Source organism: Mesocricetus auratus, unplaced genomic scaffold, assembly GCF_017639785.1.
Source record: "Mesocricetus auratus isolate SY011 unplaced genomic scaffold, BCM_Maur_2.0 Super-Scaffold_15014, whole genome shotgun sequence".
In the NCBI taxonomy this organism is placed as follows: Eukaryota; Metazoa; Chordata; class Mammalia; order Rodentia; family Cricetidae; genus Mesocricetus; species Mesocricetus auratus.
This window is the reverse complement of record NW_024429186.1, coordinates 12,710,339-12,782,427: the sequence shown is the minus strand read 5'-3', so window position 1 is coordinate 12,782,427 and position 72,089 is coordinate 12,710,339. Positions and strand designations below refer to the sequence as shown.

General features: G+C 45.8%; 1 long non-coding RNA gene and 1 pseudogene across 1 annotated transcript; one reads left to right on the top strand and one right to left on the bottom strand.

Annotated features, from left to right (window-relative positions):
• Positions 1 to 40,256: 40,256 nt before the first annotated feature.
• LOC121139249 lies at positions 40,257 to 69,507 on the bottom strand. The gene is made up of 4 exons (XR_005876149.1): positions 69,238 to 69,507; positions 47,822 to 48,073; positions 45,617 to 45,713; positions 40,257 to 44,277 (listed from the first exon to the last, which is right to left on the bottom strand). It is a non-coding gene; the product is annotated as an uncharacterized LOC121139249 (long non-coding RNA).
• Positions 64,770 to 64,883, top strand: LOC121139665 (annotated as a pseudogene).
• Positions 69,508 to 72,089: the final 2,582 nt, after the last annotated feature.

Below are 72,089 nucleotides of genomic sequence, written 5' to 3'. Positions count from 1 at the left end.
GTTATCTGTCTTTCTGTCTGTCTGTATATCTATCTATTTATCTATCTATCTATCTATCTATCTATCTATCTATCTATCTATCATCTACTATCTATCTCTGTCCCCGGGTAATCATTTTTTCTTATAACAAAGTCCTCATTAGTAAGGAAAGAATGTTCCTATAAGACTTTCTTACTCAAACATCTATAAATAAGATTGCATTCTTATAATAAAGTAGGTCCTAATTCTTGAAACTCATATTTAGTTTTCCATTTATTAATCTAGCATATTTTTATGATAAGATGCCCTGTAAAATTTTATAGACACCAGGGATAAATACTACCTGGTGTACAAATAGACTTTGAGTGCCAATGGTACAATATGGGAGGCTCTCTCAGCCGGGACTCTTGGGGGGAGGGCCTAGGCCCTGCCCTGGATGAAATGACAGTTACTGGAGATCCACCATGGAGGGCTTCACCCTCCTTGGGGATTGGAGTGGAGATTGGGTGGGGAACTGGGGGATGTGGTTGGGAGGGCGGGTGAGGAGGGGAGGGAGAGGGAGCTGGGATTGACATGTGAAACAAGATTTTTTCTAACCTAAATAAAAATAATTAAAAATTATTAAATATAATAATAATTAAAAATAATTTAAAGAGTATCTAGAAAAACCCAACTTGTTTCTAAAGAAAAAAACTTATAGACAAAAATATGTGTGAAATAAACCATCACCATTTAAATCACCATCATCACCACCACCACCATCTTCATCACCATCACCATTATCAACACCAGCATCACTGTCATAGCATCACCACCACCACCATCATTACCATCATCACATCACCATCATCATCACCATCATGGCATCACCATTATCAATACCAGCATCACTGTTAACCACACCATCATCACCACCATCATTATCATCACCACCACCATCATTATCACCATACCCATTACCAATACCAACATCACTATGATAGTCACAACCACCACATCATCTCCATGATCACCATAATCAGTACCTGCATTAATACTGTCATGATCACCACCTTCATAATCACTATCATCATCAGCACCACCATTGTCTTCTTTTGTTTTTTAGTTTTATTTATTTATTTAATTTTGGTTTTTTTTTTTTTTTGAGACAGGGCTTCTCTGTATTGCTTTGGAGGTTATCCTGGAACTTGCTCTGTAGACCAGGCTGGCCTCGAACTCACAGAGATCTGCCTGCCTCTGCTTCACGAGTGCTGGGATTAAAGGCGTGAGCCACCAATGCCTGGCCCCCATAGCCTTCTTCATCATCTATTTTTAAACATCATGCTTGGGTTAGGAATTGTGTTGGGCTTTTTTTTTTTGGTGTTTAGGAGACAGGGTTTCTCTGTATTGTTTTCGAGGCTGTCGGTCCAGCCCAGCCTCGAACTCACAGAGATCCGCCTGCCTCTGCCTCCCGAGTGCTGGGATTAAAGGCATGTGCCACCACCACCCGGCTGTGTTGGGCTTTTAAATGCATATTTGGTTCCTGGTATAACTTGGTGGAAGACACTGTTAAATTTCTTCCTATTACCTTGCCACCCTTCTTTTTACCAGCAATAACCATACCCTAAGGTTCATTTCCCCAGGTTCCTTTGCTGTAAGAGGTGCACAGTTGTCACCAATAAGAGACAAGAAGTCCCTGAAACCAAGTAGACACTTGCTTTGTAGGCAGAAGAGGCTCAATCTGGACAGGCAAGTCCCTTCTTTCTGTCTTGAACATGGCTTTGATTCTGCAATTTTCTTGGTTATTTTGCAGTCATTAAATCAAGAGCCAAAATGTCAAAGCTAGCAAAGTGCAAGGATGGAAGGTGCTTAGCTGTGAAAAGAAAATCTGAGCCTAGGTGCTCATAGCAAGGGTTCTGCTTGCTGATTCACTGGTGTTTTTCCAGACTACCCATTAAGCTTTCTAGACTGCTTGTTGCTCACATTGCAAATGCAGATGTAGCTTTGAATATACATGTGCATGCATATGATGTGAACTAAAAGTAGATCCTTGCCCAAAATATGCACCTTTAAACAATTCTTCTAGAGTGTTTCTTGGTCATATTCAACCCTCATCCTCTCTTCTCAACTCCCCCTGGGTCAGGCAACACCCCGCCAACTTTGCGTCTTTTTTTTTAAAGTATAATCCACTGAGTTCAATCAGTGTTGCCCACATGCGCAAGGGTTTCAGGTCACCCACGGGGCATGCAAAGTCACAAGCACGTATGGTGCAGGAGTGAATCACAGTTTTATATGATGCTAATGATATAAATAAAACTTCACATGTGACTTCAGCCACATGCCCTCGAACTTGGCCTGTAGAAGACTCCCATAGATTTAAATCGAAAGCAAAACTATACAAATCTCCTGTAGAAGATAAAAAAAATCAAAATTACACACTGTACAAACAAAGAAGATGCTAGAAGTAGAAGTTAACAGCAAGTTGGAGAACGGGTACAGCAAGCAGTAGAAATAATGGACCATTCTAGATGAAGTGAAAGTAAGAGTGTTGATGTACGTAAAGGCATTTGAGTAGGGGAGTTATGAACAGGACACCGAGGCTTCAAGAACAGAAGCTCAGGATGGCAGGGTGTGTCAGTTGGTAAAGTCTTTGCTCACAAGCAGAAGGACCTGAGCTCCGTTCACAGAACCTGCGTCCAACCTCTGCCCTCAAGTCAGGTGTGGTAGCCTGCGTTCATAATCTCAGCTTTGGGACAGTGGACTCAAGTGGACACAGGTGGCTCCTTGTAGCTCCCTGGTCTGGCAGCCTCACTGAATTCCTGGTGAAAATGAGAGATGTTGTTTCAAAATGGGGAGTGACAGAGGAAGACACCCAAGGTGGTCTTCACATGCTTGTGCACACATGCACCCTGTTGTTGTGAACATGTATGTGCACACACACATACACACACACACCACATGAAACTGTGTGGTAACAGGTCTATGTCTCTATATAAGGATTCACAGAAGCTATTAGTGTTAATGCGCACAGTTATTAAAACCTGACTGCAGTTATTTCAGGATGGGATGTTTAGTCTGTAGGATCATTGGGGAAAATACTGCCTTGTAAGAAGATGGCAACCTCCCAATGACCCTAAACTGAGTGATGGTGTCGTTGAGTTCATGATCTAGGGTGGGCAGAGCGTTGGGGGAGCTATGAGATGGAGACGTGGTGCCGTGAAGTGGCCCTGCCTTTGGGGACATGCATTATCTCCTATGCTGGGCTTTGCTCTTGCCCTATAGGTAGCATGGGGAAGACCAATATGAATCCCAAAACAGGCAGAACCTTCTGAGAGCATCTGGCTTCCATCTCTCCAGCCCAAGCATTGAAGTAACTCAAGCATCAGAAAAGGAACCAAACCAACATCTCCAATCCCAGGTCACAGAGCTGTTTTGTGCTTCTTCCGGTCCTGAGACGGCAACTCACATCAGGCCACTCTTGGCTTCTTCGACGTGGTAGTAGCAAGGTGTTGTAGTCTTGAGGGAAATGTATAGACATCTTGATAATAATAATACTAATAATAATAATAAATAGTAGCAACAGTAGTATAATAAGGGATAATTAAATTAAAAATAATGAAATAGGGGCTGGAGAGATGGTAAGTCGTTAAGAGAGCTGAGTACCCTTGACGAAGACTCAGATTCAGTTCCCAGCACCCACGTGGTGCTTCACAATGTCCTGAAGTCCAATTCCTGGGAATTCGCTGCCTTCACTTCCTTGGACACTATATACCTGAGATGCACAGAGACATGCAGCCAAAACACCCATGCGCACAGACTAATCTTTCTAAAAGTGGAATAGCAACAATAAATAATGAAAATAAATAACAAAAGCAGTCAACGCATCCTCACAGTGGGTCTTCCAGTTGATGTTACAAGCCTAGAAAAGCTGATATATTTTTCATTCACCGAGTGCCCAAACCCGGAGCCAGTGTTCAGATGAAGCAGTGGCCAGGAAAAACCTCTCGAGGGAACGGAGCATGACTCAACCAGAAGCGCTTGCTGTGCAATCATGAGGACCTGAGTTCAGTCCCCAGATAAAAAGCGGGGTGTGGCAGCATGTGCCTGTAATCCCAGCATGAATGGGGCAGGGACAGGAGGCTTTTCTGGGGCTCCATAACTCAACGGTCTGGCCAAACAGCTGCACTCCACACTCAGCGAGAGACACTGTCTCAAGTGATAAGGAAAACGGCACTGGAGTAATGACACTTGAAGTCGACATCGGGCTTCCGTGTGCACACATTTTATATGCACAGCACACACATGAACACACATACACACACACACACACACACACACATGGTCATGCACACACATGAACACATACGAATCCCTCTGCAGAAACAAACAAACAAATATCTAATTTTTAAATATCGGCTGTATAAGTCATTGAGAGCATGATGTTTGGGCCACCCCTCCGGGGATTTCCCTTCCTTGTATCTGGGATGGGCCCAGGGATGAGCCTGTCCACCAGCTCCTGACGGCTCAAGCTCACCATGGCAGCAGCAATCAGTTCCAGATCTATTCTCAGGCTTCCTACTCCCCACCCCACTAGACTCAGGGTTTGTGGTGGTTGTTTTTTTTGTTTTGTTTTTTGGGGTTTTTTTGTGCCTTATCTTTCCCTCTCACACAAAACTGACTCTTGTTTCTTCACTCAATTCTCCGATTGAGAAGTTGGTTCCCTGCATTTAACCAGCCTAACTCACAATATTTTAGGCAAGAAGTAAAGTGTAGACCCTCTTTTTTTTGGTGATGGATTGTGTCTGGGATCTATTTCTAGTTTGGGGTATGGAAGGGGAAAAAAGTCCGAGGCACCATCTTTACCTTAAGAGAAAATTGTGTTTAGTAGAAAAAGAAAATAAGTCAATTTGTATCTTCCTTCTATGTGGAGATCCATTTCCGGAAATAAAAATAAAGTGGCTGAGAGGAAAGTGGGAGGGAGCCAGCAGGAACTGGGGTGGAAACAGGAGAAGGCAACTCTACCTCCTTCTAAGGTAGTGGGAGTTGGGTCCCAGGAGCTTGATCTCTACTCACTAGTGTGGCGACTGTGTGATCTTAGAGAGTCACTGTAACTGATTGTGCCTCAGTTTCCCTCTTTGCCAGGTGTACACACTGAGTCTGACTTTGTCAGTTAGTGGTGCAGTTGGGGAAACAGAAGTTGGTCACAGTCTGTGGTTCGTGGAATCCTCCTGGCTGTGACTAGACGCTGTAGCCATCCCCCAAAATAATGTAGTCTGGGGAACCCCATCTCCCACTTCGCAGAGAAGAACTTATTTGTGTCTTTGTGGCATCTTCCAGTTTTAATATGTGCAAGTGTTTTGTTGTCATTGTTGTTTTGTTTTGTAAGTCTTCAATTTTCAATCTCCACCAGACAGAGCATACCTGCCGGTCAACTTGGGTAGATATTTTCCAGTTCGGCACTTCCATTGTGAACTGGGTCTTAACCAAAACCCCTTTTGCTATTCTGATTATTGAGTTCATTAATACCATCTTTAAACGGTGTCAGTGGGCTGGCTGATTGAACGTTCTGTCAAAGTCTTCCGTGGGACGCTGTCAGAGTGGGGTCCAAAGATGTCTCAGGGTGTTCGCATGGTGATGCACTCACCAAGTGTCGGTGGCATCGTGGGCTCAGCCTTGGCTTCCGCTGCCACTGTTGTATTTTCACCTTTCAGTTGGGATCCTGGGAATGGGATTGCACTCTGTGTAGCATCTGCTCTTGTCAGGCCAGAGTATGTCTGCCCAGACTCGATGGCCTTGTCGTGGGTCATTGGCTTCTGTGATCTAATCCATCCACATCCTAGGTATGGCCTTCATTCTGAGACCTTTCACATTGTGACTGAATCCTCTTAATCTTGTCTTTAGGTTCAATCTCAATTGACTATGACAGGATTTCTAAGTCTATGGTACTCTCCAGTTTCTGTGTGGATAGTATCACCTTTATCTTTGCAGGGAAAGGATTCTTGACCTCTGAGGTTGCGCATCAAAGACTCTGTGCTCATTTCCCCACTCGGTCCCACTGTCCTGAAGGAGTCCCTGAGGCTGACGTGATTGAATGATGTGGAAGCAGCCATGTTAAGGGGAACAGAGTTTGAGACTGAAATCCAGGAGACAGTGTGCACTTTGAGCTAAGGCATCCCAGCTGAAGGATGCAGGGCAGTTATTTGATTTCAAAGCACCGGCTAGAGCTGAAGCATTGTAGTTCTGGCTAGTTGCAATCTGAGGTCAGTGTTAGCATCCCGAGGACATAGCAGGGCAGTTGCACATTTGAATTTGTAACAGCTGCTATAGCATGCTCAAGACCTATGCAAACTCAAGCCAGGAAATTTCCCAGGAGAAAGGATGCGGGTATGAAGTCCCACCACTAGCAGAGAAGCTTTCAGCGAGGGAGAGCCTGTTTTCTTTAAGAGCGTGGACTGTTTGGACTGTTGTCAAGCTCTGGTGGGTGTTCACACAATCAAAGTTATATGGCACACACTACTTGATAGTTTAATAATAATAAAAAAGGACACCAAGTCGCATAGGTGGGGGATGGATCTGGGAAGGGTGGGAGTGGGATCAACCAAAACGTGTCGTGTGAAGGTCTCAAAGAACTAATAAAAAGTGAGAAAAGAATTTAGGATCCCAAGCGGTAAGGTCGGGAGAGTGTCTGCTGGACGCCCCGCCCCCAATATCACCGAACATTTTCCTACAGCCAGGCAGGGTGAGGGAGAACAGCCTGCCGGAGCAAGGCACAGCAGCTGTGTGTCTGACCTGCAGGCACGGATGACAATGGGCCAGAGCACTGAGAGTCTCCACGGTGGAGCCGCACACACTTTCAACTCCGCTCTCCACTCAGAGCAGACAGCTCACCAGAGACGGGGCTGTGCTCAGGCATCAGGAGCTCGGAGGAGAACAGCTGATGTGACAAGTATTTGTACAATTTATATTCAAATGTTCATTAAAAAAAAAAAAGGTCAGGTTCCAAATTCACCGGCAGTAACTGTGCAAATTTCAAAACTTATCTCCTTTTTATGGGCCAGAAAGCAATTGCACCTTACATTTTTCTCAGTTGCAGAATATTAGATTTTGGGGTCTAAATGACTTGTGTTTATGAAAAAAGGTGGATTTTAAGAACGAAATTTTTTAAATCTATGTAAGCACTTTAAGAGGTGTTTTAAGGAGCTGAGAATGACCTTTGCTGCATATTATGATGAAAGAGGAACTTTGTCATCAGGCAAGTTACCTCCAGATCCCTGATCACTGTGTTTACCCTGCTTGGACCACAGGATGGTTGAATGAAGCCCTCTTTTTTCAAAAGTTGTTTGAAGTCCTGTTTTTTTTTTTCACTTGTTTTCTGACCTGCAGTCTGAGATCTGATTGAGTTCTCAATACCCTTGCAATTCACAGATTCTGTCCCCATTTAGGCACCCGTTTGTAGTTGTCACATGGTTTTCAGTGTTCTTAATGAGCTGTTAACAAGCTGTCAATTACCTATGCAAATGAGGAGGCTGCTGTCGAGAGGCGGCTGGAGCTGGAGCTGGAGAGAGCTACCTTGGAGTATTGTGAAATCAATCACGCTTGCTTTTAGAGCTGTCTCTACCCATGTGTCTCTTGTCATGTCTGGGTCCTTTTTCATTACAACACCTAGCATAGAAGAAAAGCCCCCTGGGAATTAAGAAGGAGGCTCCTTAAATCTTTCCCAGTACCCAGCTCAGCTCACAGCCCACCCCTGACTCTCCCACCAGACCCACTGTCTGGAGGGGGAGGACAGACAGCTCATGGGACACCTGGAGAGGCCAAGAGGCAGGACTGTCATCTGAGCAGATGGCCCCGGAGGCCTCACTGAGGAGTTCTGCTTTCAGCAAAGTCTAGGAGGAAGCAAAGATGTGGGTCCAGGGGACCCTGAAGGACAGTGTTCCCTGAGCCCACTGGAAGGACAAGAGCCTAAGTAAGGTGGGAGCAGGTCAGAACAGTATGGGAGCCAGCACCACGGATCCGGGGGCTGTAGGTGAGAGGCTGGGGAGGAAGCCAGGGACAGGTCCCCGGAATCTCCTCCCAAAAGACCCTGGTGTTCTCTGGGCATGAAATGGGGGAGATGCTGCTGTTTTATTGTTCTCAACTTTGAACTTGAAATAATTTTTAGATTTATGAGAAGTTTTAAGGAGAACACAGGATCCCAAATGCCCCCTGACACCCTTCAGGCTTCTCTAGGTTCTGATTAAATCACAGAAATCATTTCCCCCACTTTGGTTTCTGCCTTTTAACCTTTTAAATAGCTCTTTCAAACAATCTTGACTCTTTCTTGGCCAGTACATCAACCCTTGGAAAGTACTAACTTCTTAAAACTTACCTCTAAATTAACCTATGTACCTCTAACACCAAATCAGTCCTCAGTGGACTCCCCTCTTTGCTGTATAAAAGCCTGATCTAACTGGAACTTCAGATAGAACTTAAAATAGCTACTACCCACAAGCATATCACCAAACAGTGCCCAGTAACATCAGGTCTTGGAAGCTAAGCAGGGTCAGGCCTGGAGAAACCTTTGGTGGGAGACTCTACTCTTAGACTTGTGCAATCTTTATAGCATTTTATTTGGGCCTCTTTATGTGGGTTTTCTGAATGACACAAATCTTCCAAATGTTGGTGTCTTTACTTATTAAAGATCTCAAAAAACACATTAGTAGTGTGCCAGCAATATTATCAGAAAATTCCATGATTTGTATCACCAAGTTCATGGTGTTAGACACTTGAGCATTTTAATTTGAAACAAGTTGCTGTAGTTGTTCCCTTTGAAATGACATTTACTTTATTCATTTTTTTTTCAGAAAAATACCTGGTAAGTACTTAAGTCTCATTAAGCATAATTTCTTTGTCCCTTGTTCATTTACATAAACACAGTTTAAAAACAGTGGCTAGTTTAGCTTGCAACTCAAGCAATCAGTGATACCCAAGACGACCTTGCAGCCTAGCACTGTGGTTTTATGTGCTTCTTCATTTTGTCACATGGAGTATCTATCAAACAGAGCTGGTATCCGGGGGGTCAAGGAAGAACAAGGCTGATGATGGCTCCATTTTTGTGAGGCTGGCATTGCTGCTTTGACTTCAGTTGTGTGACTGTGGGAGAGTCAGGGGTGGGTTGTGAGCTGAGCTCATGGGACACCTGGAGAGGCCAAGAGGCAGGACTGCCATCCGAGCAGATAGCCTCTGCTCAGCATCCTTTTGAGATCTGCTTCCTTGAGGTCAGTTTTTGCAATGTCTTCTGATGATCGAGGTCACATAGTGCATGTTTTCCTGCTTCCTGGGTTATTTCATGTTGCACAGAGCCCTGAATGCTTACCCAGTCTGTGCGGGTAGTGGGATCCCATCTCCTTAATACCCAAGTAGTACTCCACTGTGTGTGGGCACTTCATTTTCTCTGCCCTCATCATAGTGTTGGCAAAGGAGTGTAAACTGCTCTCCGGCGAAGAGGGGTAGGTGATATTTTAGCCCAGGTGTAGTTCTGACCTTGGAGACTCTTTGGCCACGTCTGGACTCTAAGCTGTCCCCAGTGAGATGAGTGTGTGGAACACATCCAGACATTGTGATTGTAGGTCTAACTCTGTGTGGATCCCAAACTTAGGGTAACTTCGCTCCTCAAGCCCTGGTCGTCACCCAGGGAAGGAAGGTGAGAACATGGCTGGGAAGCATGCAATCTGTAAGCAGTGTGGGGGCCCAGCAGCCCAGCAGCTTCGGGAGCATTTGGGGGTCATTCACAGAGATCAACCTGGACATCAGCGGCCCCTTCGAGAGGGGAGACAAGGACTTGACAGGGGCCTTGAGCTATCATCAGGTGGAATCTGGAAAAGAGAGCAATGGCAAAAACTTGGGATTCAAGTTTGTGAAATGCCAAGGAGGGACGGAGGGAAAGAAGAAGGGTGGGAAGGAGGGAGGGGGAGAAGCGGAGAGAGATCCAGTAAAGCCCCCTTAAACTCTTCTGTTAATTTGTTTATGTTTCCTAACACAGGAAGGCAGAACATGACAAGGGCTCCAGGGGAAAATGGAAAGCACAGAGGGAATTAAAAACCTGAAGCCTTTAATTATGAGACTGCACTGGACGCTCACCAGCCTTCCTGGAAACCCTTGAAACACAAACTTGACAGCTCTCATATGGTGCAGGAAGCGTGGAGGTCTCAGTTTACTGTCATCCATCTCCAGAGGACATTTTATGTCAAGAGACAGCTATCAGTCACAGCTTCAGTTCCTGGCTATGGGCCACCAGTAGCCCTGGCCACCCTAACACACGTGGAGCTACGGAGTCCTTTTGAACAGCCCCTGTCCCACTCCCCCAGCCTGCTCTTTGCTCCCATGGCATCTCGGCGGTCAGGACACCATTTCTGGCTTGCCCCTCTGTTTTCTCATTTGTACATAAGATCATCTCTTTTTTTTCCATCTGCAAACTCTAGGGGGTCAATTCTGAGCACAAGGCACACAGGCTCAGCCATGGGACTCCCATTACCATTAATGGCAATGACTGTGCTCTGCCTCGGAGCAGGCAAGCATTTACCCCTTGGATGATGGTGCGTTGCCGTTGGCTTTTTAATTGTATTTACAAATAAAACTGACTCAGAAACAGCGGCAGCTCTGGGAGATGGAGTTTCAGAAAATGGGGCTGGGGGTTGGGCTGTGTTGGGAATCCCTGTTGAATGCAGTTGGGAGGTAGAAGGGGCCGTGTGTGATTCTCTGCTGATTTTGTTCGTTTGCTCACTAGACTTGTGATTTGTGTCTGTGTGGAAGTCCACATGTGCATATATGTGTGTGAGTGTATATGTGTGTACATGTTCCTGTGTATGGGATGTGCATGGACACATGTGCACATGCACAGGGAGACTAGGAATACCCTTGGGGCCTATCATCAGGAACGTCTTCCATCTTAGTGGAGAAAGGGTCTCTCATTGGTCTTTGGCTCCCCTATTAGGGTAGGCCGGCCAGAGGGCCCTAGAGAGATCTGACCTTATCCACCTCCCCAGGGATGTTATTGTAGGTCCATGCCGCCACACCCAGCAATTTTATGTGGGTGCTGGGATTGTACTCTGGTCCTTGGCCTTGCAAGACAATCACTCTGCAGGCTGAGCCATGCTCTCAGTCCACTGCATCTTCTATGATGTTATGCTGTGATGAGGAACCCATGGCATAGACCATTACACATAGAGTTCACGGGTGCTAATACATCCACTGAGTGTGGCAATCAGCGTTCTCCATCTCCAACCCTGTGTGTCTCTCTCCACGAAACATTAAGTGGTCCCTGTCCCACCTCATCCCAGTCCCTGGCAGCCACCATGCTTCTTGCCATAATGCTTTGTGACTACTCTTGATGCCTCAGGGGACTGGAGTCGGATGGTGCTAGTCCTTCAGCACAGTGTCAGTCTGGCCCATGTTGGAGACTGACTCTGCCAGCATTTGACATTGCACTCACGTCCTCAGGCTTGCAAGACAAGCATTTTGCAGATGACCCATACCCACTGCATCTTCTATGATGTTATATTGTGACGAGGAACCAATGACACAGAATTCCCAAGTTCAGTGCTGCTCAGACGGTCTTCAACAAGGCTGTTGAAGGTTGAGTCATATATGACTGTATTTGTATAGTCTTACCACCCTTTCACCCACCACAGACATTGGGGTCACCTCCACATGCTATTATTATTATTATTATTAAGAATAATGCTGCAGAGAGCACAGCTATGCAGGTGTCTGTTAGCATCCTGTTTTTAGTTTGTTTTTTTTTCCATCAAGATTCCAAAGGAAACTTGCTCAAGGTGGGTGTGGAGGAAAACTTCAAGTTCAAGGTCAGCCTGGGTTATATAATAGGTTCAAGATCAACCTGGGTTCCATAGGAGGTTTCAGGCTAGCCTGGGTTATATGGTATGTTCTAGGCCAGCCTGGGCTGCAGAGCCAAATTTGGCTCAAGAAAACAAACCAAACCAAGACAACAACAAGAAATGAAAATGAAAATGAAATGACAACAAAATCCAAATGAAAAACAAAAATCCAAAACAGTATGCAGAAGTGGGGTTGCATAATTCCATGTTCAGCTTCCGAGGACCGTCCTGCACATACTGTCTGCCTCCTGTCTGACACTGCTCATGTTCTAGGCCTTTTTATTTTTCCTTCTCTTGTTTTTGTTTGTGTTGTTGTTATTATTTTATCAACAATAGCTTACCTAGTGAGTTTTCACGAAGGTTTTCCAGACAGATCGAGGACCCTTTATTCATTTACTATTTCTTTCTTAACCTTCTTTTTCCTAAAAATTAAAGCTCAGAACACATTCCCCAAACCCCAGACTTGGTCATGTGTCTCCACATGAAGCCCATGCCCCAGTGAGGCAGAGGCATCACTTCTAATGAGTGGGCTGTGGGTCATAAGCTATCCCCCCAATCTTCCTAGCAAGGACCTGGCACTTAGTAGGTCCTTAAGAAACATTAACTGTAAGGGGGAGCACAGGGAAATCTGTTCCATGTGACAGGTGATTCTTTACATATGAAGAACAAAAGAGGCTTATGACCGGGTATCAAAATTCAGACGGCACAAATGCAAAATCACAGGACTGTAAACTTGGAGAGGGGAAAGAGTCAATTGACTAAATTATTAGTGTCATTTTGGTTTCAGAAAGTGAGTGTTCCTTACACATAGCAGCTACAAGTGCAGACTACAGGAGTTAATATTCACGACATGATTATCTTTCAACGAAAGAATTAGGGAGACACAAACTAACGACGATGCACAGGATAGGGCTTCCATGCTAACCTAGGTGCAGCCGTCCAGCATCCGAGACAGGAGCTATGGGCATCCAGAAGGGAAGCAGAGTGACCCTGCATAGGTGCACCAAGATCATGATCTCTTGTCATTTCTTAATTGCTGACCATTAAGATGGCACTTTAGAAACTTCACTCATCTTGCTTGTCCAGGAAAATTATACTCCAAACAGAATAAGCCAGGAGGAGCCATAGCAAACAGGAGGAGCATCTGGTTTTAACATTTCTTTCTTCCGCTTAGTTCCTGATGCTTATCCTTGATCCCTCTTCTCTTCATTCTTAGTTTATTCTCATTTGCAGGTGTATGTGCATGCATGAGTGCATGCATACGTGTGTGTATGTGTGTGTGCGTGGTGTATGTGCATGTGTGTGCAAGCATGTGTGTTGGTGTATGTGCAGTTGTGTGCATGCATGATTACATGTGTGCATGTGTACTCTGTGTACATGTGTGCATGTGTGTGTGTATATGTCTGTGTTCATGGGAAGACTTTGGAAGGACACCAGGCATCTTATTTTAGCATTCTTCACCTTACTAGATAGGGTCTGTCACAGAACCTGAAGCTGGACTGCCAGCCAGCAAGTCTCATGGATGATTCTCCTGTCTCAGTCCCTCTCAGCATTGAGTTACAGTCACACCCAGACACATATGACCTTTTGTCTGGTTTCTAGGGAGCACTTTTATCCACTGAGCATTTTCCTAGATTCTTATCTTCAGCTTTTGGTCACCTCTGACACATACACACACACTCCTCACACAGAGAGAGACACACACAGAGACAGTCAGAGAGGGACAGAGAAAGAGAAGGAGACAGACAGACGGAGACACAGAGAGGGGGACAGACAGAGAGAGAGAGAGAGAGAGAGGAGGGCTGGGGTGGATAAGTGTAGACAGCTCTGAGAGGGAGAGATGGGACGTTAACTGTGTAGTAATCTGTTAACGTTGGCTCAGATGAAACTAGAGATGAGACAGTATTCGGATTCTCTAGTGCCAAGTCGAGAAACATTGGGGAGAACCCTTAGACACACATCATGTAGAAGATCTGCGTGAGGAACGGCTGGGGAGGACTGTCCTAGTCGGGTTTCTGTTGCTGTGAAGATCACCATAACCACTGCAATTCTTACAAAGGAAACATTTGATTGGCATGGCTCATTTACAGTTTCAGAGGTTCAGTCCATTGTCATCACCATGACAGGGAGCATGGTGGCATATGGGCAGTCGTGGTGCTGGCTGCATCTTGGCTTGCAGGCAACAAGAAGTTGACTGAGACATTGGCAGTAACCTGAGAATAGGAAACCTCAAACCCTGCCCCCACAGTGACACACTTCCTCCAACAAGGCCACACCCACTCCAACAAAGCCACACCTCCCAATAGTGTCACTCTCTATGAGTTTAAGGGGGCCAGTTACATTCAAACTACCACAAAGACCAAGGGTCAGATTGCTCAGTAGCATCCCAGATCTTCAGCCGGTCACGGGCACCAACTTGGAATTCCATGGAAGTGTCAACCTGAAGACACTTGGACTGACAGATGACACATGGCTCCACAAGTGTGTTAGGGTAGAAAAGATGAACTTGAGGACAGTGAATGGAAGTGCATATTTGTAATCCCAGTCTGGGGAAATGGAACCAGGTGGATCCATCCATGGGTCTCGCTGGTCAGGAGCCTCGCCTGTGTGGTGAACTTCAGGCCAATAAGAGACCCCATCTAAAAAACAGGGTGGATGGCATTTATAAGGAAGGGTGCTTGAAGTGATGGCCTCCATGTGCTCCTGTACAGACATGAATCCACACACCCACCCTCATCACCCCTACATGCACACGCACAGAGTGGGGAAGGAGGGAGGGAGAGAGAGCAGAGGATAATAAAATATAAGGAAAGGAAACATGTGTGCATGCTACCAAACTGCAAGATCAGGACAAAATAATATTGGCGCTTGCTCTGTCTCCTATCATTTTCTCAAGTAGAGACTGAAACACGTAGAGAAAAGACCCCTGTCCCTAACATAAATGTCAGTAGCTTTCCTTCACGAGACCACAGTTCTGTGTCAGATGCTTCAGGAAACATTTCCACTCTTCCAGGGACTCCAGGACGAGTAACTAACTTTCTTGATGTTAATGAGAAAATTTAAGCTCTGAGAGGAGTGTTTGGCCTCACACGGCCATTCATGGGAGGCAGTGACAGAATTTGTATCCAGGACTGTTCCTAGCATATATCTGCAATTGTTTTTTCCCCCCGCCTTTTGGTGTCTGACCTGCAGTTGGAATTGAAAGTATCAGACCTTAGCTCAGAGCCCAGGGCTTGTTGACAGTTGCAGGATCCCTGCTTGCTCAGTTTCCTCAGACAGTGGGCACCATCACCCTGGACCTCATTCAGGTGGATTTTTTTTAATAATAAGGAAGAAAAAAACTTGTATTGCAGAAAATAAAAGCAAAGTTCAAGACAGTATGTGTGTAGAATGAGAGGGAAGGAATCAGTAAGACCAGATGTCCCACTCAAGAGGAAGGTGTCAGGTATGACCAGCTGGAGAGGAAGGTGCCTTGGAGTTAGAGATCAGTAGTCCTTCCCTGCTGCCTGATGGTTTGACCCAGCTTTCTTATTCATCTTTTATTTGTTTGTTTGGTTTCTTTTGCTTTGTTTTATGAGACAGGGGTTCTCTGATTGTTTTGGAGGCTGTTGGTCCAGCCTGGCCTTGAACTCACAGAGAGCCGCCTGCCTCTGCCTCCCGAGTGCTGGGATTAAAGGCGTGCGCCACCACCACCCGGCCTTATTCATCTTTTAAATGTTCTACGTCTTTTATTTCATGTGAATGGATGCTTTGCCTGCACAAACACATGTGTGACACATGCATGCAGTGCCTGTGAAAGCCAGAAGAGGGTTCCGATCCCCAGAAACCAGAGTTTTAGACAGTTGTGAGCCATCATGTATGTGCTAGGAGCATAGCCCTGGTCCTCCTCAACAGCGGCCAGTGCTACTAACCACTGAGCCAGTTCCATCCTTTTCCACCTCCCCTCCCAATCCCTTCCATTCCTCCCCATTCCCTCTCAAATTATGGTCTCTTTTTCTTCAATTTTTATTGTTACTCTCTCTCTCTCTCTCTCTCTCTCTCTCTCACACACACACACACACACACACACACGCTCGCACGCTTACATATTTAGGAAAAATATATAGATACATACATAGACCTGTTGATTCTAAATGTGTTATTTGTACATTTGTATGAACACGATTTCAAGGCTGACCTCTTGGTGTTTGACAACCAGTCAGGGGTGTCATGCCTGAGGTAGACCGTTACTCTCACATCATTCCTTAATCAACTCTGTTCTTTGTAAGTGGGGCCCTTGAGCTTTTCTCTATCTGCTTTGACATGTCTATTGGTATTGGCCTTGCTGTGGTCTTATTTAGGTACCTGTATTATTGAGGTACCCTGGTACCCCCTTCTGAGGTGCTCCCTGGACCTTTGATGAGGCAGATGTGTTGTAGAGAATCAATACCACACAGTTACTTGTTCTCTGAATTCTGACCAGCGGCAGTTTTCTGTAAAGGTCTCCATTGTCACAAAGAGAAGGTCTGTCATGGGGGGTGAGTGAGGGCTACACTTACCTGTGTCTAGAACTGTTTGAAATACAGATAGGGATTGCGCTGGTTTAGGAAGGTGGTTACTGTAGGTTCTTCTCTAATATCTAGGACCCCAAAGGACGGACATGGTGACCTTGTATCTTACTATTTCTGAGGCTGGAAAAAGCTCCTCTGAAAGTTTGGAATTGGATGCCAAGTGATTAGATGAGACTTTGAAGGAAGAACGTGACTAAGCATTGATTTGTATATGATTGAAAAAGGATACCTACTCATCTCGGGAATCCAATCAGAGGCAAACACCTCCTTCAGTCGATAGGAATTGCCATTACAATCAATGGCATCCACTAAGTCCAAATCCCCTCAGTCAAATCACTAGGAAATAGTCAATGAAGCTGCTGCCTTTGATGTCAGGAGGGAAAATGGTATCTGAGGTAACTCAGTGGGGAGGGTGTCTAACTTTCCAAAGCCAACTTCTAAAACTGGAACAACACTCCCAGACTCTAATGCTAACAGTCTACTCTCCCGAGAGTCTCCCTTTGCTCTCCCACCAATCTGCAGGACTTCGGGCTTTCCACTGACTGCGTCTCAGAGTCTTAGACTTTGAAGGGTCCTGCGGAGGAACATTAGAGTGTACACGCCTTGTAGCTGGCAGTTATCCCATTCACTTGCAATCACTTAAAGACAGAGACCAGAGAAAAAGCGGAAAAGAACACTGCAAACAATCTCCCAGCTCTCATTATTTCATCAGTCGGCATGTTCAATCAACGAGAGTCCAGAGCAGACACTGAGCTGTTGCGGCTTCTTCCAGAACCCACAAGGAGAGCCCAAGCTTTTTGATGAGTTTAATATTCAGCTTGCCCAGATGACTGGCTTTGGGATAATTAGGATGGAAGAAACCTTGGTATGGGTGTGATACAGTACAAACCACACCCCTGAGCTCCCAGGACTGCCAATCTTGATGTGACACCCAAGCAGAGGGTGATGCCAGCAGCCCCTGGAACGTTGACTCGGTTGATTTCATGTGGTCTGGAGGCCACAGGCTGGAGATTTCACTCTGGCCGGAGCTTTCACTGTCATGGGGTCCCTCAGGGTCTATCATGAGACACTTTGGTCAAAGAAACCTCTCTGCTACATACCAGCTGAGTGGCCTCCAGAAGGAATGCTGTTGGTAATAATAACATCAAATATATAAGACGATAAAACCCACAACAATGGCAGCAGCTACAGGAATACCATCTGGCTGTCTAAATGTCTTTCCTGGGCCATCTCAGTGGCTCAGCAGGTGGTGGTGCTTGCTGCTGAGTCTGATGGCCTGAGATATTTGGAACCCACATGATGGAAGGTGAGAAGTAACTCCCGCAGAGGTTGTACTCTGACTTCCGCATTGTCCCCATGGCACATGCCTGACCCTGAATAAAACAAAAGCAATAGAAATACATAGGTATCTTTCATGTGATGACTCACGAGGGCACTGCAATCCTCCTTGTTACTCTTAGAGCTGTCATTTCCCAAAGAGATGAAAGTCAAACAGCCCACTGTCACAGTCAGAAGGGAGTGCGGTCTTGACTCAGTCAAACCTAGGAACTGGTTTTCATCAGTAGGTGGGTTTCTCCCAGGAACCCTCGGTTGCTCCTTTCTTCTGGGCTCAGTAGTGGGCATAAAGAATGGATTCTCTACAAGGCACAAACTGAAATGATGACTATGGTGCCTGCAGCACTCCGGGTGTCAGGCTGTTGGCAAACAATCCTTGTCCAGCTCCTGCTCTAATACCAGGAACACGATTTGAAAGTGCACTTCTCTGATTGGCAGACCCCATGAGTCTTTCAGATGCATTAAGGAGAACATTGTCATCACAGCTTTTGGCGAACTGCCCCTTGGCTGTGATGATTACCTGGTTGCTTTGAGCATTCACATGTGTCAGTGACAGCCAGGCCAGTGTGAACAGACCCAATATTGCAAGGATGTCAATTTTGTCTTAAACCCTGGATGCATTTCCCTCTGTTAACTTCCATGTTCCTGGAGATGATTTTCTCATTCATATGTTTTAAAAATAAGTCGGGCGTTGGTGGTGCATGCCTCTAATCCCAGCACTTGGGAGGCAGAGGCAGGAGGATCTCTGTGAGTTTGAGGCCAGCCTGGTATACAGAGCAAGTTCCAGGACAGCCTCCAAAACAACACAGAGAAACCCTGTCTCGAAAAACCAAAAATACAATAAAATAAATTGGCAGTTTCTTGCTAAAAGTGATGCCTTCTTCATGATGTCCTCCAGGTTTAGAGTGACTGAATGCAGGGACTGGACATCGTGTTTAATGTTGACCCTTTGGAAGTCCATTCCTACCTCTTCCTCTGTCAATGAGGAACCCATGATCACTGATCTTGATAGGCATTTGATGAGATGTGAACTCTGAAAGCATCTGCAAAGGGTTAATTAAAGTTGATAACAGGTTGTGTGTTGAATACTTTTATGACAACTTGACACAAGTTAAAGACATGAGTGGGGAACCTCAATGTAAAAAAAATTGCCTTTATAAGATCAAGCTGTAGGCAAGCCTATAGGGCATTTTATTAATTAGTGATTGATGGATGAGGGCACAGCCCACTATGGGTGGTACCATTCCCAGGCTGGTGGTTCTAGGTTCTATAAGAAAGCAGCCTGAGTGAGGCAGGAGGAGCAAGCCAGTAAGCAGCATCCCTCCATGGGCTCTGCATCAGCTCCCACCTTCAGGATCCTGCCCTGTTTGAGTTCCTGTCCTGACTTCTTTCAATGATGAACAGCGATATGAAAGTGTGAGCAAACCCTTACCTCCCCAGCTTGCTTTTCGGTCACGGTGTTTCATTATAGTAACAGTAACTCTAACTAAGACAGATCCACCCATCCTATTATCTGAGGTCTCACGCTGAGTTAAAAGGAGAAAGTGAGCTGGAAACAGCTTCCTGACTGTGGATGCAATGAGACCAGCCACCTTTCCTACAGTGATAAGCAGTAACACTGGAACTGTGAGCCAGAATAAACCCTCTTTCTGTAAGTTGCCTTTATCGGGTGTTTGTTACAGCAAGGAAACAACAATTAATTCAATATCCTATACCAGGACTTTGAAAGTAGCCCAAGCTAGACCCCATGGCAGGACAGATACATGCTGGTCTGTGTTATTCAGGGTGAGGTAGGTTATGCTCTCAGAACAACCATTCCCTCAGTCTCAGTCACTTATAAAGTCAAGGGTCAACTTATTGCACAGGCTGGTTCCATCCCTGATATCTCCTCACCATGGACTCTGAATTGTAGGAGTAACCATCATTGTCTCAAGTCTAGTTTCTATAGAGATGGAGTTTTAGAGGATTAGGTCCAGCAGTTAAAGGGTACACACATAACTTTCACACATTGAGGGCTAGAATTGGTCACATGAGTAACACTCAAAGCCAAAGAGACTGGGAAGCCCACTTCCAGCTTAGGGGGATACTAGGGAAGTGGAGCGTCTTCTAAGTAGCTCTAATGACTACCAGACAGCCATCAAGAATTCCCCATTTAAACTGCAAGGAAGGAATTCATTAAACTGAAATACAAGAGGCAGTGCAATAAGTGGTTCAGAGGTCAAAAAACGATGCACCGAGAAATGGAAAAAGAATGACTTAACTTCTTTTTCACATGGGTTTTGGTTGACTTCTCCACGGTCCTAGAAGCAACTGGATCAGCTCCCCCTTTTACCTGGCAGGAGTTTCAGGAAGCCAAGCGGTCATGCAGGAGGTGGCATGGTCTCTCTTTCCCCTCTGTCCAGTAAAGCAAAAGGGGGGGGGGGCTGGCAACCTCTCTCAGAAAGCTTAAGTCAGAGGTAGCATAAAACAGGTACAGAGCATGTGATGACTGAAGGAAGAGCATTTGAAGGATTGCTTCCTGACTGGAGAGCCAGGTTGGATCAGCCATATGTGTTTACGTATGGTCACTAAGTGGTAGCAGGCGAACAAGGGCCTCAGGCTGCCAACTCTGACCTGAAGCTTCTAGAATGTTCTTTATCTCTTTTTCTCTCTTCCTTTTCAATAAGTTCCTACACGTGGCTTGGAGAAAGCTATCTGCATTATCCAAGACAGCCCAAAGTGACAAAATCTTTTATTTTAAAGAAACCAGTCTTCCCCTCTCCCCTCCCCATTTTTTTGTTTTACTGGTTTTTAAAGTTTATTTTTGTTGTCTAAGGGTTTGAAGAGTAGAAATGACTTAGTATGTATGTGGCTGTGTATGTGAAAACCAGAAAAGATCTTGGGGAGATGGCAGAGGTGACGATGGTGGTGGTGGTGGTGGCCACGGTGGTGGTGATATGTTCATGGAGTTTTGCCTGCCTCTATGAAAATTCTTGTGAGCATTACCAGGTACATGCGCCATATGGCACTCTGCCATTTGGAATAAACAGAGAAGCAGCTGAGGCAGGGGTGAAGATCACTCATCTTTAGCAGACATCTCCTTTGGGTAGGAGTGATGTGCCAACTTTAGTGTTTGGGTTTTCAAGTAGGCATTCATTTGTATTTTATGGTCATTCTATAGTAAATCTCTTCTTCTTCTTCTTCTTCTTCTTCTTCTTCTTCTTCTTCTTCTTCTTCTTCTTCTTCTCCTCCTCCTCCTCCTCTTCCTCCTCCTCCTCTTCCTCCTCCTCCTCTTCCTCCTCCTTCTTCTTCTTCTTTCTCTTCCTATCCTCTCTGTCTCTCTCTCTCTATCTCTCTGTCCCCCCCTCTCTCTCTAGTACTAGTTTCCAGCTTAGGTCTTAACATCTCCTCACTACTGCTAAGCTCCACTGACTTCAGAGACATTCCTTCCAACATGATATTTTATTAATTCCTTGAGAACTTCATCAAGTATGCTTTGGCCGTATTAATCCCCCAACTTCTCCCACACTCATTTACACCCTCCTGCTCATCCAACTTTGTGGCCCTCCCCTCTTTTTAAACCCATAAAGTACAAAATATGTTGCTCTACTTGAGTGTGTGGTGTGAAACCATCCTCTGGATCCTACAAGAGGTCACACCCTCACAGGAAGCCGACTTCCCCTCTCCCAGCAGCTATCAATTACAAATATCTCCACAGCTAAGGGCGGGACTTCCTGCCCGCCTTTCCTCTCCATGCTGGGATTTTGTCTTCCTTGATCTTGTGTGGGTCTTGCACATGCTGTCACAACAACTGTGAGGTCATATGTGCAACTTCCCTGCTCTGTCAGGAAAATACTGTTTCCGTGTAAGTTCTCCTATTCTTTCTGCCCCCTCTCCTGAGATGATCCCTGTGCCTCTGTGGGGAGGGGTATGTTCCAGACAACCCATTACGGCTGAGCTCTCATCAGCCTCTTCAGAGAAAACTTTCTGAGGACCCAGACATAAACTAGTTTCCTGGTAACACACTCTCTGAGTTGAGGCCTGGTCATCTTCTGAGTAGTTACAAAGCAACCAGGCATACTCTCACTGCATCCTCATCCCAGATATGTCAGTGGGACAGCCAGAGCATCACCAGGAGGTAACTAGACCCTGGAAGGCATGCGCTAAATTTGCATGGTTTTGGCTTTCAAGGTCAGTGCCTGTCAGTGTGGTGTGCCCATACCCAGTCAGGGCCATAAGGCTATGCATTCTTACAGCTGGAAGGGGAGGGGACCACAGACAGACAAGGTCTCTACTGGCATGCAGAGGAGGGATGTTCAGAGAAGACATGGCTCACTGCACTTGTTCTGATACCTGGCGGCAGGGCTGGAACTCAAGTCTGAAGTCCTGTGTGCATTTGTTTATCAACAGGCTCTCCCATAGCTCGGGATGACCTTGACCTCACTAAGAATCTGTGGAGTGGATGGCTTTGAACTCCTGACCCTGCTATCCACATTTTTCGAGTTCGGGGATGAGAGGCATGCCCCACTCTGCTTGGTATCTGTGGTGCTAAGGATTGAGTGCAGTGGGCAGTTCTGTTCTCTGTTATCACTCTGCACAAAGGGAGATTTCTCATCAGCACACAGGCGCTTGGATGGACCACTCTGCCCACTTGACCTGGCCAGATGACAATAGGTTCTTCTGGAGTGCCAGCCATTCAGAGTGGAGGATTGCCCCTTTGCCTGGTCCCCAAGCAGGCTGGCCCCAAGAAAGAACAAGGCCAGAGCAGGCTTGTGGGGAGGGCCTGTGACGCAGCCCTGTCCTGCCAAGGCCCATCCTGGCCTCCGAAACTGGGCTGAAGTACAAGGGCAAGAAGGCTGCATTGCAGGCTATGGGATTTGCTGCAATTTCATTGACTTGATTCCCACGAGGCTGAATTGCTTGCTTGCACAAAAGCTTCTGTAGGTTATGCTGTTGAGGTTGGGGACCTGTCTGGTGGTCAGCATCACATGGAACCGTGTTTTATTTCTATCCACAAATCTGTGTGTTTCTGTCATCTGTCTACCTGGGTGCAAAAGGCAGTATGTGACAGGCTTTAAGAATCTCCATAGCACCCCCCCAAAATTAAAAGAACCTCTGTAGCCACAAGTATTTATTAACTCTGCCATGAGTTAGACACTGATAAGGCCCTTATATATGTCAACTTACTGAATCTGCTTGGTATTCTTAAGATGGTGTTCCTGCCTTCTTTCCCATGTCACAGATGAGGAAACTTAGGCCTAGGGTTAGTTAAGCAGTTTGTTCAAGGTTAGACTGGAATTAGAAGTTGTAGCAAGTGCTCAACCAATGTGGAATGAATGAATGAGTGAGTGAATGAATGAATGAATGCCCTGTTCCTTATCTTCACTACCTTAACCGTGGCTCTCTGAGTGCCCATGTTACTGGTTTTAGGCACTGAACATTTTGGCTGGCTGGGTTGGGTACTGGTGATGGGTAAGGAGGCAGGCATTGCTTCTACAATGTAGGCTTCCTGTCACGAGTGTGCAGCCATAGTGAAAGTGATGGGAGATTAATAGGAAATAATAGGAGAGGGAGCCAAGCCCTTACACAGCTTTCCAAGAGAGAAAGCCTTACATCCAAGGAGGTGCAATTAGCTCCCCAAGCCAAGATGCACAGGCAGTGAAACGGGCTAGCGGTGATTTTATTTTTATACCTGAGTCCGCCCTGGTTCCTCGGCCTAGTTAGTACTTCCAAGCCTCCAGCTGAGTCTGCACTGCCTGCTAGCTTTAATACACTTCTAATCCGGCTTGCTACGCAGCCCTAATGTCGAACACACGAGGCAGACAGCTGCCCGGAGGCATTCTCCATAGAAAGTCTCCTATCACAACAGAGCTGCTCTCTCCACTATCTTTCCATGCCTCTGTCTCCCATCACAGGGTAGGGTGTTGGGGTGCAGACACTGGAAGTATCATGGAATTGTCCCGGAAGACACATCCATGACAGTTTGTGTGTGTGTGGTGGGGGGACCACTCCCTGGCCGCCTTCCGGTCCTGCCCTCTCCTCCACAGTGAGCCGATTAAGCATCATTATTTCTTCCCAGAAGTTCTATTTCCACAGTATTGTGTTCCCAATACCCACCACAGCCAGACATCCTCTGATTTCTCTCCCTTTCTAGATGATGAGCTGCATCGTCCCTCTAAATGCAATAATTATTTTATTGCCCTGGCTTCTCCCTATGAACACACTCCACTTTCAAATGTAAATAATCAACCCCACCTTTAATAAACTAGACGGAACCTGTCTTGCTCAGAGAATGAACATTTCACTATCTTCACACATGCAATGACATCGTATCAATATTTAAAATCATTTTATGCATGTATTCTAAGATGTCCAACCTCATTAAGGCCACTCATCAAGCCCTAGCTAGAGTCTATTCCCACTGGACATGTAAGCCTGGGGGCCTACCAAACAGAAATTTAAACTAACTTGCTTTTTTTAAAATTCACATTATTCTCAAATATTCTCTCTCCTCTCTCTCTTTTGTTTAAAGCCCCCTGCCATGACTAAGGCATTTGGACTGGCCCGTGATTTGGTACATGTCAACATTTAACTGACATGATCCCCATTAGTATGTCAGTGTGTGTGTGCCTTGGTAAAATATAGCATCCATCCCTCCCTCTAACTCAATGCATCACCCTCTTGTTTTTTCTTCACCGGGAAGTGATTTGAGTTTATTGCTGAATGTTTCTGTTAAATATTTACAAACATTTTCAACTGTGGGTCAATGAAATCCTCCATGTTTTTGCAACCTCATCTTTGCCCCACCCCAAATCCAAAATAATAACTCTCTCTGTCTGTTCCTTATATTTTGGAGATGCCCCACACGTGACCACTGGGTGCCTGGAATATGAATGTTCTTGCAAATAGGATCAGCCCTTTTTTCAGTGGTTTGCACAGATCTGGACGGAGCTGTCTCCCCGGATATGCATTACCTAGCTGAAACTTCATACTGCAATGCCAATAAACAATTAAGTCCATGCTGGGAAAATTGCAATAAAACCTTCTCAAACAGGGCACCCGCCCGGAGAAGGATGGAGAGGAGTCTGGCTCTGTGATGCCACCTTGCCAGGCAAAGCAGACAAAATGCAAGTTCATATTTCAGAGGCAACCAGGCGTCCATGAGCAAAGCAGCTCTGTAGGAAAGGGAAGGGGAGGAGGCTTCGCTGCAGTCTCCCACCGCACCACAGTTAAACATGGAGATGTGGTTTTCTCATGCTTCTGGGGGCTAGACATCCATGATGGAAGGTGTTCCCTGTCCATCTTAGCTTACAGACGGCCACCTCACCCATGTCCTTACATGGTGCTTCCTCTGTGAACGATATTTTCTATTTGTCTTTGAGTCATCAAATTTCCTCTTTTTATGAGGACAGCAGTCACATTGGATCAGGGTTCCTCCTGGTGGCCCTGTTTTAACATAATGACCCCTTTAAAGACCTTGTCTCCAGATAGTTCAGCAATTAAGAACACTGGCTGGTTTTGCAGAGGACTCAGCCTTGCTTCCCAGTACCTGGAAGGTGGGTCCTAACCATCCCTGACACCAATTCCAGAGGATCCCACATCTTTTCTGAATTCCACAGGTGCCAAGATACACAAAGATTTGCACATTCATGTATGCAGACAATACACTCATAGATATGAAATAGACCTAAAGACTTTTAAACACAAGGTGTGACTGAGACTCTGAGCCAGAGATGTGGATTTGGAAATGTTTAGCTTCCAGTGTCCAGTTCAAGCCACGAAGTCCCCGGGACCTTCTGGGGGAGAGGTTCTGAGTCGGGGAAGAAGAGGGGAGAACCTTGGTTCAGTTCCAGGATTCAGAGAGGATAGTGAGTGAAGAGACAGCATGGGCGTTTCTGCAGAAGTTCTAGGGCTCCCTTCTCCCTTTTACCCCAAGGGGAGATATTTTAGAGGCCGATGAACCTTACTTAGCATGGGGACTGAGTAGACACCAGCTGGTGTGGATAAACCTGTGCTCACAGCCCTGTGCTGGTTTTGTGGTCACAGCTCCTATGTGTCTAGAGACAGGACACCACGAACCTCCCTCATGTTCAAGGTGCCCTGCTATGCTGGTGACAGACTATCAGAATGCCCATTACCAGGGACAAAGCTGGTTCTGAGACACACCTTAAACACAACAACTTCACTTGCAGAGTGCATGCTAGATCTTCCTAGACCTATGACCCACCTCATCCTTCTAGAACATTGTATACTAATAAATAAAAAAAGACACTACCTCCTGCCATCTATACTCCCCTGCCATTAATCCGCCATCCCCGGGCTCGCCTGTTTCACTCATTCCTGTTGGTGAGAACTCGAGTTTTCTGGATTCAGATGGATGGCAACCACTCTTCTTCATCCAATTTGGTAGTTTCAAAGCCTTCCGTGTCAGGCAAAGTATGTGTCTTTTTACCTCCTAAGCAGCTCGTGTGTTCCCTGTCTTTCTGGAAGGGTCTAAGATCATCTCAGCTACCTCAAGTTCCTGTTTCCTAGAGTGCCAAGTGAGGGCGAACACCGCGCACCACACCGTTGCAAAGCTGTTTTGATGATTCAGTAACTGACAAACTGGGAACCGCCTAGCTGACAGCGACCATTAGGCGCGCACCAGAACATCTGCATGCAGAAGCATCAGAGGGACAGAGGTTAAACTTGGGGCGGAGCATGTACAATGTGTGGAGAGATGAGGGAGCATGTGAAACTATTCCAGGTTTATGAATTAATTGACAATATTGCCTTTTCTCCATGTTTCCCCTAGTTTGGGACCATTGGAGATTTATTATTTTGGCATTAACCAATTGCATTTTGAAGTTACTGGTGTTCAATGTGGTCCCAGAGATTGTTCAAGCCCCTTCCAAAATGGAGTGCTTATGCAAAAAAAAAATTTGAAGAGCCCAATAATGTCAAATTGTTCTGCGCTATGCGTGCCCAGATCCTTCATCATTTCCAAATTCAGTACTTCACATTTTTAAGAGCACTCCACTTTAGGAGTGAATGGGTGTTCTGGGCACACACACAGTGGGCCAATTTAGACTCCCTCGACGGCACTGATGGAGTGAAGAGCACTCCAGCTCCATGGAGCATAGCCCTGGCATGGGCCTGCATGTTCTCCGGGCTCTCAGAGCTGGAGGCCAGCTGGCTTCTGCAATGCTGTCCTGCGCAGGCAGCCACGGGTGTGACTCACTCCACACCTTGGTATTTCCAGGGCATTGTTCTCATTCTGATCCTCAGTCTTGAGAAGAACTGCAGGGCTGAGTGCGGGTCAGCGGAGTGAGCATATTATTTGCTTTTCTTGTGGTTTCTGACAAGAAGCAATTTAAAGAAGGAATGGAGGAAGGAAGGAAGGAAGGAGGATTTATTTCAGCTTATAGTTCAAGTGTGATATAGTCCACCATAGCAGGGAAGGCATGGTGGCGGGAGTGCGAGGCGGTTGTCCACATTGCATCTGTGGGCAGGAAGCACAGTGTATGCCGGTGCCCAGCTTGGTTCTGGATCATTTTTATTTGGTCTGAGATCCCTGTCTATGGAATGGTGCCACCCACAGTTAGGGTGGTCCTTCCCACCTCAGTCAGGAAGAAGAAGCTAGAAACTCTCTCACAGAGTTTGTAAGCTAGAAACTCTCTCACAGACATACCCAGAGGTCACCCGCATGTCTCCCTGGGAATTACAGATCCTGTCAAGTTGATAACTGGTATTAACCACCTCCAGTGTTACCATTGTAGGACCCTCACAGCTGGTGCGTCTGGTATCGGAAGGACAGAGACCAGTGGCCTATAAAGCGCTTCCCTGTGTGAGCTCCAGCTCTGTGGTTTTGTGTACCCTCTTATTAGGTTATGAAGGCATAGGCCTATGAAGTAGAGATTGAAGATCAGAGATGTTCCTACATGTGGAAATACCCAACCCTGGAACTAAGCTGGCTTCTTTTCCCAGCTGTGTGTGACTGGAAAGCAATATGGTATTAACCCAGACTTGGGGAGTAGAAATGCAGTCTGGCCTTGACCTATGACTTCTAACTGCAAGTCCAGAGTTCCTTGTACTCAGGTGAAAGTAGAGTTCTAGACAAACCCAAATCTACCTAACTCCAGTCCATGCTGGTCTCAGCTATTCTGACTCCACTTCTAAACTGGTTTCCTGATGGTATCTCTCAAGATATCCCACTTAATGTTTTCCCTTTCTTTTTTTCCCAAAGCTTATGCTATGTAAACAACATATTCATGTCAGGGAGATTTTACTGTGTCTTCGACTCACACCTTTTTTTTCCCAATAAGATAATGTGCATGGCTTTTTGATTTGAGCATAAATTCAATTTCCAAGCTGGAGCTGGAACATAGCTCATCTCTACAAATGGGACTAGAATAAGTGAGTAGGACTCCACCTCTTTTGTCCCCTTTGCATATGTGGCATCAGAAAAATCCTGTGTTGATTGTTACAATTGTAAGACATGTCTTCCTGTTCTGAATAAACTTTGTCCAGTCTGTTGACATCTTTTCGACAAGACAGTTTCATAGTGATTTGGACACCCACACCTCTTTTCCATGGTGCTGTGAAGGTCAAAGGAGAGACAATCTATGAACTCTCATGCTTGGACTGGGGTCAGAGCTTCTAACTGACTTTGTTCAGTGCTTTCTCTGAAGTATCAAAGTCATTATTGGTGAAACTCTGAGGACCAAAGGCCTTTGTGTAGATGAACAGAGATTGTTTCTCTGGCTTTCCACTTGGAGTTTCCATACCTCAGCTCCTGCCCTTTCCCTGTACTCTGTCAAGAGATTTCACTTCAGGGATTAGCAGTCTATACTCATCAGCTATTTGCTTTTTCTAAATGGAACTAGCAATGAAGCTTTGGCATTGACACAACACAAGGAATATTCTATTACTAGGGAAAGGCTCAGAAAATTTTCTCAGGCAGTGTTTCCTACACATTTGGGAAGACTATCAGTAGGGGCAGAAGAAGCACATCTATAACAGGAAGAAATTACCTTAACACTCTGAGTAACAGTCAGAAAAAAAAAACAGTGACAGAATAAAGCCTTGGGGAATTCTGAATGTAAAGAACACAATGTTGAGTGTTATGATGTGGGCATGAAGTGTCACTCAAAAGATGCACGCATTGGGCAGGGAGTGAACCCAACATTCAGCAGCCATTCAATCATATGGCGGAGCAACCTACACTCTAGAACATATGTTGTGTGGCTGAGCTGGAATCCTTCCTAGCTTAGGTACAGTATATGCATCTTCAACCCACTTTGCATTTATCTTATAAGTAAGTTTATAAGGATACAGCCCATGTGAAACTAAGGAGAATTTGTACTGATATTAAAGAACATGAAAGGGAAGGGGGGAAAATCAACATGTTCCCAGAAAAAGGAGATCTGTTACCCTTGCAGAAATAGTATTTAAATTAAAGTCTGATTTCTCAATAGCCACCCTGAAGCAACAGAAGAATGGATAATTATTTTTTCAAGTATTAAATTAAAACAACCTTTAACCTTCAATTTTATATCCAGCTAAACTATCTCTGAGTATGTCAACAATAGAATGATTTTTGTGTTTTTAAATAAGTGACAACTTAGGACATTTCTTACCCATGTCTAAGGACTATGGTTACTCTATTTGAACCATATTTGGAAGGATGATTACAGCAGGAGGATGATTTTATAATATGTATATTAAGGGTGAGTATGTAAATTAGCATGCTTTATTATGTGTATGTCTATGCATTTACATACTTATCTCTGTGTTTAAAGTAACACCCCATAAATGAAATAAAAAGATAATTTAACATATGACAAAAACTGTTCTATGTAACATAGCATCAAGTCATCAAGTTTACAGGGACAAGAGGCAGAGAAAACACTCAGGTGGCAAGAAAAACCAAACCAAACCAAATCAAAACAGAGAAAACATTCCAGATATTTTTTTATTCAGGGAAAACGAGACTTTTTTCCTCATTATTCTGCCATTGTTACTTTGTGTCAATGGGACTTTCCAGAAAATTTTGTTACTCTCTGGTCCTCTCTCCAAATCCTGAGGGCGAAGTGTGTCCTGGTGGTTTATTTGTGGGGTTCTGACACAAAGTGGGAATTCCCTGGTCCTGTGTGGAGGATGCTGATCTCACGGACAGCAGGTAGGAAATGGCTGTTTTTTCTGTCCTGAAAACATAGCTTTTCTCTTCCTAACTCCTTCACACAAGGTTGGTGATGGTGATAGTGATATTAGTCCTGTGTTTAGGGCCTAAGCTAGCTTATGGGTAGGAAGAGGTAAGTTATGTCTGAAATTCACATCTCCCTCTGTTTAGGTTTTAATGGATCATTTCCAAGCCTTTACAGATTTGTCTTTCTGACCCAATGCATGTACAAGGCCCAAGAGATCAGGACTCCTGCAGGGCCATTAATTGCAAGGTTTGTTTCCTAGAAGCAAAGCTAACACATGTTCATTAGGACACCTTAATTGGAAATAAAAATCACCATGGAGACTGAGAGCATGATTTAAGAAGAGTGAGGCACACTGGTCAGTTTTCATTTGGGTTTTGTTTTATTTCATTCTATTTCAGATACTCCCCAAGTCTGGAAACAGCAGTTTGCGATAAAAAATAATGGCCTGAGAAATGTCCTTCTGTAACATCCTGGCTATGTGAGTTTGCATAACTCAAATGTCCCACCAGGGAGCTATCTTAGTCCATTGCCTTGCTGAGAGGGAGTTGGGGAACCTCCATGTGAATCACGGATCCCTGAAACTGCTATCTTGGGATGCTCCTGAAGGTGGTCATTGGGGACCTGTGTCGTCTTTTTCATTGTCATTCTTTATCATGCTTGTGCAACTGATGACCTCTTCAAATTCCAGTCCCCAAGCCTGGGTGTCCTGCTTGGCAGCTGTGGGCCAGTCTTCATTTTTCCAGACCAGAGCAGCCCTTTCAATTTGCCACACCCTCCTGTGTCCCTGCTGCCACCACAGAGCTGAGTTCTGGATCACGAAGGACTTGGACTGGACGGGATAGGGTATACATATGGCCCCCCTTTCTCTCTATGCTTTCCTTTTTATCCTTCTATTAAAGTCTTTCCCCAACTTCCATCTACCATTAAGATGTCTCGGTGTCATTTAGGGTGTTAATTGAGAGGAGGTTTAAGCTCATCAAAGCGATTATAAGTGATAGTTAAAAATTTCTATATATGGCCTACGCTGGGAGCAGCACAGTGGGGTGCCATTTTTTCTTTTATCCAACTGACATTGGTAATAATACATGAAATTATTACTAAATCGCAGCTGCAGAGATGATATCATGATTTTTTGTATGTGTGTAATCTTTGATGAAAAATTAATTTTTGAGAGGGATAATTTAAAATGATTTAAATAGTATTATACTGGAGTCCTTGCTGGTAATTAACACCAATCTTGTCAGAACTGAAGGCACCTTTCAGCTGCTTCTAAAGTTACCCACAGTATTTGTCACTTTCCTGCGAGTGATTACAGCTCTTGGACTTCATTTTTGCTGCTCTGGGGCCATTGGAGGGAGAAGTGCCTGGCAGGGGCTTTTGTTATGAGCTCTCCCTCACTTATCTCTGGACAGTGGTCCAGGCTAAGGGTTGGCCTCTGTCTTTATTTTTGAAGCCTAACAAAGTACATAGGCTTATCACGCTTTTATCACACTGTATACCTAGCTCTTGTGACACCTGAATATCAGTCTCTTAGGAAGACACGACCTCATGTATATGGGCTCTAACTGACAGGACAGGTGGCTGGCCACAGTCACAGCGCTTGTCCGTTTTCATTAAGAGACTGGACGTTCTCAAGAATTCACTTATTTTCTTTTTTCACCACAATGACAGAAATAATTAAAATAAATTTAAAGAAGTATCCTAACAAGATATAGCTGAAAATAGATTTTTTCCTTTGCTAGTTTCTTCATACTTTAAATGACAGAAGTGTGTGGTGTCCTATATATAAAGACCTGCAGGAGAGGTTAAAAAAAGAAATACAGTGAGATTTAGACAGGGAGAAAAAATTTGAATGGGAATATGGGCGAGCCGTGCACCCTTCTGAGCCCCGAGTTTTGCTTTCTTCTTTTCTAATGTGCTCCTGATTCTTTTGACAAGAGACACTGCGTTGGATATTCACGGCAGTTGCTGAACCTGCCACTTAGTGATTTCTCCCCTCAACTTTTGTGCTGAGAAGGAAGAGAATGCGGGTGTGGGGTGGGGGTGCGTGCGAGGGAGGAGGAAATGAGGGCAGGGAATCAGGGAAGGGAAAGACAGAGCTTTGAGACGGGTTCTGCTGGCTATCTGTTCATCAACATAAGAGTACAGTTCTGGCTTCAGAGTCAGGGGCGATTTTAGTCTACCAGAACACAATTGTCACTCATACATGATCCCACAAGGGGCAAAGGAAGAGAAAAGGGTGAAAGAGAAAGTCCCTTTTGCCAGCAGAGAAGCCAGTCTATTGGTGAAGGTGGAGCACGTGGGGTGCGTGTCTGTAGAACACGCAATGTGGAGATGTCACACAGATAAGATCTCCCACTGTGATACAGGAAGGCTCCCTTCCTGGCTCAGGTAGAGGGCGACTCAGCACCTGGGAAATCTTATCAGCTGTGATGCCTTAGGTGACCATGTTTTTCCTCTCGGGCCAAGAGGAGGAGGCCTTTGGGGACCAACAGGCTTGCCCATGCAGGACTGTAGAATTGGGTTAGGCAATAGGAGCAGGGTTGCCATGTTGCTGCCAGGAATGTGGACTAAGATGCTCACTTTCATGCCAAGTGCACGGCCAACATTTGCACTCTGACTTTCCCTGTAAAGCTCAGCACATGTCAGCCTCCATCACCCTCCCAGTCAGAGCCACACAGAGGTGGGATTAGGCTCCAGTCACAAGGCAACCCCGGAGAGGTGAGCCTGGTTCCCCAGAAGTGGAACCTTAGACTCTCCCTCTCTTCTGCCCCATGGTCCTGGACTTTTGTCATGGCTGAGGATTCAATCTATTCCAAGGCACATGCCTCCTGGTAATGGGGGTAGAGCAAGGGAAGTATCAGCCATCACTCTACTCATCCACTTTCTCAACCCAGGCTTAGGGGCCATCTTCCCAGGAAAGTGTGTTCATGAAAATGGTAAGCCCTTTTCAAACTCCTCTCCCATCTTGGTCTTACCATACCAAGGTCCGCAATGGTAGAGGTTTCCAAATTTACTGTGTTGGTTTTACTCACCCAGCAAACATTTCTTAAGACCTTCTTCTATACGGAGTTTGGCCTTGAAGATCCCAAGACAGGATTGGGTCTGTTTATTATGCGTGGTATATTGGGAAACCATCTAGCCACCCGATTGAGCGAATAGATGAATGAATCAATGAAAAAAGATACCCTGTGATGAGGAAGGATTGGCTGGTCTTCCCTTTAAGGACTCAGATGGTGAATATTTGGGGGTTTCCAAGGTCATACAGGCTGCTGCAACTATTCAATCTGGCCACTGCAGCGGATACACAGCCTTAGACAAAACATCCATGAATGGCAGTGACTGTGTCTCCATAAAACTTTATTTGCAAAACCTGGTAGTAGTCTAGGTTGACAACCACAGACCCAGCACACAGGCTTCACCTATATATTTAGCTGTAATAGTATTTCCAGGTCTGCTCTGTGAGCTGAGTGAAAGATCATCAGGAGCTGAGAAGAAGCAGGCTTTGGTGAAATCGCTCTGCTGAAGTGGCAGGTGGGTACTCCATGCTGAGTATTAGAATGGAGACATTATTGTGAATTGAGGCAGGGGAGTTTTGCCTTTGTAAGCTGTGATTCTTTGCTCTTGCTTGGCCTCAGATAATCCCGAGAAACTCATAGGAGGGTTTGTCCATTTGGCAAGGCAGGAGGATGAGGCAGGCGTGGGCAAGGAATGAGTGCTGAGCCAGGCCAGACAGCAAGCCCAGCTGCTACCTGTCATCCTGTGTCCCCGTGGGAGCACGCCATGGGCTGTGGGGCAAAGCTGGGAACGCTTCATGATTTTTCCTGCTCCTGACACACCCTGCCCTTGGATGGACTCCTTCCAGTGGAGGAGTCAACATCTTGGGAGTCTCCAGGAGCTTGGTCTGTCTTCAGAGAGTGGCCAGGGTTCTTTGTAACAAGGTCTTGCCTAGCTCTCCATTACCTTCACAAATCCACCTAGCAATTGCCTCCATGAAACCTTTGGTGCTTTTATGACACCAGGATAGGTGATGGGGACTTTCTTGTGGCAGGAAAGGGTTCTTATGGTAAAAGCTGACTGACCCTGGTGAACACAGGTGTTTGGGGGACAGGTATCTTGATTTCCCTAAAAGCCATGGCCCTTGTTTCTTGGTCCACAGAATAAGCTATTGAGAGTTTGGGAGGTAGGACACTGCTAAGTGCACTGATACTAAGATCCTCTCAGTACTTGCTGCTACATACCCAGATTTAGGGACCAATCATTAAGCCAGCATTGATGGTACCATGTACCTGAGGACTTAGATGACTTTATCTGCATCTATCCATACAGACATCACCATGGTCTTGTGTCTCAAGTACTTATACAGGAGTCATCTCTCGAAGAGACTGTAGTACTCCAGTGATCCATCCTTCCCTAAGACACCATGTGCCTCAGAAGGGGCGTACACTGCCTGCACATGTAGAAGAGAATGACATAGGAAGGGGTGGAATTAGGGACATCGAGGACCACACAGACAGTGCCCTGCTGGTCCCCAGCTAGCTTCCTCATTGCCACCTCCCAAAAAAACCTGACTCCACCTGGAAGAAGAGCAGAAAAGGGAATAAAATCAGAAAGTAAAGCAGGGCTTGGAGTATGCAACTGCAGGCCTAGATCCAGTTCCCCATTCTTCTGCTGGCCATGGGGCAAGGGTTCTCTCGATCTACCTCAATTCTCTCCTTTTCTTTTTAGTCACACAGGGTAATATTGCTCATTTTGGAAATATGTCATAATGTTTAAATAACGACTGAAAACAAAATAAAACCAAACCCTTCAAGACTGGTAAATAATCAGTAATTTATAGGATTCGTGACTCATGGATCTCAGACTGTGAGTTCCCAACCATAGGAAACACGTCTGTTTCGTTTGCTGTCATATTCTACAAGCCAGTGAAAGTCCTAGAATCAAGGAAAGCTCCATCAAGACTCTCCCCAAGTAAAGGAAGTCAGGCTTTGCTTGCTGGTACTCTGTGAAGCCAGTAGTTGTCAGGACAAGGTCCCAGGTGGATAACTCCTTCCTGCAGCATCCCTGCTGAGCTGTGTGGACCCTCATTGTGACAGGTACACACTTGTGCCACAGAGGGGTCACAGAGGCAGAACGTATGACTGAGCCTGGTAGCTCTCTCCAGACTGTGGGAATGCTTCTGAGGTCCAGTAGGAAGGCAGCCTGGTATGCTCACTGTCTCAGGCAGATGGCCCAAGGGTAAGGACTCTGCCAATTCTCAGGCAGACTTGCCCATGCAGGTTGGCACTGTGAGAACCTCAGCCAAGCTTATCCTTCCCAGGGCACCTTGTCTGTTTCTTGTTTTGTTGGGCTTCGTACCTTTGAGTTGGCCAGACTGTGATCAGACTGTGTCCTGGGCCCATTTCCACCCTCCAAAGGCTCCCTGAGTCCTCTAATAGGACTAGGGTGGGACCCAGATGGGAACAGAGCCTGGAGAGGTCAGGCCCCAACAGGGTGGATTAATCATTCCAGCCATCACCCTGGCAAGGACAATGTGACTCATACTGAGCCAGGACTGCCCATGGCAAATTGGCAGATGTTTGTCACCACAGGACCAAACTTCTGTACTCATACACTCAAGGTATGTTTACTCCTTGGTCATGGAATTTGTTTATAGTCTTCATGGCTGGGCAAGTAGCTCAATCTCATGGAATACCTGCCCAATGATGCTAGGTTTGGTTTTAAGATGGTAAATATCTGTAGGGTTATCTCAAAGAAACTAAGACTTGGCACTAACAAAAAAAGTCTCTCTTTAACTATGTGACATCGCAAAACACCTGTGTGGTAGGCCTGAGGAGAGTGTTGTAACCTTAACCCTACTGACATTTGAGTTTGGTCTCCCTATTTCTGGGCTACTCTAACAAACATACCATAGGGCAAGTGGCTTATACAACACTTAATGAACACAGTTCTGGGGATTGAGAGTCAAGGTGTTGTCTCATATCTGGTGAGAACTGCTTCTTGGTTTGTAGATGGTTGTCATTATACCCTTACATGATGGAGAGCAGAGACAACAGCATCTTGCATTTTTGTTATTTGTTTGCTTGCTTTTTGTTTGAGACAGGCTCTTTCTATGTAGACCAGGCTGGTCTCAAACTCTTGATCTTTTTGGCTCAGAAGCCTGGCTTGTGTGTCTTCTTATATGGTGTTCAAGTTTCATTCTGTCACTGATAAAAAACAGTCTGAGAAAACAACATAGCAGGAGGAGAATGTTTATTTCAGCCTACAAGTCATACATAGTCTGTCATTGAGGGAAGTCAGGGCAGGAACTCAAGGCAGTAACTTGAAATAGAAACCATAGCAGAATGCTTCTTGCTAACTCACTCACTCACTCACTCACTCACTCACTCACTCACTCACAAGTTAGTGCTCAACTAACTCCCCTACATGGCCCAAAGCTACTTTCCTAGGGATAGTGCTGCTCCCTGGGCTAGACCTTCCTATATCAATTAGAAATCATGACAATTTCCCACAGACACACCCATAGGCCAATCTGATCCGGGCAATTGCTCAATTGAAATTCCCTTATCAGATGACTCTAAACTATCAAGTTGACACTTATAACTAAGTAAGATTTCACTCACCAAGATTCCATCTTTAAAACCTGATTACTTAACAAAGGCCTTGCCATTTCTTGAGATCATAACTTTATGGAGAAAGCAACATGTGGGTAAGTAGGGGTTAATCAAATAATTTGGCTGGACCTTTAACACAGAATCTGTTCCTACCCACTGGAAAATGCATCTGTATCTCTGGTTTCTACCATAGGCTTATCAGTGGTGTCTGTATCATAGAGGTATCAACCAAACACATCTCTAGATGTGCTCAAGTAGCGCTGGACAGGTGAGGGGCTGAGAGAATGCCTCAGGAGGAGTCTGTGAACTCTCTGGAACAAGTGTTCATTTCTCATGGCATATGACATGTCCCATTAAGCTCTCCACCTTACTTTTAGGGCTATAAGAGGACACTCAGAGGAATCAGGGAACAGTCTCCTTAAAAAGAGAGAGTGTGTATCTCCTGAGCAGGAAGCCTCCATCCATCGTGTCTGTGTCTGCATGTACTCTGCTTTCTTTCCTCCTCATTTCCACTCTGGAGGTCCTACTGTTAAATGGGGGCAGTCCCACCCCAATCCCTGATATCATATGGCTATCTGTCTTAGTGGGATGCTTTCACTATGACCTGCAGAGTTTGCATCTCCTGACCTTTCCTGTGTTGCAATCTCAAGTCCACATAGCAGCATTAGAAGATGGATCTGTAGGAGGTGGTGAGGTAATGCCAGCAGAGACATTAGGACTGAGATGAGTGTCCTTCCTTACAAGAGACCCTGGAGAACTGCCTGCTCCTTCTACCACAAGAGGGCACAGCTGGAGGCCTTTACTAGATATCCAGCCTGTCTACTTGACCTTGAATCTCCTAGCCTCCAGGACTCTGAGATATGAATCTCTCTGTCTCTGTCTCTGTCTCTGTCTCTCTCTGTCTCTCTCTCTCTCTCTCTCTAAGTGGCCCAGTATATGGCATTCTCTACAATAGTCCAAATGGATAAGACCTTTTTGTGTTCTCTTGGTGTCTTTTAAAAGTCAAGAAGCTTCTTATTGAGAAGCAGGTATTGTATGGATCAATGTTATGATCCATGGAGGTCAAGTGATCAATGTTATGATCCATGGAGGAGGTCAAGTGCTCTCAGTTCAGAAGTTAGGGCACTAGTAACTTTGAGATGACCACCTAAACTTTTCCAAACCCAGTTTACACATGTGTAAATTGAAGGCCGATGGGAATGAACACTTTTCTTCCATAGGTTTTTGTCCAAAAGAGATGATACATGGAGAGGAGTTGAGATTGATGCATTTCATGTAGCTGTCTGTTAAATCCTGGTGGTCAATAGCTTTGTATTGACTCAATATGGTGCATGACACATGAGCAACTGGTGTACAATAGGATGTGCAGAACTGGATGGAGTCTGTTGCTAGATGTTCTTTTCAGCCTGGTCCCACTGCCATTCAGCCCCAAATAAAATTGCTAGCCGATGACTAGGGCTTCTTATTGGCTAGCTTTGTCTTAATTATTAACCCATTTCTATTAATCTATCTATTTCCATGTGGTCTTGGCTTAATGAAGAATGCCCAGACCTGTTACTCCTTTGGCAGCCACATGGTGTCTTCTCATGGTCTCTCTAGTCCTGTCTTTCCAAGTATTCTCCTCATCTCCTACTCCCGCCTATCTTCCCACCTCCATTGACCAAGGAATGTTTTATTCATTAACCAATGAGAGAATGGGCTCCATTAGGAGCCCAAATTTTTCTGAAGTTAAAACTTCTGCTCTGACTCCTTAAAATACCTGTAACTGGAATTAAACATACTCCCTGCCTCATAGAGTTGTTCTGTGACCAAAGGAGTGGGACATATTCACAAGTCAAGGATGGCCCCCATGCCCAGGATCCCTGCCCCTGCTGTTTAATCTCTCTGTAGCACCTCCTGTTCAGGGACAAGACTGCTGGAGGTATGGAATGGCACTTCTTTGATTATGCAGGTATTCAGAATGGAGTCAGGTCCTGGTCAATCCACTGACTTTGGAAAATACTTTAAGTCAAACTGTGTTTACCATACTCACCTTGGAACTCAACTGGGCTCATCTGAAGCTGGCTAGAGACACAACATCATCTTACGGTTGGGTATCATGAGGGAAGATTGCACTATATATGTTTAATCTGAAGAGATCAAATTCAAAATTCAGGTAGACTTGGTCGCCAAAGTGCTTGTGGATCCCCAGCACCCACTCACAATCTGAGCATATGTGGCAGCCCCCCTGAAATCCCAGTGCTCAGGTGGTAGAGACAAATGATCGCCTGTGCAAACTGGCTAGCCAGATCTATCAGTCTGGGAGACCCTGGCTCTGTAAATAAAGTGGAGAGCAACTGAGGCAGACATGAGACATCAGCCCCTGGCATCCACGCATGTGCACACACTCTTACATGCCTGTGATTGTGCAAAACTGGCATAGCCCACACACATACCACACCCAGGGGGATAACACCACCATCTCCTGAGTGAGTGCTGCTTTTGCTCTTCCATAAACTTGAGCTGGCACATCAAGCCATTAGGGCCAGCTCAGGGGCTGTCTGAATTGTGTTCCAGTAAAAAAGATGCTACAGACCCCGCTGGAGTGTCTCACTGATGGTCTCTGAGTCTGAAAGGGGAAAATGTCCTGGCTGTCTTGATGAGACTGGGAAGACCTGACAGTAGCAGACACTGTTGGCCTTGAAGAAAGCAGAGCCACCTTGAGCCTTGGCTGTGAAGGGAACTCATGAACTCACGGCAGAAATCTAAGAGGAGTCTCTCCAACCTTGTTAGTAGCATATGTTGTGTTAATGAAACCCATCTCCTGACCTGCAGTGAGTGGGAAGTGTAACCAGGTTCATGGTCAAGTCTTCTACATCAGCAGGATGAGTGAGCAGAAAACACCAAGCTTACCGCATGAACTCACAGACATGGGTGGCCAAAGCTTCCTTTCATTTCTTCTTTGTCTAGACTGGCCTCAGGAAGCATGGAGTCCAGCTAGCAGCCTTTTCAGGTTTGCCTGTGTTCCAGGAGTCTGGCTTGCCACTCTGATCCTCTCCGTTTTAAGTTTTCTGTCTGAGACCAGGCAGGTGTAGGGAGCCTGAGAGGCTGAGGCTGACCAGGGTCTTCCAGGAAACCACTCCTGGAAGCCAGTTGTTATTCCCTAGTCACAGCTTATTGCTGGGGCTCCGTGTAGGAAATGGCTTGTGCCTACCCCACTCTCAGAGTCAAGAATCCCGGGTGGGGGTGGGCGCCACAGTCCCCTTTGCTCAGATCCACCAATGCCTGTTTTCTTCTCTGCCACATCCCTTCCTTCTTCCTTGGGTTGAGTTTAGGAGGCAAGGAGGGGAAACTTGCAACTTCAATGCTTCATTCTTTATCTCTAGCTCATCGTGTCTCTAGGGATGGGGCTTGTGGAAGAAAGAAGCCAGAATCGTACAAACAGCATAGTTTATTTTTGCCTAGTGTCCTCTGCCTCGGAGGCAACAAATACCAGAAAAGTTGGCTAGGCAAAGGAGATTTGGTGAGAAGTGAAGTGGGAATGATTTCCAGGAGAGAGAGAGAGAGAGATAGAGAGAGAGAGAGAGAGAGAGAGAGAGAGAGAGAGAGAGAGAGAGAGAGAGAGAGAGAGAGAAGCCAAAACCCTAATAACTTTAGTTTACACTGTGGAGATATTATCTCGCCATGCATTGGTTAAAGCCATGGCCAGCATTTCTACCATGGCTGCTGTCTTAATCAGTGTTTTATTGCTATGAAAAGACACCATGGCCAAGGCAATTCTTGTAAAAGAAAGCATTTAATTGGGGCTTGCTTACAGTTTCAGAGGTCTAGTCATTATCATCCTGGTGGGGAGCGGGGTGGGGAGCACGGCAGCATGCAGGCAGACATGGTCCTAGAGAAGTAGCTGAGAATTCTACATCTGGATCCACCGGCAGCAGCAGGATGAGAGAGCCACTGTGTCTGGCTTGAGCATCTGACACGTCAAAGCCTACCCCAGGGATACACTTCCTCTAACAAGGCCACTTCTACTCCATCAAAGCCACAACTCTTAATCCTGCAAGCAGTGCCACTCCTTGACGATAGCCATTCAACTGTATAACCCTATGGGGGCTATTTGTATTCAAACCATCACAGCAGCCATGTCAGACACCTATGTGTCACCCTGGCTCCAGTGTCTGAATTGTTAGGTGTGGATCCAAACTTTCCACGAGAGATGTAAGTTTTCAGAGGAACTGTAAAAGTTAGGATGTATGGAAAAGCAAAGGCTGGACCTGCTGCTCTTGCTGAAGCTAGAGAGTAGTAACTGCTTTAACTTAAAAGTATTAACTCAGAGTTACAAAGGTGTGCCATGGCTGTGTATAAAATGACTCTAAAGCAAGATCCCCGCTTGGGAGATAACTGCATAGAGAGGCCATACTGGACACCATGTAAGTTCTGTTTTTCTCTCGTTTAAGTTTCACAGAAGCGCCCACTTTCTTCCCAGGTCTTGTAACTCCAACCACAGTGGTTGGCTAGCGTGGGCATTGGGCTCAAGTTGGGCCAATCACAGATGCTCATATCTTCACCCACTGGTTGCTTGTGAACATGTGATTCTGAGTGGCCCTGTCTGAGTGAACCCGCTTTTGAGGAGTTCTAAGATGGAGTTGATTAAGGGTATATGTCGGGGGGTCATGCAAATGAGGAGGGAGCTGAAGGCACTGAGCCCAGGGCTGTTGGTGACCTTCTTTCAGTCACATGCAGAAAGGGTAGTATGGCATGGGATTCAGGAGGATCGGGGCATGCTGGTGGAACTCTCATCTTTGATTCCATCTCTACCCCCAAACTGTCTATGGCTGGCGCATGTGACCCATAGGTTACCTTTTCTTGTCAAAGCCAGCCTGGGTTACTCTGTGTGTGTGTGTGTGTGTTTGTGTATGTAATGTGTTCACATTTGCACACATGTGTAGAGGCCAGAGGTCAACACGGACTACTAAGTGCTCTCTTCAGTTGCTCTCTACATTATCATTGAAATGAGGTCTGTCACTGAGCCTGGAGCTCATTGATTGGCTGGTCAGTGAGCTCCAGAGAGCTGCCTGTCTCTGCCTCTCCAGTCCTGAGGTTACAGAAACAAGTCCCTTAGCTTGTCTTCTCATGTGCATTCTGGGGAGGGAACCCATGTCCCCATGCTTGTTCGGGAAGCATTTTCCAACTGAGCCATTTCTCTGGTCCTGCTCTGGGTTGCTTTTCTGCTGACTAAGGACAGAGTCAGCCTTTCTTAAGGACTAATTATGTCTTATCATCTAGGCATAGCACAGGGCAAAGAAAGAAAACTAATTTATAAGGGCCTAAAATCAGGCAGACTTGGGGTGCGCCATTTGTCATGCCTGCAGTCTTGGGCAAGATGCCCAACGTCTCCAAGCTCTAGTTTCTTCATCTATAAAAGGAGGGATGTATGGCAGGAAGTCTCCTTTGAAATCCCAAGAATATGTATGGACTGGTCATTTTTGTTTTCCCAGAGTCACCTTTCAAAACTTCACCTCAAACCCAGTTTATTAAGTTTATATTGGGTACTAACTCTTACTTGGAAATTCCTCATTCTGTAGATACACAGTTCTCCTTCCCTGACTGACGCACAGGTCTGTGAGTGGAGAAGGTATTCATTTCAGAATGTTTTACTATAGAAGAGAAGAAGCCTGGTTTGGGGTGATGGATCAGCCTTTTTCCCTGCAGGGGGATGTCTGCAGCTAACCAGAGAGGAGGGGAACAGAGACACAGGACAGAAGGAATGAGTTTCCTGATGTATAAAACTAGGGTGACTGAACCCCGACCCATCCTGAGTCAAGAGCACATGACATATACTCATTTCCCTCCACTCAAGCTACTTATATTGAGTTTTGTCACTGGCAGCCAATCCTGATTTGTCCTCAGGAGAGTCTTTGGTGATGTTAGTTTCTTTGGAGTGTGGTAACCGAGTCTGTTCCCAGTTAAGATGGCAAATGCCACCGTAGTCAGCCCAACGTCACACCAGAGTTCACACATGTAGGGAAAGTTGCTCACTCTCAGAAAAGTGAAGCTAGAAGACAACTGAAGGACTCACAAGGAATAGGAAGTGTGTTGCTGTCTGCTCAGGGTCTGGGAAGGAGGAAGAATGGGTAAGACAATGGGTGAGGTTGGGGGGAGGGGAGGTGACCTGGACAGGCAAAGAAGTCACAGTAGCACACACTACAGTATCCTCTCTGGATCCCTGATTAGGGGATGTTCTTGAAGGAAGGCCCCTGTTATAACTTCCTGATAATGGCACTATGTCTTTACCCTCTGGAGATCCCATGACCTGGAGAGGTACCCTTCCTCCGTTGTTGCCCCTTGGGAAAAGCCAGACTGTTCATCACCTCTGCTCCTGCCCTTCCATCCGGGAGGCCAAAGTTGTCCAGGAGCACAGCAGGGCATCGCCACACAGCCTCTCCTTCCCAGACACTTCCATCACCTGATTTCCAGGTACAGACACCGGATCTTTACCTCTCCATCTAGGATTCTGTTTCATGCCTTTGGTTTCTTCTGACATTTGTCTGGGCTCGGGGAAACATTTTCCTTCTCATCCTGGTAGAACTACTTCACTGAAGGAGAGGAAATGCCCGAATCAAATCCAAAGTGGAAGGATCCAGGAAAGGTTACCTGCTACTGAGCAGGATAGCACTAGGACAGCGTGAGAAAAGTTCTTTGTAGAGTTCTGGAGGGAGCCTGGCCATCTCTGGGGACATGTGCGGTCTATGTTGCTCTGCGGAGGCTGGAGCCCAAAAGACAGTGCCAATCTAAAGAATTGGAAGAGAGTGCTTCTCAGAAATAGAAACTGTTGTGGCGGTGTGCTATAGCAGTCTCGAATCGTCTCAAATGAACAGGCAGAGCTCAGTTTTGTTCATGTTGCTAAGGAAGGGTCTCTTGTGGAAGGGACTATGCAAGACACTGCATTCTTCATCCAATTTGTCCTTACCACAGCGAGACTATAGAAACCAGGGTGACAGAAACCAAACTTATATTTTTCCCAAGTGTGTATAAGTACTTGCTTTGACAATGAATAAACCAGACAGAGAGGGCTTGGTAAGGTTTCCACCTACCCCTGGTCCATGTTGTGACACTGTAGAGGTTGGAATCTGCTAAAGCTGTTGGGATTGTTGGAAAATCGAGCGAGTGGGAGACAGCATTGAGCATCCCGTCTGTATCGGCTTTTGTTTTCAGGCATAATTGCTTGTCCCTCTGTGACTTTGACTGCATCATGGTCACCCATGATGTCCCACCCTACTTCTCAGACCCTTGCTGAGGCCCACTCCTGCTTTGTTCATAGGATTCCGCAGTGAGGTACCCAGGAAAAGTCCTGGTCCTTCCTCTCTATGGTTTCCATCTCTTGATTGCTAAACCCAAGGATAAAGATGCTGCCATCACACTTGAAGGTCCTTTTGGCATTTGTGACACACTTTCACAGCAAGAACTTCATTCTCTCATTCCATAGATGGATGCTAATTGAAAAGTCCAGTAAGATGGTCAAGGTCACCAGTCTATCTCCTACTCCTAATTTTTATTTTATTTATTGTTAATGTATCTATGTGTGAGTTGGCATGTGTCCACAGTGCATGCGTGGAACTCAGAGGACAGCTGGTAGGAGTTGGTTCCCTTCTTCTGCCGTGGGTTCCAGAGATCACACTCAGGCCTTCAGACTTGTGTAGCAAGTGCCTTGGAGGCATCTCATAGGCCCATCCTACTTTTGATGATGTTATCAAACATCTCACCTCCCTGTTTGAAGTTGCAAGTTCTAGCAGGTAGGAAACTTTGAGTAGATACAGGGATGAAAAAATTAAAAAATCAGTCAGTAAAGTCTTTGTAGCAGGAGAACACACAAAACAAGTCTATAAAACTCTACCTGGCTTTTTATTTAGTATTACGATTTTAGATTTTGGAAACAATTTTACCCTAGTCTTTTAGGCCTTTGTTCCTCTGTTCTTTCAGGGAACAATTTTAGAGGGTAAAGAGCCTGGTTCAGGCTTCCATCTTCCCTCTACTCTCCTCCTCACCTTTACTTCATTATTCAATCAATGTCAGTAACTATTTCTCTGTGACAGAGACAAGGCCAGTGACTGGTAACTCAAAGGTGAATTAAATGCCTCTCCTGGAGGCCTTTGTAGGACCTGTAGACTAGACACAAGAGTTTTAAGCTTGGAGCACCCACCACAAGCCACACAAATGCCAAGGGTAATGAACCCCAATTAAGCAAGCATAGAGGCCTCACTGAATCAACACTTTGAATGTTTTTTTTTGGAAAAGACATCAAATGGGGCACATAGACTAGGTGTACTGACACAACTGGTAATACTGTCTAGGAGACCACTGTTGATGGAGTTTCTTTTCAGCCTGCTCCCACAGCTGCTTTACCCCATACAAGCATACATGAACAGACACTATATTAATCATAAAACTGATGGCTGATGTCTAGGGCTTCTTATTGGCTAGCTCTGTCTTAATTATTAACCCACGTCTATTAATCTAAGTATTTACACATGGTCTTATTTTCCTGGAGAAGGGTCCAGACCTGCTAGTCCTTCCTCTGCTACATGGCTCTCCCCACAGTTTCTCTCTGCTTTCTCTCCTAAGAATTCTCCTGGTCTCCTAGCCCCATCTATCTTCCTGTTTCTATTGGCCAAACAGTGTTTTATTCATCAGTCAATAAGGGAAACATATACACAGAAGGACATCTCCCATCAGACCACCTGAGAGCCATCTGCCACTGGGGGTGGGGAGACAGGTCACTAGTCACTAGCCAGGTGCTGCACGAAGCAAGCCTGTGCAGTTACTCTGGGCAGGCACACTTTGGCTGGCTAATGAGATACACAGAGTGATGGGCTATCCCACCCCAGATGTTTCCGGTGTGTACCATGTCTCCCCCAGTGAGCAGATTGCCTCTGTCTGAGGTCTCCACTGTTGTTTCTTCTGCCCCATATCTGCCCATAAGCCTTTTATTTTTGCCTTAATTCCTTAAGTCGTCCACACCTTTCTGGATTGGGCTCTGACCTCCTTCTTCTATCCCTGTTTTAATTATACCAGGGCTATAATAAGGGCCACAGTGTGAGGATGGGGTTCGATGAGTTTATAGATAGACTCTTGTTACTTACTTGTCTGGAGGTTGGGAAGCCCAAGATCACAGAATCGCAGTGCCTGATGTCTGGTCAGGTCCCATCCTGGCTTGTGGGCTTCTTTTGCTTGCTGTCACTATGGAAAGACAAAGGTTGATCTCTGATATCTGTTAAAAGGACAAAAACATTGATCCTATGGGCTCTGGGAACTACAGTTATAATCTCATTTAATCCGAATTATCTCCTTACTAAGATAAAGTGCATGCAGGGAGCAGTATAAGAATGTGGAGGAGCAGTTCAGTCCTAGCAGCCTTGAACACACACTTTCACACACTCACACATACTCACACTCTCACACACACAAATATTCACAACACTTTCGCATACACTCATTTACACACACACATACTCAAATACTCATACACACATATTCACAGCACTCTCACATATACTTATTTACACATACACACACAAATATTCACAACAGTTTCACATATACTCATTTATACACACACATATTCACAACACTCTCATATACTCACATACTCATTTACACACACACACACACACACACACACACACACACACTCAGCATTGACCGCTTGGTAGATTGATTGACAAAATGTATACCTGCTACAAAATTTATAGTTGACTTTCCCCCTGGGATTTTCTTGCCTTTCTAAAAGTGATCAATCTTTTAAAAATACATTATGTTTATTATAAGACTTAATGGCACATAGTGAGAACTAATGAAAAATGAAAGATACCAAAATAAAAATGAAACTCAATGAAAATCGCTAAATGTATGGAAATAGGAAAAAAGAAAAAAACAAAACAAAACAAACCAGAGAGCCACAACATTTTCAGTACCATCCCAAATCAGCAGAGGAGATATGCCCACAAGCAAGCATAACCAGAAATGTAAGATTCCTCATACATGTTCGGATGCTAATCCAACCAATCGGGACGTTTTAGGTTTTAAATTCTGAGCTGATAACTTTTACAGAGATTTAAATATAGGGTAGCTTTGGCTGGAAGTCATTTCCCCCTCTCACAGGCCCTTTTCTGGTTTCCTGGCATCCAGCTCTCCTCACTCCCACATCAATACGCACATCTAGAAACTGAGACGAGACATGGTGTCGTTCTGAGCTTGGGTTACCTCACTCGACACAGTATTTTGTCTTTTGCCAAGGATCGATCGCTCATGGCTCTCTACAGATGTCCTGTGCCCGCGTGGCCACACACGTGTTTGCTCACTGGTGACAGCAGGAGACGGTGTTCTCCATGTCTTCACCCCCTGATCCTCCACCTCCAAGAACATGCCTCATGCCTGTGTGTGAGGTAGAGCTTCCCTGTCTAGCAGTTACGGTCCTTAAGACTCCCCTGAAGCCCTCTTGACAGGAACCTTCATGATGGGTGTGACATCCCTTACAGTCTCTTCCTGATGGTTAGTGACAGCTGTCCATGTGACACAGTCTATAGTTTCCAGGGATGCATCTCAGTGAGTTGTCTAGACCAGGTTGGCCTATGGGAATTTGTCTTGATTGTGTTCACTGAGATGGGGGAGATGAAGCCTACAAATGGGTGGTCCCACTCCCTGCGTTTGGGTCTTTGAATGTATAAAAAGTATAGAGCCAGATGAGCACAGGCCTGCATGCCTTCACGCTTTCCGCTCTCAGCTCTCGGCTTCCAGTTTCTCCTGCCTCAACTCCTCTTCCATGATGGACTCTAACTTGGAGCTGTAAGCCTAAAGAAAGCATTCCTGCTCTAAGTTGCTCTTTACCACCGCAGCAGAACAGAAAATAAGGACACTAGCAGAGACAGTGATGGCATGCTGTCACACTTATTGTAACCACAGCTGCCAGCCACCTAGACCCAAGAACCCCATCGAAGGCTAGCATCTCCATTTCCCATGCTTGCTTCCTCTAAACTTCCTCTTCTGTTCCTTAGCCCGGGGAACCTGGCCTCAGTGTGGGCGTGGCTCTTCAGGCTTGCTGTAGATTTGGGGTGGTGCTGTCCACTGCTGAGGGCTTGAGAGGAGGTATTGGGCTCCTGCTATCTGTCCTCTTAGGATAGATCCTCCACACAGTAGGATGGGTGCAAGCTACGTGTCCTTATGTTACCACTGCGATGCAGTGCAGTGACTTCTCTCACTCATCACCCCCTGGATCCCTTGCAGCAATTATGTCCCTCTTGGAAAGTGTCAGCCTGTTTGTAGAAATGGGGTATGTGTGGTGAACTGACCTCTCATACCCCCTAATGTGAAAGCCATTTGTGCAGTCATGTTGAGATTTAGAAGACTTCCTGTGTGGACTCCCGGGATGCATGCACATAGTAGGCCAAGTTGCTCTTCAGCTTCTCCCTCCATAGCCAGGTAACAGGAGATGGGCTGGGGTTTCAGAGATGCCAACTGTGTCATTTATGGCCTTCTCAGAGCCACAGACTCCCGAGTTTCTGGGAATGACCCCTTCTTACTGGTATGTGCGTGATGCACACCTGTTAATGAGGAAATAAAATAGTCTCATGTTATAGTAAAAAGAAGGCTTATCGACAGCACATGCCAATGCTTTGGCCAGTCTCAAACTGTAAGGTATAAAAATTAAGCCCAAGTATTCAGATGCAGTTGAAAGACCCATTTGATGTGGTTTTATTTCCCATCAAAGAGCGCTATCTCATAACACAGAGCCAATTCCTGTAGCCAACTTTGCTTTGCTTCAATCAGATAAAGAGGTACCCTGGAGAATGCCATTTATCTAGCCTACTCCCAGCCGTCAATTCTAGGGAGAGGCTTACTACCTACTGGAGAGACCCGGCTGCCAGTCAGTTGCTGGGGCAGGAATGAGACGTCTTCTTGGTGCGTCCACAGTTACCACTCCCTTCCATCAGGATGGAGGCAAGAATCCACTAACCAATGGTCACCCATCACAAGGGAAGTTAGCCTCTGTTGGGTGGTGAGAGACTAAGATGAGAAGACATGAGCTCCTCTCTGGAGCTCACTGAAGTCTGAGGGGATTAGAGTCCAGGGAGCTGTGAGGGTCTTTCTAGTTGTCTGGTGGTGAAACCAATGGACAATCATCTATAGCAACTCCCTTGACACTCAGCAGAAGAGTGTGTTCTAGGGCAGTGGTACTCAACCTTCCTGACGCTGAGACCCTTTAGTACAGTTCCTCGTGTTGTGGTCACCCCAACCATAGAATTACTTTCATTGCTTTTACAGAACTGTAATTTTGCTATTTTTATGAATCATAATGCAAATATCCGTGATTTCTCATGGTGGTAGGAAACCCAGGTGAAAGTGTCTTTTGACCCCAAAGGGGTCACGATCATATGTTGAGAACCACTCAGGAGGTATGGAGGCAATTGGTGGGTTTGATGAGAACAAGGGACTCCTATGGAAGGATCACTGATAGAGTGAAGGAGACATTTCTCCCACTGCTTCTCCTGGGTGCAGGGACATTAAACGTCGCCTCTAGGATAGCAATGAAGATCCTGAGAAGTGAGCTTAAGAAAGTTTCATTCTAATTTTGCTTGTTGGTCAAAAGCCTTGGTAGGATAATCAAATTGCTACTCTGCCATTCACCTCCTGTGTTAGATTTTTTTCTCCCTAACACGCTTTCTCTAGTCATGTGATTTGAGGGTGTAGACTGTGGCTTCTCTATCACTATGATTTTAAGGCCATTTCAATGGTGTTGCAGTGCTAGCAAATCACAGGACTTCATCTTCTGCTGTGTCCTCTGATTGGCTGGGGGATTAGCACACCTTAGAGTCCCCAATCAAAGAGCAACAGACTGATTCACCTAATCACAGGTGTTTGCCTCTGGGGGGCCTGCCAACTATAAATAAAGGGTCTGTTTATTTGCTAACAAACAAGGAACCAGAAGATCTTCATTGTAAGTGATGGGATGAGAACACTTTTAGGGAAAGGAGATTTAATCTTGAGTCTGCTGATTCCCTCTAAAAAAGTGGTTCTCAACCTGCAGGTAGTGACTCCTTGGGAGTCAAACAACCCTGTCACAGGGGTCACCAGAAAACACAGATAGGTACATTATAATTCTTAACAGTGACAAAATTGCAGTTATTAAGTAACAACAAAATTAATTTTGTGGCTGGGTATCACCACAACATGAAGAACTGTATTAATGAGTCACAGCTTTAGGAAGGTTGAGACCCAATGCACTAAAGGGTCTACAGGAAAACAAAGTATCTGGTAATTAGGGCTCATTAGTCAAATCTTGACTTACTTCAAGGAGTACTACTTTGTGTCAGTAACTAGGATGTTTGTGAAAATATAACATGGGGTAATGGCAATGTGTTTACATGAATTTTAGGGGTAAAAGGTAAAGCACACATTACATGTAAGAAGTCTGCTCACCATCTGTGTTTTGGGAGGGAAAGTCTGCTTTTCAAGCCCGTTTGTTAGAACTGAGGAAGTTGTTGGAGATTTTGAGTAAATAAGGAAGCAGAGGCATAGAGAAAAGAAGGGATGATGTGTGCTGTCCACCTGTGAGCTAGCTGCAATGTGACTCTAGCCAAAAGTCCTGATTCTGTATACAACTTCCATCACCCCACCCCACCCCAACCTAGGCTTATGATTTTCTCAAAGGGGAACAAAAGAGGCAGCATGAATTTGGAAAATAGAAGAGTGCCTCAAGGTTCAACTGCATTGTGAGATGAGTTGGCTGTCCTGGAGCCAGCAGAAAAGGGTATGTGCCTGAACTCGTCCTTAGCTTATTGGCTGGTGCATCAACATGAGCTCATTCTCAGGTATTTTACTATAGATGGTCCATGGTGATACTCGAGTCTTGCCATTCCTTGTGTATCTGTCAAGACGCTTTTATAATACAATTAGAAGAGAGCTGTATGGGGAAAATATTCCTGAAGGTAATATGGGCGGGGCTCTGGATTGACCGTAAGTGCATCCCCTGCACACACAAGGCAGAGGGCAGCAGTTGTCCCAAGGTAGCCAAGTCTATTTTGAGTTGCACTGCATTTGACACACTACCTTCACACACAGCCATCACCGTTACCACCAGCACTATCACTGCCACCGCCAGCATCATCATTGTCACCACAATAATCACCACCACTGTGATGATTTGAATGAGAATGGTCTCCCCAGGCTCATATGTTTGAATACTTGGTCCCTAGTTAGTGGTACTGTTTGGGAAGGAATAGGTGTGGTCTTGCTGGAGGTGGGTGTATCCCAGAGAGTGGGCTTTGGGTTTTCAAAAGACTCATATGATTCCCAGTCCTCCCTCCTCTCTGCCTCATGGTTGTGGATCAGGATGTGAGCTCTCAGCTGTTCCCTTTGCTCCACCTCAATGAACTCTACCCCTCTGGAAACATAAGCCAAATAAAATGCTTTACTTTTTAGTTGCCTTGGTCTTTGTATTTTATTACAGCAGTGGAAAAGTAATTGAGACCACCATAATCACTGTCATCATCACTACAAAAACACCACCAATCACTTCCACTGCTGGTATTATCATCACCACTGTCACCATCACCACCACCACAGGACCATCAATCACTGCCGCTACCATTAACACCACGTATCCATCATTATATCCACCACCAGCACCATTATGATCATCACCAACACCACAGTCATCATCGCCACTAGCACCCCAGCACCATTATTCAGTACCATTACCATCCATATCCCAACACCATCATTATCATCATCATCACCACTGCCCACTACCACCATTATCAACACTCCATCTCCGTCGCTGCTACCACTGTCACCATCACTACCGCCACTCTCAACTCTTGCAACAGAGAACACAGCAGTTTTTATGTAGGAGATAAAGAGTGTTCCTTTAACTCTGACTCTGCATGACTGAGGTCTCACCATTTCAAGTTGTATCTCTGATGTTCAAGAATAGGGGGAGAATGGTCAATGGTTTCGTCTCCTCTAGAGGTACAGATTACTGTGTTCCCTTACCCAGCACTCATAGGAGCAGGGAGACCATTGCGTTCTCTTCAGCAGAAGATGTACTTATCCAGGACAAGAAAATTGGTTTAAACACAATGCAAAGTTTAGGCAATGTGTCTTGGCTGGATCTTGATGAATCTGGATCTGGAGGATCCCTTTTCTTTAAATAATGATTGTAGTATATTAATATCAACCTTTGTTACTAGTTATAAGTTATCATTTTTTAATCATTGCTGTCATGTATATCTTCTTAAGCTCCTTTCTATAGATATGAACTCCAGGTGTCTCTGCTCTTCAAATCAGTGAAGTTAATGTATTTCCCCTCTGAACCTAACCTTGAATTATCCTTCCGTATTATTGGTGGGATGGTTGATATTTACAAATTGTCCTTCAGAAAAAAGACCCTTTCGTTGTGTAGCATTTGTTGAGTTCCCTGTTGTGAATGCTCCCAGCATGGGTTATTTGAATTAAGGGCTGGACACAGATGGGAAGCACCACAGCAGACCCAACAGACAGTGATGCAAACAGCATGGACAGAACAGACCATTGTAGACCAGGAGAAAGGAGTAGACTGTGGTAGGTTTGGGAACTCTTGCTCTCCTTGTGTTAAAGATAATTCTTAAATGTGATTTTATTTTATACATTCTAAGAAGTCACTTGTAGGTGAGTATGCTTGCTTTTCTCTATGTGAGGGACCCAACATTCCTCTTCTAGAGAACAGTCTATAGAAAGATGCCACCTTTTGACTTATTTGATATCCAACAGCCTGGCACATTGAGGTCATCTGTGCCCTGAGGCCTCACTTGCCCTCTGGGAGCTCTGTGGTTTAGACCCCCACTTCCTCCCCCTTTGTGTCTCCCAGTTCTCCAATCTCGTGTCTTCCTTCAGAATGCTTTCATTGATAATAATCTTGGAGCTAAATCTAGATCCTCTGGTCTTCTCCATCCTCTTCTTTTCAATTGTCTTGGGTGCTGGTTGGGGTCGCCTCAGTCTGTCACTCTGAGTCCTCTATGAAATGGAAACGACTCGACATGCTGATATGGAGGAGGAGTCCTTTGAAGAAATGGGTTCATAAGACTGGAGGTGCAGGCCCACTTTCTGCAGGTTTGGGGCTGATGAGGATCTGCAGGTGGAATCTGAGCATCACTGTGGGCAGGCTTCTTTCTTACTTTGACGCAAGTATTTGTTGCATCACAGCCTTGGGAAGCTTAGCTCAGGTCAAGCCCCATTGTGGAGGGAAGTCTGTTTGTGTTACTCAGTGTACTGATTGAAATGGAGACCTTCTGATAAGCAACTACACAGAGCCATCTGGAACAATGATCAAACATCCCAGTGCCATGGCCTAGCCAGGTCAGAGTACAAGATCATAACACTAAAGAACGCCAAAGACCTTTGTTCTGCCTGAACATTGAAATGAACAGGTTATATGGATGCCCTTCTCAGAGGGGAACAGAAAGATGCCCCCACTCCATGGAGCTGCCTGGAGATGTAACTAGGTTCAGTCAAACCATGAGGTAACCCCTCTTAGGTGTTTTTTAAATTGTTATTGTTTGTAAATAGCATTTGTCAGCAGTGGTGTGTGTGTGTGTATGTGTGTGTGTGTGTGTGTGCACACTCATGTACATGTAGAAAGTGTAGAAGGGTGTAGTTTCTGGGCACATAACCTCTCCAAGAGCCGAATTTGCTCACAATCTGAAACCAAGCTTGGGAGACAGTTTAGCTTCTGTCCTTGTCTCCTGGTCTCTAAAGGAAGCTGTTAAAGAATGACTTTGGGAAGGAATCAGTGTCTGATGGCAGAGGCTGGCCAGGAAGTGTGCAGAGCCCTGGTGAGGCAATCCCTCGGGCATCTCCCTCCCTCTGTTTGTGGGCTGTCACCTTTCCCCTCTCCTGCACGTTTGTGTCTTGACTCTGGGGTTTGTTGGGACTGGGCAGAGGACGCTGGTGAACCCACCTGAGCCGCTGGAGCCTTCTCGTGCTGTGATTGAGGTTGTAAAGGAGTGACACAGGACAGCTGGAGATGCAGGCAGCTTTCCCGGAGAAGCAGGAGAGAACATGCAGCTGGGTAGATGGGCTGGGCATTGGCCACAAAGTCACACAGGTGGGACACTGCTAGCTAATCTTGGTGAAAGGATGGCGAACTGAACTTCCTCCTTGGGAATTATTCCATGTGTGAAACTACATTGGGAGCTCCGAGTGGGAACTGATCTATGATTTGATACGTGATTCTCAGTCTCCTGTGTGTGTGTGTATGTATGTATGTGTATGTGTATATATGTGTGTGTGTCCACATACATTGATGTGACTCCCAAGGGGAGAAAAAAAAGTAAGTCACCACACCATCACCTAAGAAGCACTGAATTCACTCTGCAGACAGTTACCAGTCACAAGTCAGCGTCAGCCTAAAGACAAAGGTGACTAAAGCTTTCTGGATAGGTTTTTTTCTCCCCACTCCCAGAGGTCAGGAATAAAACCCGCACTCACCAACAAAGATTGCCCCATACAGTTCGTTGCTCAGGAGGTTTGCTGTGCCTATCCCTAGACAGACACTGTCTACTTTCTCCTCTTTGAGTTGTTTCATTTCCCACAGCACCGAACTTTTCAACAAGAAACAGCATTTGTTGTCAAATCTGTACCACGCCATCCTCAGGCTGGGGATGGCAGAGTCACTAACTGTGCCCATGATCCCTCTTCAGGCTCCAGGTAGAAGCAGGCACTTTGCTTCCAAGAGAAGTCATCGGGTTCCAAGTAGCTGTTCCTGCCACTCTCTGACCAGTGGTCAGTCTGGCCTCTGACCCTGGAGCTCGTGCTCACAAGCCTTGGCCTGACCTGCTGCACCAAGTTAAGCCGAGCGGGTGGAAGGACAAGGCTGCGGCTCTAACTTCACGAAGCATGGAGCGGCAGGGAGAATTTGATTAAAATATGCATTCCCCCAAGAGAACGGCTGGTCCCCGTCTGGAAATTAATTAATGCTAATAGTCCACAATCAAAACTGCTTTTGGAAATCTTCTTAGAACATTAACTAAAATGTTCATCTTTTAAATGCGTTTGCCTCAACCACCGAGACTAAAAGCTTCGTTTGCTCCATGCAAATGTGAGGGCGAGGAGAGACGAGGGAAGAGGCAGAGACTTTAAATGTGTTAAGCCTGAAGGTGGCTTCCTTCTGAACCCAAACCTGCTCCTGGGGCCAGGGCACAGTGACGATTAGTCTCTGAGATGGAGGGGAGTGGCCTGGAATTGAATTCTGCTACCTGGGCCTGTCATGCGGGTTTCTGATGGGGGTCACCCGTTGGCGGTCTCTGGTATGAGGGAGAAGAGTTAGCAGAGCTGTGGAAAGCTGTACACCCAGCTCAGTGGTCCATCAGTGGACTCTGCACAGAACAGTCTCTGAGCATCTTCCCGTGCCAGAAGTGGGAGGTCCTACGCACTGCATCCGCATCCTGTGTCCACCATCACTGCACTGAGTTGCCCATTTGCCTGCTTCCCACCAACAAGCAAACAGGGCTTGCTCCCCAGAGATAGGAGGTTGGAGTGGGACACAGACAGTGTCAGCTGAAAGATGGTTTTGTGATATGTCCTATCAGTGGTTCTCGTGAGTGACGACCCCTTGGGGGCTCACAAATCTGATAGCCTACGTATCAGATATTTACATTATGATTACAGTTATGGAGTAGCATTGGTATGTATGTTTATGTATGTAAAAGAGCTTGTGTGTGTGTTTGGGGGATGAAACTGAGAGTTTTCACTGTGGAGCTCAGGCTAAGGCAGGCCTGGGCTGCAGGAGCAGCACAGGAGGGAGGGAATAGCCTCCGGTGTGTTAGCAGGCTCTCCTCCTTGTTCCATGGCATCCCTGGCCTCCACCCATCAGATGCCAGTTATGATAAATAGGCTTGTCCTTGGAGTCTGTGTGATGTCTTCCCTCAGCATAGAAGGCAGTCAGCGAGTGCAGATGGGAGACATTAGGTGAGGGGGTGGTAACACCATTTCAAAAGGGCTGTGCCTGTGGACACTGTCAACCTTTGTCTCCCAGAAGCTTTCTCTGGTCCAGTAGCTCATGTTTGCCCACGAAGACACTGTCAGTTTTACTTGCTTTAAAATTTAAATTTGCATGTGTTGTAATTTTAAAAACTGTAAGAGAGTATTAAAATGCATCTTGATCTTTTAAATGGAGTTTTAACTGTCTTGTCAGTGTCAGTACTGGCTGGACACATGGGTAATGGGAGATTTTCATTAAAACGGGGCTATCTATCTTACTACTATTGTCTCAGTCGAGGTGAGTTCATTTAAAAACTTTAATATCAGGGAATCTCATTTCAAAATAAACTGTGATAAGATAGATATTAATATTTGAACAATAAAAAAATCAGCTGGGTGTGGTGGCATTCCCTTGCATTCCCAACACTTTGGAGCTGAAGCAGGGGGGATTCAAAGTCAGCCTGGGGTGCATAGTGAGCTCTTATCCGCTAACCCCAACCCCAAGCCAAGAGAGCAGACCCTCGTCATTGCTGCACTCTAGAGACTAACGTCTTGGTTTTGATTTGGAGGGAAAAGTGTGGTTGTAGAGGGAAGCCTGGGTTGAGTGGCCATGTTCTGAACCCAGGGGGATGTCCCTCAGCAGCCATGCAGAAAGGTCAGGCTGGGGCTTGTGGGCCTTGGCCTTCTTGGCATCCGTGTTGAGACCAGGGCTGGCTGAGACCTTCTTCCCACTCATGACTAGTCTGCCCCCTCCGTGCTGTCTTTCCTCGTGCTTTTCTTCCCTGCGTTGTTATGGGCAGGCCTCTGCCTCTTCCCTCTCCACTCAGCAGCTCTTTTCTTTAAACCTGGTTCTGCACTCAGCTCCCAGCCTCCCAGCCTCTCTTACGGAATATTCAAGCAGACGCTCTCTAGGGCTCAGCCATGCTCAGCCCTGCAGCTGGCTCCCAACCATGGCTGTGATACTGACAGTTCCAGTCACTGCCCCTACTCACAGTGTACCCAGAGCCTTGTCCTGCTTGCATGGAGACTCTGGGTCGTCTTAGCTGCTCAGAGCATTCAAGTCTGGTCTTGGGTGTTTCAGCTACTCCACTGACCGTGCTTCATTTGTAGTCATAGATGCCTATTTCCCCATTAAACATGGACCCTCTTGAGGTCAGAGGCTGACTCTCAGTCATCAGCCTCGTCAGTGCATGCTCAGTCTAGCTTGTGACCCCAGTGTGACTCTTCGTGCAATGCAAGATTTATCATGGTGCCTCCAGAAAGAATGATGGGGCTTGCACGAGCTGACATGATTATTATTAGAATTCATTTATTAAAAAACTTCATATATTTTATTATCCCAAACACTGCATTTCAAGACATTTTTTATGCTAAACATGACAAATGGATAGCTTTCCCTAGGTTTTTTTCCCTTTTAATTATTTGCATTCATTTTATGTTTCAAAGACATTTTAACATTGGGCAACCAACTGATTGATTAACCAGGCATTATTAATGGGGATATTAGAAAAATTAACATCAAAACTTTTACTGCAAGTTGAATGAGATCTTCAACCACCTGGCCAAATTGAAGAATGGATTACCAGCTCTGACAGCACAAGAGAAGGTGAACTTGGGAGGTATGTAGGGAACCTAGAAGTGTAGCAGCATCACAGAGTCCAACAGGGACTCCCAGAGACCCTGCACCTTTGGCTGATCTCTCCAGCTAAAGTGTCTCAGCTACATGCTAAAGAGTGCCGAATAAGCTATCTGGATCTCTGGTCATTCTCCCCGTCAAGGGGTTCCACAAAGCCCTTACATTATGAGTGACGCTGAAATAAGTGGGTGGGCATTTTTCTTGTGCCAACAGCTCTTAGAAATTTCCAGAAAGAGGGTATTCTCACATTAATAACCTTCACACTAGGTGATTTCCAAGTGTCATGCATTTGTCCATTCTTTCAGGCAGCTGGTGTCTGTGAGCATCTAACCGCTAACAGCATCCTTAGAGACCCTGGAGACACAGCTGAGCAAGAAAGCATCTTCACTCTGGCGTTGCCTCACCCTCGGATCATCCTATCCAGATGTGCAGAGAACCCCATCTTCACTGGTTGCTGGGCCGACTTAGAATGTCAGTCCCACTTCTCAGCTTGTTGGCTTTGAGCATGAGTGTAGGGTTCACTTGTCACTCGCCCCCTAGGCTTACTCTGAAAACATCAGCAGTCCATGAAAACAGGTCAGGGAGGGGGTCTTTTGCTAAGCATGATGGCTTCTAACACTCAGGATCCCCAGTCAGCGGTGTGGTTATTAATGTTTGGGGGAAAACACACATCTAAAAATGACCCAGTTGCACACTTTCCTGTGTGTTGTCCATGTTCAGTAGTAAGTAAGGTTATTGTTTGTGCTGTAGAATAGTCTCTGAGGCCTCGAGTCTACAATTCCTTATGGATGCCAGAATATGTCATGAAGTCCTGTAGGAATCTACATTCACTGACTTACCCAATTGGTTACTTGTTTCACTGTTATCCGCCCCCCCCACTACCCTGCTTGCCTCCTGGGCTGGCACACATTCTCCCAGCATCCAGAAAGCCTCTGCATCCTTGAACTGGCTCTCAGTTTCACACAGTACACTTCCTCAGTCAACGTTGCCAGATCCCATTTGCTAAATCATCATTTTGCTAACTGGAATTCAGTAGACGTACAAAGAAACACTTGCAAGCAGTTTTAATTGGTATTGAAAATAAGAAGGGGGAGGGAGAAATAAAAAGTGAGAACATTATTAAATTTTTGCTGCCATAATGACCATTGTGGAATTGGCTGGTTATTTCTCCATTAGGGCATAATGACATCCATTGTTGGCAGATCTGTGCTTGATTAAAAGATAATGACAATAATTCATTGTTTGCTACTCTCTACCTTGAGACAAGGTAACCACAAGTTTAAAGAAGGATGTACAAGAGGTAAATTACACGTTGCTAAATATGAAACAGCACCTTGCTCGTCCTGGTTTATAATAATAAAAACAACAATTTCAGATGGAACGTATATTTAGTAGGTTCTCCTCCAGAAGCAGAGACATTGATCACCACGTAATTACTACAAAGGAAAAGTTGGCTAAATTGTTAGGTTTAGATCGTGTGTGAAACCGGCTCCTAGAACTGGGAAAGGAAGGGGGATTTTTTTTTTATCCTTCTGTATGCTATTCAAAGGAATGCTTTTAAATCACAGAGCTGGTGGCCATGGGAGGACCATCAGGCAGGCCTTTCCAAGCACCTGTGTATGTGAGTTTCTGTATGCAAGTGCATTTGTATGTGTAGATGTGAATGGAGGGTGGCGCCTGAGGGTTAGGGGTCAGAGGACAACCTCAGCTGCCATCCCTCACATGCTGTCTACCGCGTGTGCACAGGCGAGCAAACACACACGTGTGTGTGCATGAGTGTGTGGGTGCGTGAGAGACTGTGTGTGCATGTGTGTGTGAGAGAGAGTGTGTGGATGAGAGTATATGTGTGTGTGAATGTATGGATGAGAGAGAGTGTGTGTGTGTGTGAGAGAGAGAGTGTATGTGTGAGTGTTTGGATGAGTGTGTGTGTGTGTGTGTGTGTGTGTGTGTGTTTAGACAGGGTCTCTCATTAGCCTAGAAATCACCGGGTAGTCTAGACTGACTGGCCAATGAGCACCAGCGATCTGCCTGTCCTTGCTTCCCCAGTGCTGGGATTACAAATTCCAACCACAACTCTTGCCTTTTTTTATGTGGGTCCTGGGGCGCAAAATCAGGTCCTCATACTTGTTTGTTGATTACTCTACTCGCTGAACCTTCTCCCAGACCATTCAATCACCTTTTCAATGTACAACGTATCTGCAAATACTGTCATTCACAAGACTCATACATATGAGAGAGACAGTGCACACGGGGGTCTCGTTCCCACCCGACACCTCCTGTTTCAGTAGTTACATATTCTTCCCACTGGCCCATAGGGGTTCAGGCTCTACTCACCAGGTTTTTATTTTCTCCACCAGCAACCAAATTAACCCTTAACCCTCAGACCAGACACACCACTGCTTTGTAAGACAGTTTGGCAGTTTGGCAGTTTGGCATCTTTAAAGTCTGACAAAGATTTGCCACGCAATCCTGAATTCACTGTCCTATTCTCCAAAGAATACATTGATGCTGAGATAAACACCTGTACTCGATGGCATGGGAGAGGCACAGTTATCACAGCCCCAAACTGGGAGCAGCCAGCATGTCCTTCAGTTCATGGCTGGTGGTGAACAAATAAACAAATGATAGAAAGTCTGAACCAGGGAAATTAGTGAGCAAGCAAAAGAGATAAGCAGCCAAGCCCCCAAAAGACACGGAAAAAACCCAGATACCGATTCCTGAGTTATATAAGTTAGCCTAAGATGTGGGCACAGCATTGCGGAAAAATACCCAGAAGTGTAGCTGGGTCGTGTGTAAGCTGAATTTATGCAAAGAATTTAAAAGGAAGATCTGTCTCTATAGATGAGAAGGTTTGTGTCTTCACTCAACACACATTTTCTGGGTGTCATTTCTGCTCAGTGGACTGCCAGGACCAAAGTAAACAGCTGCTGCTTTTCAGAGGCCACCAGGTAGGGAGAGGGGAGGGAGGAAGAGCCAGCTAAGTGAAGTCTGCTGAGGTTCAGAAGGTCATGGTTCTGAGAGAAGGAAGTCCTGGATTGGAGCCCCACACCGGGATCAGACTGAAAGGAAGAGGGTAAAATGTGCCTCAGTGCGAGGGACAGTATGTCACAAACCCTGGTCTTTGAAAGAAGATAGCTCTAAGACTGATGTACTCTACAGGCCAGAGCACAGGCTGCAGAGCCGGGCTTCCCAGGGTCCAGTGTCCTTTGTGCTGTGAGAACTTGGACAGCTTTGGGAGCGCTGTTAACCTTATATGGTCTCAGCTTCCAGGCTTGGTGGGAGCCTGGAGTGCCTGAGTACAGAGCCACTTGTGGCAGAGGATGCATCTTCAATGTTATCCACCACAGTGGCCAATGTGTCCTAAGCACCCAGTCACAAGGAGATTCAAAGGGTAAGTGGACACTGCTGGCTACAGGTTTCCCCCACAGACAACGATTACGTGGCCTCAGGGTACCCGGGAGCTTAGTAAGTTAGGTATTCATCATCTCAGAATTTCATGCTCTGAACTCAGCAGGTCCCCCCAATCCTCCAGGGTGCTCTGAGAAAGTACATAAAATACAACCAAACACACCCCAGACAAATGCTAAAACCGCCCGCTTCTCCCTCATGCCCGTAGCAGGAAAACCCAGAATGAATGATGGTCCTAACAATGGCCCCCAGCTTCTGTAAACACACTTCCAGAAAGAGGTCTGACCCCTCTCACCAGGCAGCTCTTGCTGATGCACACAGCTACTCGAGGGTTTGTCCGGAGATGAGTCCAGGCTGTATTCCTCGTAACTTCTTCATCTTCTCATTTTCTACACAGAATTCCAGTAAGACACTAGACCCTCAGCCAGAGGAGAAGAAAAAGAGCTGAGGCTTGTTTTGAACACTGTGTTTTTTTCTCTTCTGCAGGAAGAGCCCACTTCTTCCTGCTGTTGTCTTCAGAGCCTGTCCAGTCCTAGAGCCATCTTGGATTTTAGTCCTTTTTAGAATTAAAGCCAACCTGCAGCTGCATGCTGGGATTTCTCTGAGCTCTGCTTTCTGGAGAAAGTTCAGGACAGTGCTACCCTGGTGCTGGAGTGGGTGCCGTAGCTTTGTTCTGTTACCTTCTCCTCGGTGGAGGGATACCTTAGCATCCCCTGGGAACCTCTCTCTGTTGTAATTTTAAAAAGCAACACTTGAGAGAAAGACACCATGCAGCAGAGCTTTACTGGAGGGGTTTTAATGGGGGAAAGTGAATGGGAAAAGGTGGGGAGGGGAGAGGGGAGACCTGCCTGTGCATGCAGAGGAGAGAGAGAGAGACAGAGAGAGAGAGAGAGAGAGAGAGAGAGGGAGAGAGAGGGAGGGAGGAGGTGGCAGGGCCCTTTTAACAGAGAAGTGCACAGGTGGTAACTCTTAGTGGCTGTAGCAGCTGAGGGCATATCCTGTCAGAACCCCAAAGGACAGGCCAGCAGAGATGCCTGAATGCCAACACTCTCTCCATCCCATCATTGGCTATTCCTCCCAAAAAGAAGGTTCAGTACCAATTGGGATATTTTCCAGAAATGGCCTGGGATTTCTGGCTTAGATCCCCCTTTTGTCCTGTAAGCCCAGGGCATGTGAGCTCTGCTTTGCCCTAGATATAGCATCGGGCTCCCCACAAAGGGTTATTTGCCACCCCCAACTCCCAGGAGAGAAATGTCAGCAGTGCACACTGGGAGCAACTCCTACTGCATATTGGTCCACTGTGATTGGTCGTCTAGATGGCTGTCATCTGTTGGCTCTGGCTGGCTTCTCAGTACATTTCAAAATTATATGGGGAGGGGACTCATCCTAGCTGGCTCATGAATCCTACAACTGCATGGAGTTGTCCCCGGGGACCTGTTATTTCTGTCACCCATTGCTTTTTGCTGTATGTGACTTCTCAGACTCTGTGTCATTGCACATGCACAAGCTTCAGAGGAGAGGCAGGGTCTTCAGATTGCAGGAGGCATTCAGGAAGGGCCGTGTAATCGCCTCAGCTTTTAGTGTCCCTTTCAGAGTCACCAGCAGCCGTTTTGTGAACGCTTAATCTTGACAAGACTTGATGAATTGGCCCGAACAGAATCATCCTGTAATGTAATCCGGCCACACTTAGACCCCACCACTTTATCCTTATCTCATCGAGACCCACGACCTTTAAAATAATCACATTGTCCTCTCCATGCATCTTTAAGCCCCTGTCTAATGGAGGGGGACACCCCAGCCCCAGGACCTGGCTGTTCCTTCTGTAAAGACATTAGAGACTCCTCAGATGGCTCTTGCTATGTTTTTCCTAGGCCACACTTGATTTGAGAGCATTTTGTTGTGTTGAAGAATGGTAGGAAATTTTCCTGCCCATCCAAGTACTAGGTCCAGTGTTGTTTTTCATCCTGAGAAGATAAAGGTCTGAGTTGTAGCTATTCCTGCAAATTGACTCAAAAGTCCATTTTTTGTCCACTTGCAGTTTGAAATCATCCAGAGCTGCCTGTTCTGCAGACACCAAGAAAAAGACATACTCATTTGCTCCCATCTTAAAAACAGAAATATTCATGACCTGGAAGGTGTTTCTCCCTTATAACCTCTCAACCATGCAGAAACTACATGTGGCTGCCCCTGGCCATCTTCCCAGCAGATGTACTGGACTTGAGTTAGAACACTTGTTTCAATCATTGTATTGGAAGAAGAGAGTCACTTGGGGGCAAATACTGGACTAAGGTGATATTTGCTGTGGTTCTGAGGCCAGTGAGCTCACTTCTTCTCCTGATCCTCATTCTGTGTGGGTACTAGAAGTTTCTATTGCTTTCTCTGCAGAGCCGTGGCCCAGCATCCCTGGAAACTTCTTCCCAATTCAAAGTTCACACCCTATTCTTTTTTGGCTTTTGATTGATTGAGTGTGTGTGTGTGTGTGTGTGTGTGTGTGTGTGTGTGTAAGCATATTTTTGACTGTTTCCCACCGTTGTTTTGGGGACAACATGGGATGGTTAGGGTTGTCAACTTGACAGAATCTAGAATCACCTAGGAGATAGCCTGTTGGGTTTATCTTGATTGTATTAGCTTCGGTAGGAGCATCTGCCCACTCTGGGCAGCATCCACTGGCTAGGATCCTTGACTGAATAAATGGAGAAAAGGAGCTGGGCAGCAGCAGGCATTGCTTGTCTCCCTGACTGTGCATGCAGTCTGACCTGCTGCTTCAAGGTCCTCCCATTTGGACTTCGCCACTATCATGCACTGTGCCTGTGAGCTGTGAGCCAGAGCAAGCCCTTTCTGCCTTAAGTTGCTTTTGTCAGGGAATTTTGAATCAGCAACAGAAAAGTAGATAAGACATAAGGTCTTTCATTGGCCCAGACTCTGGAATTCTGAACTCAGGTCCTCCTGCTTGCAAAGGTCCCTTCTGAGTGATCTCATCTGGAGTCAGCCCATGTTGATTTGTCTGTCTAGGCTAATGTCAGCCTCCTATGTATAAGAGAGGACAATGGCACCAGTTCCTCTGCTTCCAAAGACTCAACAAGGACAGAGCATGGGATGGGATGGAGGAGAGATGTCTCTGCAGTCTTTTCTCCATACATTCTTATCTTTAAAGAACTGTCAAATCAGCCAAAAAAAAAACCCAAACACAAACCACAACAAATACCTGTTTTCTTTGGTAAACATGAAGTCTGGAGAGATGGCTCCACCAGATAAGTGCTTGCTGTGCTGGAACGAGGATCTGAATTTGGTCTCTCTGACCCATATGAAAAAATAAACATGGCATCACGCACTTGTGATCCCCAAGCAGAGACAGAAAGAGCCCTTGTGCTCACTGGCCAGCCAGCCTAGACTAATCAGAGAGCCCAGGACTCACTGAGAGACTTGTCTCCAAAACGGTACAGGTGGAGCCTCAGAAGCAAACTCTAAAGTTGACCTCTAGCCTCCTTATACACTCATACAACAGTCCAAATATATGTGAACCCTATACAGGAACATACATGTGCATGCACACACATACATGTACCATGCATGCACATGCTATCACATACATACAACATGCACACACAGATACATGTGCACACATCTGTAACACATCCATGATCTCATACACACGTATTTACACAAATTTAGCAAAGCTACTATATTGTGTTTCCCTTGAAGGGAGATACTTGAAAATAACTCACATTGTATGAATTCAATACTGTGACCCATTCATTCAGTAGAATTTTCTAAGGGCTGCTGTATCATCATCCAATCTTTGATGGACATATGAAAGACACTGATGCTTACTTCTTACTGTGCACTGGCCTGGCCCTTCCTTGAAAACCAGCTTGAGGGCTGACTATGACACTTATATATTACATTTTGCATTCTCTTCATCCCTGGTCCACGGCAAACCTGAATGACGTTCTTCACCACACTGGTGAAGTAGTTAGGGAATGAGTCACAGCAGTGAGTAAAATAATTAATGTCATTTAACATGCATCACTTAATTAGGGAGTAATATTGGGAGCAAAAGAATAGGCAGACCGTGACCAAATGTGGGCAGGGATGACTATGGCACCCTCCAGAATGAGGTAGACGATCATGCCAGGTAAAAGGGCTCTGGGCTGAGTGGATGGCTTAGTAGGTAGAGCGGCTGATTTGGAAGTGTGAGGACCTGAGTTTTATCCCAGAATCCACATTAAAAAATTCCAGTGCTCACTTTGGCAGCACATATACTAAAATTGGAACAATACAAAGAAGATTAATAAGGCCCAAGTGCAAGGATGACACGCAGATTCATAATTCATGAAGTGTTCAATATTTTCACAAGCGAACCCACAGAAACAACTTATATGGGTTCATAGGAGCTCACAAACTCTGAACTGACAGCCAGGGAGCCTGCATGGGACTGACCTAGCCCCCCCTACACATGTGTGACAGTGATGTAGCTTGGTCTTCTTGTGCGACTCCTGCTAGAGGGATCTGGGCCTGTACCTAACTAACACTATGGTTGACTTTTTCCTAACACTGGGTTGCTTTGCCCAACCTTAATACAAGGAGAGGAGCTTAGTCAATTTGATACACCATGCTTTGTAGTCACCCATGGGAGGCTTGTCCCTTTATGAACAGAAACAGAGGAAGAGTGGGTTGGGGGGACAGAGAGGAGGTAGGTGGGGGGAATGGGAGGAGAGGAGGAAGTGGAAACTGTGGTCAGTAAGTAAGATAAATGAAAATTGTAATTAATAAAAACTATAAAAAATTCCTAGGCATGAGGGTTGGTACATGTAATCCCTGTGTGGAGGAAGCAGAGGCAAGTATATCCCTGAGTTCACTAGACAGCCAGCTGAGCATATTGTCTTAGTTTGGATTACTATTGCTGTTGTGAAACACTGACCAAAAGCAACTTGAAGAGGGAAGAGTTTATTTCAGCTTACGACTCTCAGGTCACACTCCATCACTGGGGGGGAGTTGGGGCAAAGGCTGTGCAGGAATGCCGCTTACTGGCATGGTCCTCATGGTCCACTCAGTTTTCTTTCTTATACAGCCCAGGACTACATGACTAACCGTATCACTACCCACAATGGGCTGGGTCCTCTATCATCATCCTTAATCAAGTAATGTTGGACTGATTTGCCTACAGGTCAATCTGATGGAGGTATTTTCTCAATTAGGATTCCCTTTTCCCAGATATATTTAGGCTCATGTCAAGTTGACAAAAACTCTCTAGGACACCTACTTATCTAGTGATATCCTGGCCAGTGAGAGGTCCTGTTTCAAAAAAGAAAAGAAATGAAAAGACAACCCACCAACAAATCAACAAGAATAACCCCCCCCCCAAAAAAAACCCTAACCAACTAACCACCAAACAAACAAAAATCTCAAGGTGGATGGAATCTGAGCAAAGACAATGGAGGTTGTTACACACACAGACACACACACACACACACACACACACACACAGACACACACAGACACACAAGGAGAGACAGAGAGAGAGAGAGACAGAGACAGAGACAGAGACAGAGCTTAGAAGCTAGAGGAGACTCCTTGTATCCTTGTAGCTCAATCCCTTACCCTGACTTATTTTGGTTTGCACAGTAGCTTTGGAACATCAGCCGCTCCAGCATAGGAAGTTGCCCTCACCCTCGGAGGAGGCAGTCCCCACAGGGACACAGGGGTGGAGAGGAGGTGCGGACCCTGGCTGTTGAAAGCTAAGCAACACAAGCATCCACTCACGTCTTCTCCAAGACATGAAATCCGCCTTCAGCTTATTTACCTGAGAATGAATTTCACTTTGAAGAGGCCTTTATGTCGCTGGAGATGAGGCAGTGGAGATATAAGCCATTTGAACAAGGGTACTGCACATTTGTCTTTATAACAATTTGTGTGTAACAGCTTTTATGCAAATGATGCTAAAGTGGCACCTTTTTTTCTAAATTGGACATTTTTATGGTTATAATTTTCTTCTGTAATAACACCAAAAAAAAAAGAAGAAGAAAGAAAAGGAAGAAAGAAGTTAGGAGAAGAAGATGATGAAGAAGGCTGTCCCTGTGGGCTGGAACATTTCAACTTCCAGCACCCTCTCATAAAGTTAGGGTGACAAGTTTCTTTCATTTGCCCCAACATTGACAAAAGGGTGCTCTCTGTCTCCGTCTTCCTTCTTTCAGGGAGGTTAAACTTTAGGTGCCCCCATCAGCAACCCTTGGCACTGGGAATGATCTGGCAAGTGTCTCACCCAGCTTCCAACCTCCCTCCCCCCAGTCCTTCCTCTCCCAAGGTGAGAAGCTCCAGCTACAGGATTGGATTTCAGTTTCAGCACTTGTTCTGTCTTTCACATTCATCCCCACTTTCCCCCAAGTCAGACAGGTGACTTTTAGAAACAATAGGGTTTAATTGACTTTGATACAATTGGATTTATATACAGTATTCTGGGCAACTATCCCAAGGTACTCATAGAATAATCCACATTATTGTTGCTTAATCGACCGAAAATTTTTGCAGAGGCAACAGAAGACGGTGTATATTTCAAACAATGACTTAAATTTACCCAAGGACTCAGCTAAACAATATATATAATTTGTGGCGGTGGAGGCCTTTGGGATGGGTACAGCTAGAAGGTCGTAGCAAGCGGTGGAGAGGCGGGAAAGACAGAGGTGCTGGGAGGAAGTAGAACAGACAGTGATGGTTTTTGAGCCTGACCTTGGAGGAGTTGATTTTTCTGTGCTTTGGTTCTGCAGTTTTAAAAAGAGGGTTCTTTCCTGACAGTTAAAAACTGTAAAGACAATGGTTTGAAAGGATTGTGTAAATGCATCACTGGGACTTGCTGCAGAGCACATATGTGGTTTGGGAATTTGGAGGGAGTGAGGGAAGGAGACTCTAAGAGGCAAGCTGGTGACAGCGTGTACACTCCAGGAAAGAGACTAGAGCATAGCTTTAGGACACCTGGCATCTAAGGCAGGTGCACAGCTCTCCAGATATATGACACTCGAGACAATGTCTGCTCATTCCCAACTTCTATCTTCATAAGTCTAGCATGGCTGGATCCACACACCTCTGATGGGGTAAGCCACTCACAACATAATTGTGTCCCCATCCTAGCAGTGACATGGTCTAGGAAGGCCCCAGTCAAGGCACTGGCTGACTTGATAGCTGATATTTCTCACCTCCAGGATGGCACTTTCTGAGACTTCACATGGTGGAAGGGGCAAAAGGGCTGCACTGATCTTTTTTTAGAGGGGTTAAAATTCCAACTGTGAGCATGGGGCTTCAGACATAGCCACTCCCCTGAGTACTGTCTGTTAATATTAGCACAGGACAATCTAATAAATGTCAGATTATGGAGGGTGTGTGTAGACGCAGCCAGAGGTCTGCCATCCACTTGTCAGAGGGAGCCAGGCAGACATGCTGTCTTGTAAGGTTCTTAGGAAAAAAGAGGACCATTGCATCTCTAAATTGATGTTTATGGCATTATTGATACAGGGCCCCCTTTCTTTTCATCATTGATCTGATTTTATAAAGCCATACAGAAGACACACTCAGGTTGTCAATAGCACCCTTGCTAAAGGGTATTCACCAAGATAAAACGCGGTAGGCATTCCTTGACTTTCACTGGCATTCGACACCTAGGCTACCTGGCCCTGGGAAGTCCTGGGCAGACCCTGGAGATCAAGAGAGGGGCAAGATGTGCTCTCTGTGCCCAGACAGCTCAGGGTTTAGTTAGCACAGGGCTTGGTGGGGAGGAAAGGGACGCATGAGGTCACACATCTCTCCACAGTCCTTGGGACAGTGCTCTGGAAGGTGACCTCTGGAGAGTTGTGGAGGCTGGTGAGAGACTGTCTTTCTTCCTTAACTTTTGGTGAAACATGCATACACACTTCTCTCTCTCTCTCTCTCTCTCTCTCTCTCTCTCTTTGTCTGTCTCTGTGTGTGTGTGTCTCTCTGTGTGTGTCTGTGTAGGTATGTGTGGGTACGCATACCAGTGTGCATGTACAGAGGCCAGAAAAGATCACTGGGTGTCCTCCTCCATCATTCCCCTCCTACTTTCTCTTAAGACAAGGTCTCTCAGGATTTTTTTGAGAGAGATATGTAGCTTTTCACTCGCTCTGCAAGTCCTTGCACGTTTGTTGTTCCTACAGCGTGGAGAAGGAGAAAGCATGGCCGTGTATTCCTTTCTTCACATTTCCCTTTGCGTGTGACACATCTTCCTGAGATCCAGGCTGCTTGTTACAAACATGGGGAGGGCCAGCAAGATGGCTGAGCAGGCAAAGCTGTCTTATACTAAGTCTGATGATGTGAGTTCAATCCCTGGGACCCACAGGTAGGAAGAAGGAATCAACTCTCACAGGCTGTCCCTCTAAATTCCACTTATATGCTGAAGAATGCATACCCCCCCCACACAAATAGAATGCAATTTTAAAAAGAAAAGGGTGAGAAGAACAGTCTCAGGGACTGCTGAATGAGTCAGTGCATCTGACCCTGGCTGGTCATTTCACCAACATCCTTTCATTGTCCTCTCTGATTTGGCGATTGTGCCAATGGATAGTGACATTAGACTCACCTATCAGCTCATTAACTGGAATTGACATTTTATTTTCCAGCAGAAGGAACCTCAGAGATACTAGGATTACCACCTATAGCCCATTGGACAGATGAGAAAACTGAGAAGCAAGTAGGAGGTACCTGGATGTCGGTGACACAATAGATCTGCCATCCTGGCCAGCAGATGTCCTTGTGGGAATTCCTGGATGGAAAACCCCTCCGGGGGTTTCGTCCTGCAGGTGGACGTGTGTCGGCAGCACTGGCTTCACCGTGCTCTCCTGCAGGCGAAACTGCTCAGGGGCCAGTGTGCATACATCAGCATATCTACCCATCCTTCCAGAAGCCAGGCAGAGAGGCACATCACTATGCTGGCTGCACGAGACAAAGCAATTTGCATGGATTCTTTGTGAGCCTTCCCTCACAGTGGCACAAACTCATTAAAATCTCATGAAATTCTCCCACGTAACATGTGGAGCCATGCAAGCTGACGCCCTAAAAGTTAATATGTGTGCATTCAAGGGGAGGGGCAGGAGGGACCCGCGCATCGCAGACTGCTCATCATTGGATCCAGTTGCAGTGGACCAGGGGACCTCCTTAGCATATTTTAATTACTGTCTGGATGCCCCTGTAAATAAATGAGCCGGTGGCTGCAGCTTGGAGCAGGCTGGGGACTGAGGCAGAGGCAGAGGGTCCCAGTGGTCCTTCTCCTTGCAGCAGAGCTGAACCTGGGCATGATTGTAGCAGTGAGAAGAAAGGCTGCTGGCCTACCTGGGATTAATGAGGACCCAGGGAATGGGGGATGGCTCTAGGCTGAAGCTGGGGTCATTAAATCCTGCCGGTCATTAATCCTCTGGAAATGCCCAGGGCTGGGGTCATTATTCTTGGGAGATAAAAAATTCAGGACCAAACAGCACACGACCATGAATACTGTGCATTTCTCAGATTGGGATGTGCTATTTGTTAGCAGAGTCCAATCCCAGGAAAACAAACCTCCCTTTTACATAACCATCTTGTCTGTATAGACGGCCTCTATTTTGAGTCATAGTTTAGCTAGCATGCCTGCTGTGTGCCTACTGTGTGCCAGCAATTCGGTAAACCTTTGCCTTAACCCCTTTGCTAGGCGAAGACACTGAAGGTCAGAGAGTTTAGATGTCTTAGAGAAAGTCACACAGCAGAACAACAATAGGTCAGTGTGCACATGACCTATGAGTAAGTTCAGCTTCACGTTGACACTGCTGCAACAGCTGATGACATTTGTCACTACAACCTCTGGGTCACACACTGTCTCCCTGAAGAGAGGGCGTAGGCTTGAAAACAAGCCTAAGTGATGCGGAGTACTGACAGGGACGAAAACCACCCCTATGTACACAGATGTACTTCTCGTCCCTCAGTTTCTTCATCTGGAAATTGGGGCAGTCGTCATGCCAGCTTTAGGGCTGCTGGGTGGACAAGAGAGCAGTTTTCACAGAGAACCGAGGAAAGGGGAACAGTGCAGAGTTGGAAGCATAGACATCTTTTAAAAAGAAAAAGTCAATACGGGAAGAAAGAGTAAGCTAAATTCCTGTGAAATAAAATTACAGGATGAAGAAAAGAAACACGGTTCCAAAGACTGAGTAGTCTTCCAGATTTTTCATTTGTTTCCAAGCACACCCTGTCTAGTTATTTATTGTTCTTTAAAACAACATTGGAGTGTCTTCCAGCATCAGTAGAAGTACTGGTACCCTTTGCTGCATTCTATCCTTGCAAATTAGATGCCAGAAAGGCCAGTCTTGCGTACTGTTTGACTTTCAGATCTTTTGGGTCCTGTCTCGTAAGTTCTTTGCCTGTAAAAGAGAAAAGAGGGGGTGAGGATGTGGTTTTTTTTTTCTTTTTTTTATTTTATAATTTTACAATTTTCTTGTTTTACATGTCAATCCCAGTTCCCTCTCCCTCCCCTCCTCCCGCACTCCCCTTCCCCCCTCCCTCCCACCCTATTGCCAAATCCTTCCACATAGGGGATATCTAGAGTCTGTCATTTTACTCTTGGTAGGGTCAAGGCACTCCCCTAAGAGTCCAGGCTGAGAGAGCATCTCTCCTTGTGCCATAGGCACATGAAGACAGTTTGTAGACCAGGGATAGACACTGATCCACAGCTCAGGGCCCCATAGGTTGCCCAGGCCTTCTCACTGACACTCACATTTGGGGGGTCCAGATCAGTCCCATGCTGGCCTCCCCACTGTCGGTCTGGGGTCCAAGAGCACTCCCCTGTTCAGATCAGCTGTCTCTGCTGGTTTTGCCAGCCCATTCTTTGCCAATTTGCTCATCACTCCTTTCTCTCTGTCACTGGGTTCCTTGGGTTCAGTTCAGTGCTTAGTTGTGTGTTTGCCTCTGCTTCCATCAGTCACAGGATGAAGGCTCCCGGATGGTTATAGACATCAAGTTCATTATCAGGAATGGGCATTCGAGGTGGTCCCTCCACTATTGCTTAGCTTGCCAATTGATGTTATACCTTTAGATCACTCGAGGTCACTCTGGTGCCTGATCTGTCTTCGATCCTATGATTCCCTCTTCCCCCTATTCTACCCCCACCCCCTCAACTTCCTGTTCCCCCATGACCAACTCCCTTCCTCTTTACCCCCTCTATTCTTCCCAGGTCCCACTCCCCCCACCCCTCGCCATGTTCCCCATCAGAGGATCTTGTCTCCATCCTCTTCTCTTGGGTACTATGCATATATGCATATCTTTTAGGTTCTTTCCTGTTTCCCAGACTCTCTATCTGTGGAAGTGCAGACTGGCACTATCCTGATCCATATCTAGAATCCATATATGAGTGAGTACATACCATGTTTGTCTTTTTGCGACTGGGTTACCTCACTCAGGATGGTTTCTTCCAGTGCTATCCATTTCCCTGCGAATTTCAAGATTCCATTGTTTTTTTCTGCTGAGTAATACTCCATTGTGTAAATGTACCACATTTTCTCTATCCACTCTTCAGTTGAGGGGCATCTAGGTTG